The sequence below is a fragment of the Somniosus microcephalus genome, chromosome 16, assembly GCF_052327205.1.
Source record: "Somniosus microcephalus isolate GS21.2 chromosome 16, FLI_Smic_1.0, whole genome shotgun sequence".
Taxonomy (NCBI): domain Eukaryota; kingdom Metazoa; phylum Chordata; class Chondrichthyes; order Squaliformes; family Somniosidae; genus Somniosus; species Somniosus microcephalus.
Window position 1 is genome coordinate 73,779,988 of NC_141002.1, and position 71,884 is coordinate 73,851,871.

Below are 71,884 nucleotides of genomic sequence, written 5' to 3' on the forward strand. Positions count from 1 at the left end.
ACAGAATATGTCGTGAAGGAAGTCCCAATTCAACCACACACGATAGACAGGACAGGGTATCAGATGGAACCTCAATACTGTACCCCTGGATGGGTAGACTCTCAGAATTATGGATATTACACTCATCCAAACGGCCCCGATGCTACTGCATACGGCCAACCCTACACCCCTCCACAACAGAATTACGGAGGTAGAGGAAGGGGTAGAGGACAAGGATGGGGATACCAAGGTCCAAGACAAGGGCAGTGTTATAACTGTGGAGAGGATGGCCACTGGGTCAGAGACTGCCAATCCTTAGCCTCTGGAGACCCACCTAGGAGAGGCAGGGGAAGATGGAGAGGAAACAAAGGAGGACCTAGAGGAGGCAGGGGAGGATATACCAATTTCTCCCAGAACAATCCATTCCCACAGAATTGACTAGCTAATCTAGTGGTCAGCACTTTACATTCGGACCGAGAACCCTTATTAATGTTGCAAATCCAGGATCAATGGTATCCCTTTTTAGTAGACACTGGAACCGCCATGTCCTCTGTCCAATCGGACCTTAAACTTCCCCGATCCAACAAGACCCAGGAATTATCAGGCTTCCAAGGTCAAATGACCAAGTATGCTATGTCAGAACCAGTTCAGGTGACCTACAAAAATCAATCTGCAACCCACCAATTTGTAATAACTACCGGCTTGGACTGCAATTTAATGGCCAGAGACTTACTATGTGCATTCCAACTCAAACTTGATTGTGGTGATGAAGGAGTAGCAATAGGACATTGGGCAAATAAAAGGCAATGTTATGTTTCGACTACACCTCAATGGTGGTCGCTCGACCTCAATGCATCCTCCTATCATGTGACACTGGCATATGATCGAAGTGGAAAGGATAGGACCCTTGAGGAGTATTTTAAAGATCAGGAAGGTACCGAATGGACAATCTACCTCAAGGCTGTAGTAACTGGACCTGAGGGAAAAGCAGAGTTTGTGCAGGTTCCCTTACACTTGTGGAAGCAGCCTTCGACAGTGGCCCCTCATATCACGTGGGAAGTTAACCAGCCTTTCCATGCCAAAGATTTGGGGCCCATGGTAAAACGAGCGATAGATCAGGCAAACCCTGAATGCCACCAACCGCAACAGTTACCCGGAGGTCTGATGGTCCAATTTTACCAAAACCCTGAGCCTAGCCTGACAGTGGTGCACCGTCATGTAGGGAAAGACATACTGGAGTATGTGAATCCACAGGTATGGGCAGAAGACCCAACGCATGTAGGTCTAACCGGCATAAAACCCATTGAGATCCCAGTGAAGGAAAATGTGACCTTGCCGACGGTACGACAATACCCTTTGAAACACCAAGCTTTTCCGAGTATAGACAGACTCATTAAGGGATTGTTGGAGCAGGGGATTTTGGTAACTTGCCAATCCAGTTGTAATACACCCATCCTGGCTGTTCCGAAGCCTGGTAAGCCTGATCAGTTCCGCCTAGTGCAGGATTTACGAGCAATAAATGCGATTGTTCAGCCATTTCATGCGCTAGTCCCTAATCCAGCACACATCTTGGCCTCGATACCTGCTGATGCTACAGTTTTTGCGGTAGTCGATCTCCAGCACGCCTTTTTCTCCCTGCCATTGGCCACTACTAGCCAATACCTTTTTGCCTTCACTTACAACGGTCAGCAGTATACGTGGACTCGATTACCCCAGGGCTTTGTGAATTCACCTACCCTGTTTTCGCGGTGCCTTCAACAGCAATTACAGACACTGACATTAAATTGTGGCTCCAATCTGATCCAGTATGTGGATGACCTTCTCATTGCTAGCCCTGATGAGCTAAGTAACAGAGAGGACACTATTCAGTTGTTGAACTATCTCTCAGAATTAGGATATGTGGTATCTCCAGCGAAAGTATTGGTGGCTCAGAAGACAGTTAAATTTCTTGGAGTTATGTTATCAGCCGAAAACCGCAGTTTGGAAACTAGCAGAATACAGCCAATATGCGAGACGCCAACCCCTAAAACGGCCAAACAAGTCAGGCAGTGGCTGGGAATGGTTAATTATTGTCGACAGTGGATACCTAATATTGCAGTATTAACCAAACATCTGACTCCCTACACGGCTAAAGAGGGAGAGTTTGAGCTGGAACTAGAGGCACAGCAGGCATTTGAGGAATTAAAACAGGATCTGGTCCAAACACCAGCCTTGGGATGACCCCTGTATGATAGGCCATTCCAGTTATATTGCACAGTAATGAACGATTGCTCAACAGCAGTTCTGACTCAGAAGCATGGAGATAAGCATCGACTGGTAGCTTATTATTCATCAAAACTGGATCCGGTAGCCTTAGGACATCCCTATTGCACCCAGATCCTTACAGCCATCTACAACAGTCTACAGTCAGCTGCTAATATGACACTTCAGCAGGACATTACCATGTATAGCTCTCACTCAGTCACTGCGTTATTGGGGCAATTGCAGACCCAACACCTGACTACCGCCAGGCAAAATAAGTATGAAATATACTTACTGAACAATCCTCGGCTAGCATTTAAACACTGTAGCACTATCAACCCTGCCAGTTTCCTTGCATATCCGCCCTCCGAGAGTGATGAACCAAGCCATGATTGCTTAAACCTCATTAAGGATGATACCTCAGTCCGACCTGACCTGTCTGACACTCTTATTGCAGATCCCGATATTACCATGTATACGGACGGCAGTTCTTCAGGTGATGAGATGGGAAAACGAATTTCTGGTTATGCAATTGTAAATCAGGAAGGTGTCACCTTAGAATCAGCAGCCTTTGAATCCCCTTTTTCTGCCCAGCAAGCCGAACTGTTTGCACTCATACGAGCTTGTACTTTGGGAGAAGGATTAAAAATCAATGTACATACAGACTCTAGATATGCCTTTGGAGTAGTTCACGACTTTGGACAATTGTGGAAAAATAGAGGTTTTCTGACTTCTTCGGGCAGCCCGATCTCTCACCGTCAGTTAGTCTCAGATCTCTTGCAAGCCCTTTTACTCCCCAAACAGATAGCTGTGATTAAATGCTCTGCCCATACCACTGGCCAAAACCCGGTAGATATAGGAAACCGCCGCGCTGATGAGGCGGCCAAAAATGCTTCTAGGAGTCACCAAATGATTGTGCCCCGAATGATGAGGCAGACTAAAAATTCCAAAAAGAATCAGTCTACCTCGGAAAAACTAATGCCAACCATGCAAGAGGTGATTAAGTTGCAGGAGGACGCTCCTGATAGTGATAAGCATTTGTGGAGAGAATTGGGATGTGTATATAACCCTTTATCAAAACTCTGGACTACTCCCGCGGAACAGACTTGCATGTCTGATGAGCTAGCTTTATGGGTTATTGAATGTGTACACTTTGCAACTCATTGTGGTGCCAGGGCAGTGGGTGATTTGCTTCTAAGTACTTGGTGGCATCCAAGGCTTCAAGCAATAGCACAGAACATTAGCGATCGATGCCTGATTTGTCAACAACACAACCCTGGAAAGGGAGTGCCTTGCAAATGGGGAAAAACCCCTTTACCTGAGGGTCCCTTTGAGACCCTGCAAATGGACTACATTGAGTTGGAAAGATGTCAGTGTTACAAATACGTACTTGTCATTGTAGATGTATTTAGTAAATGGATCGAGGCATATCCAACCACAGACAATAAAGCCTCTACTGTTGTTAAGGTATTGCTGAGAGAGATCATACCTCGGTATGGTATTCCAACTCGGTTAAGTTCTGACAACGGTCCTCACTTCACTGCCGAAGTGAACAAGGAACTTTGTATCCAGTTGAACATTTATCAGCAATTGCATTGTGCTTATCGACCACAGGCTGCAGGACTTGTCGAAAGAACCAATCAGACTCTGAAGAACAAACTTGCTAAACTGGTAGCCGAAACCGGCTCCACTTGGTTGAAATTGCTTCCTGTGGCTCTCTTTCAGATCCGCACCACACCAGCGGGTAAAGCACGACTTACACCTGCTGAGATTATCTATGGTAGACCACTCAAGACTCCCTGGAACCAAAATGCTCCTACAACAGTGCATTTTCACCATATGACTGAAGAAATGACGACCTATGTCTTGGCTCTTACTAAGGTTTTGCGCGGGCTGCATTCACAGGTCCGTGCTGCATATGGTGAACTTCCTGACTTATCTGGTTCTCTAAAAATTGAACCAGGTTCGTATGTGATGGTTAAGAACTGGACTCATAAAAGTCTAGATCCAAGGTGGGAAGGTCCATATCAGGTCTTACTAACAACCCCGACTGCAGCTAAGGTCGAGGGAAGAAGCGCATGGGTGCATTTCCACCACTGTAAATTGATTGGAGAAACCAATCAAAAGGGGGGGAGATAATCAGTAGTAAATCAGTACAGTATATAGTAGATTTTACGAACAATCATTAATTTTATTTTGATTGATCAGCCATTGATAGGAGACTACAGAACTCGTGCTCGGCCTTGATAGAGGTGACTGCAGCTTTTACGAGGTCTGGTGTTGTGTTTGGATTGTTCTGGCCTGCTGAAATCCTACTCTTATTATACTTATTATACGATTTTAATTTTTAATTTTAAGTTTTAATATTTTAAGTTTTAATTTTGATTGTGTGTAAGCCTTTTATTTCACAGATTAACAACCGCTAGGGGACCATCTGCTTAGCATCAAGTTTCGGAGCCGGGAGAAAACAGCATCCCAGGTGGGTCGGAGCCGAGTGCTATAAAGAAGAAAACACCGCCACAGGCGGAGCGCCCACTGAAGACTGAAACCATGAAGTTGCTGCTCGTTGTTATTGGACTTTTTGGACTATTGTGCCTGACTCAAGGCGATACGGACAAATCACGGAAGAAACGTGAATTACTTACCAACACCTTTCTGCACATGTCATATGAATACGCCAAAAGCTATAACTTAACAAACTGTTGGGTTTGCAGTCACATTCCTATCCATAGTAAAAGAGGGATTCCCTTGAGACCCATCCCGTTCAATGCCACAGAGATGGCGGAGTGGGTCATGCGCCAGAACGCCAGCGGCGTTTATAAAGATTCATACAACCAGGAGGGCGACAGGGACAAATGGAAGTCGGCAGGTTACGACCTAACCACTTTCCAAGGGTGGTACCAGCCTAATTATAATCGGAACAGCCAGCCTCCAGCCTTAGTCCTTACTAATACTTCAGGAGTTGGTAGGCCGAAGGGGCCAATATGTTTAACGAAGAGTGTGCCCGGAGGTACAGAAGTAGGACGCAGTAAATGTTTCCAAAATGTTAATGTAACAAAATGTATTTGCACCAGAGGCTGTGGCCAAGGTTTCTTCCAATTAGATCATACCGGAACCCCCAATAGGACAAGTGGGGGACCATGGGAAGGAATGGAAATCAGATGGGGATGGAGGATTCGTGAGGCATTAGACGACAATTTAATCGCATATAATGGGACCTATTTTATATGTGGTCACCAAGCCTATCCATGGTTACCCCGGGATTGGATGGGTTCGTGTTACTTAGGTTATGCAGTACCTTTTATTCACCACTTGAATAAGATTGGGGAACACCACAAATTTAAGAAACACGTGACCAAAAGAGAGCTAGGAGCTTTTAATCGATTTTTCGGCGTAATAAACCCTCCCTATGGGTACCTTAGATGGTTATCATGGAATGATAAAAGGGGGGAATGAGGATATAGAATGCAAAATATGGTAACAACTCGCTTCGCATAGCCAAGGACCCTGTCAATCTAAAATGGAGGATCCTGTCAGCATAAAATGGTGGTGAAATGTCGACATCGCTGAGTCACTTGCATATTGTAAGAAATGATCATGTTAACTCAAGAAACTGTGAAGGCAGCAGGAAGTAAAATAAAAGAAGCTAAACTGATCTGTGGCTGCTAATATGGCTGGCACCCACGATGTCACACCTTGCTGGTGGAAACAGTGTAGGGCGGAGTGCAGAGGTTATACAGACAATAGGCGATCAGAAGACACATTACCATGATTGCAAACGCATTACCATAATGATTAGGTGATCATGAAACCATTACCAGGATATTTACTTAACTAGAAACCATTCAGTGAAATGTGACTTCTTTGTTTCATACTGCCAGGCCAGGAAATCAAATTAAATGTATACGTGTACAGCTCGGGATTGGTGCAGACTGTACGATGTGTTAATGCCTTCTCAAATGCAAGTATAATAATGTGGCACACTGTATGAAAGATTGCTTGCTCTGGTTTAACCTGTCGGACTCTTCTGGAGTCAGGACTGTGCTGTATCAGAGTAAGTCTCCCGGGATGACGGAATAAAAACTGTTGAACTCAACCAGTATTTGTGATAAAAATGCTAACTTCCGGGAAGTTATGTCATCACTTCCTATGAACTATGAACTGTGTACATACCTCACTTCCTGTAAATGTCACTTCCTGTTGGACTGGTATAAATACTGGTCTGTTCAGTATTGTAAGAGGCTTCTACCAGAGGCATGGTAAAGACCTCTCTTGTATATAGTGTGTTTATAAGTTACTTAAAGCTTACTTTAAAGTTACTTGATGGTCAGTCTCCTTTTCTTACATCAATTTAAGTAACTTAGTATTTACACTGACAAATACTAGACCTTCAGACAAACTCGGAAGTTAAGGATCCAGGGAACCACCCATCATGGATAAAATCCTTAGACCTATTCGTCTGGACTTGGACCCGAATACACCAGCAGCTGGCAGGGTATGGAAGCATTGGTATCGTACTTTTGAGAATTTTCTGGATGAATGTAAAGTGGATGCTCCTGCTAAATTGAAGATACTTGTCAATTATGTGACCCCAAAAGTGTTCGAATATGTTGATGAATGGGATAATTACGAAGAGGTGATTCGGGCACTTAAGAAACTGTATGCGAAGACCCCAAATGAGGTCTATGCTAGACATCTACTGGCCACAGCCCGACAAGGGCCAGGGGAATCAATTGACGAATTCCTGCAAGAACTTCGCAGGCTCAGCGTAGATTGTAACTTTCAGGCAGCCTCAGCTGAGCTGTACCGCCAAGAAATGATTCGTGATGCTTTCATCTGCGGGATTGCCTCTCCATTTATACGCCAGCGTCTACTAGAAAGTAAAACACTTGAGCTACAAAAAGCTTTTGACCTAGCTTGTTCACTGGATTTGGCAAAGAGAAATGCAGACCTCTATCAGCTGCCCAGATCTCGATCTGCTGCTGTAGCTGCAACCAGACAATTCAAGCGGTCTCAGGTGAACCCTATCATGGGGGAATCTAATTCTGATAATTCTGATGAAGAAGAGGAGGACGACCCCACTTTAGCAGCCTCTTGGCAATCTAGGAAGGAATGCTTCTTTTGTGGAGATGCTTTTCACCCTAGGAAAACCTGCCCTGCTCGCAATGCAATCTGCAGTTATTGCGGGAAAAAAGGACACTTTGCTAAAGTTTGCCTATCAAGGGCCTCTACGAGGGCCAATCCAGCTAAGGCCTACCGAGCTGCCCCAATTAGGGCCTATCAAGATGCTCCAGCTAGGACCTATCAAGCTTCCTCTCGAGCTCTCTCCCGAAGAAGCACACCGAGAGTTTTAGCCACTCTCTGTGCAACGACACCAATTACAGCTGCTTGCCCACAGAACCTGTCTCAGGCAGCCACAAAAATTTCAATTAAAGGGCATACCTTAGATGCCTTAATTGACTCAGGAAGTACTGATAGTTTCATTAAGGAACAGATTGTTGCGAAATTGAAACTACATGTCTTCCCATCGGACCAGGCAATTGCGATGGCCCAGTCATCACTTAATACCAGAATCTCCGGCTTTTGTGTTGTTGATATGACACTTCATGGTCGTATGTATCCCTCCACCCGACTTTCAGTGCTCAAAGACTTATGTAGTGATCTCCTCTTAGGGCTGGACTTCCAAAAACAGCATAAGAAACTCACCATTGAGTTTGGTGGATCCAAACCCGGACTTACTATTTCTAATATACCATCTAAATTACCATTTTGTGCATTATCAGCAGCTTCACTTGATGAACCCTCATTATTTGCCAGTATTCCGCCTCAATGCCAACCGATAATAACGAAATCGCGGCGCTTTAATCAGGGAGACCAATCTTTTATTGCGGCTGAAATCTCTCGACTTCTAGCAGAGGATATCATTGAACCATGTTCGTCGCCCTGGCGGGCTCAAGTCGTCATTGTCAAGAACCCTCTAAAACCTCACAAACAGCGACTATGCATCGATTATTCGCAAACCATCAATCAATATACCGACTTGGACGCCTACCCATTGCCACGCATTGATGATATGGTTAATAAACTGGCCGAATACAAAGTGTTCTCAACTTACGATTTAAAAAGTGCCTATCATCAGTTACCCTTGAAGGTCTCAGATAAGCAGTACACAGCCTTTGAGGCTAATGGACGGCTGTACCAATTTCGTCGCCTCCCATTCGGGGTTACTAATGGAGTGGCTGTCTTTCAACGGGCAATGGATGGCCTGGTTAAGCAGGAAAACCTAAGGGACACTTTTCCCTATCTTGATAACATTACCATTGCAGGTCACGATCAACAGGAACACGACTCCAACCTCCAAAAATTTCGGGATGCCCTCCATCGCCGTAATTTGACCCTGAATGAATCCAAATCTGTTGAGTCGCAACCGACCATCAACATCCTTGGCTACTGCGTAGGCAATAGTATCATTAAGCCAGACCCAGAAAGACTTCGCCCGCTCCAAGAGCTCCCGTCACCTAAGAATCCGGCTTCTTTACGTCGGGCTCTCGGTCTGTTTGCATACTACGCTAAATGGATTCCTCATTTTTCGGACAAAATCCAACCCTTGCTGCATGCTAGATCATTTCCACTGGGAACAGCGGCTGTTGCAGCCTTTAACCTTCTCAAAAAACAGTTGGAGAAAGCGGCTCTTCACTCCATCGATGAGAATCTCCCTTTCGTGGTTGAATGTGATGCCTCGGAGGTGGCGATCTCGGCTACTCTGAATCAGGAAGGTCGTCCTGTAGCATTTATGTCCAGGACCTTACAAGGTGCCGAGCTACATTATCCTTCGGTTGAGAAAGAAGCCACAGCCATCATAGAGGCAGTACGGAAGTGGAACCATTTTCTAGCTCGCCAGCACTTTACATTGATCACGGACCAACGATCAGTCGCCTTCATGCTCGATAATCGAAAACGAACCAAAATTAAGAATAATAAAATACAACTTTGGAGGATGGAACTGGCCTCTTTTGGTTATACCATTCTCTATCGGCCTGGCAAGGAGAATGTGGCCCCGGACACCCTCACACGGGCATTCTGCTCCACTATGTCATCCTCCACTCTCATGGATGTCCACAATGGTTTGTGTCATCCTGGCGTTACGCGCATGCTACATTTCGTACGATCACGGAATCTCCCTTTTTCCACTGGAGATGTAAAGAAAATATGCTCAGAATGCCGGCTTTGTGCGGAATTAAAACCTCAGTTCTTCCGCCCCTCAGATGGTATACTTATACATGCAACCCAACCGATGCAACGACTTAGCATCGATTTTAAGGGCCCAGTGCCCTCTTCAACTCGGAACACATATTTGCTCACCATGATCGACGAATATTCACGTTTTCCGTTTGCCTTCCCCTGCTCCAATATGCTGGCGTCCACAGTAATCTGCTGCCTTGAGCAGGTATTTTCTCTCTGTGGCATGCCGGCTTATATTCACTCAGACCGGGGTCCATCCTTTATGTCAAGGGAACTCAAGGACTACCTCTCAGAACGGGGAATTGCTGCAAGCAAAACAACACCATACCATCCCATCGGAAATGGGCAGGTAGAGAGGTATAACGGTATCATCTGGAATTCCGTACGTCTCGCTTTAAGATCTCGGGGCCTACCAGACCAGCAATGGGAAACAGTGCTTCCGGATGCATTGCACTCTATACGGTCCCTGCTTTCTACAGCCACAAATACTACACCTCATGAGCGGTTCTTTGGATTCCAGCGTCGCTCATCTCATGGAACATCACTCCCGTCATGGCTAACTACTCCTGGACCTGTATTACTCCGAAGATACGTTCGGACGTCTAAAAATGACCCTCTTGTAGACGAGGTCGAACTAACCGATGCCAACCCCACCTATGCAAACATACGATATTCCGACGGCCGAGAATCTACCGTATCATTACGGGATCTGGCTCCCTGCCCACCAGGACCTAGTGGGACATCGGGTGATGGCATTTCACCAGGAAACTCTTGGGACCTATCGGGTACCCCTCTCCAGGATCCTGATCGGACACCAACTAGCTTGGTGCCGGCAGAACCCCGTGCTCAAGGTTGCGACCCTCCCAGTACCGTGCATGAAAGTACTGATCCGCCACAGACCAGCTCTGCACCTCCCTCTGAACAGAGGCAGTCCGACTTTGAACCTATTGGGGCTCGCACTCGAAGCCATGATCTCCCCGACCCTTCACAGGGCAATCCAGGCCACACAGACTCTGACCAATGGCCAACCGCATGTAAGCGGACCAGCGACCCTCTACGACGGGAATCCAAACGGGTACGACTCTTCCTTGTTCGGCGGCTGCGGACCAAAAGGTAGACCACAGCCTCCTAATCCTGCAGGAGGGAAGAATGTGATAAAAATGCTAACTTCCGGGAAGTTATGTCATCACTTCCTATGAACTATGAACTGTGTACATACCTCACTTCCTGTAAATGTCACTTCCTGTTGGACTGGTATAAATACTGGTCTGTTCAGTATTGTAAGAGGCTTCTACCAGAGGCATGGTAAAGACCTCTCTTGTATATAGTGTGTTTATAAGTTACTTAAAGCTTACTTTAAAGTTACTTGATGGTCAGTCTCCTTTTCTTACATCAGTATTCGACTCAGTGTTTGTACTGAACCAGATTGAGGACCAAAAGAATCCATTTCAACAAAATCACAGATTGATATTTCATCTGTCAAGACCTTTTGACAGATGAAATATCAATGTTTCACAGCTGTTTGAAGCTGTCAAACACTGACAATCTGTACTCCAAGTTAATTCCTTCCTGTCAGGATGATTTAGAGATCTCCCCGGAACAGAAAGCTATATGCTGGAACTTTTGACAGATCGCGGCCATTCTGCTTTCTGTGCCAGTGAGATGAGGGACTCCTGAGACCTGAGGGAAAGAAGACTGTAAAGGCATGTAAATGTAAGTAAAACTTCTTTAAACACTTTAAGCACACCAAACACACTTACCTCTGCACTCATGCACCCATCACTCACCTGAACACCGGACATCTCGAACCCTCCAAGTCCTTCAGCCCGACGGTTCGCCTTGCTAACTTGGCATGGTTTGGAGCCGTCGGGAATCCCACATTTCAACAATGAAAATAGGGATTAGGCTAAAAACTGCCTGTTAACTACCTGTTAACAGGCAGTTAATTGACACTAAGCCCCTTCCCGCCTCGGGGAGGCGGGTTCCAGTGCGGGTCGGGTACCCGCCTCCTTGTAAACTGGCATGGTATCGGGTTCGGGGCGGGATGGGTTCGTGCCCCCCGATTTTGGGATTTTAACCCCCCACACGCCTCCAATCCCGCCTCCACGGCCCAATGAAAATCCTGCCCATAGAGTACAAAAGCAAGAAAGTTATGATGAACCTTTATAAAACACTGGTTCGACCACAACTGGAGTATTGTGTCCAATTCTGGGCACCGCACTTTAGGAAGGATGTGAAGGCCTTAGAGAAGGTACAGAAAAGATTCACAAAACTGGTTCCAGGGGTGAAGGACTTCAGTTACGTGGATAGACTGGAGAAGCCGGAGTTGTTCTCCTTAGAACAGAGAAGGTTGAGAGGAGATTTGATAGAGGTGTTCAAAATCATGAGGGGCAGCGTAGATAGAGAGAAGCTGTTCCCATTAGTGGAAGTGTCGAAAATCAGAGGACACAGATTTAAGGTGATTGGCGGAAGAACCAAAGGCGACATGTACTGTAACCATTCTATGATTCTATGATTTAGAGAGGTGGGTGAGGGAAATTGTGGATGGTAGAGCTGGGTGTCATCAGCACTCATTTAGAAGTTGACCCTTTTCATGTGGATGATGTCACTGAGAGGCAGCTTCTAGATGAGGAAGGGAAGGGGGCCAAGGATGGATCCTTGGGGCACTCCAGAGATGACCGTGCAGGGACGGGAGGAGACACCATCGCTGCTGATGTCTGGCTGGGATGGGACAGCTAGTTAGTGTAACCATGCAAGCTAGTCCCATGGTAAGGCGTAACAGGAGGATGTCATGGATGACCATGTTTAATGCAGTGGAAATGCCTAGGAGGACAAGAAGGGACAACACATCTTGGTTGTAGTCACAGATAACCACTGGTTATGGGGAAAAAAAGGCATTATCCTGTTTTTTGGTGAAGGAGAAGTTTCAGATGCATGCTCTTGTGATTTAATTAGCAAGGCATGAATTAAAGAGTAAACCATTCTGTTCTTTTACTAAAACAGAATTTTTGCCTAGTCTGGTCCTGAGATACATAAACTAGGAAGCACCCACATTCAATCCTGATCTATGCTTCGTTAGTCAATCTCAGCAGGGGTAATGGTAGGCGTGTTATAATTAGCCTTAATGTCCCTGAGCTAGGGAGGTGCAAATATTAGAGTTCCAGCTGCTAGTTGCTATCCAGTGACTCCTGCTGGAAATGATGCATGCCAAGTGAAGACAAGATTGTACTTGGCCGTGAAGCTTTCCTGCCTCCGCAACCCCCGCCCACCCCTGACAAGTTGAGTAGTCTGCTAACATTAATTTACAAGCTCATAATTCGTAAAAATTGGCCACGTGGGTGAAATATTGGCGAGCTGCTGTTATTCATAGAACTTCACACCAGCACCAGTCAGCACCTCCAGGACAGGTTAGGACAAAAAACTGGAACAACAAAGATATTTTAAACACCATCAATTACTCCTTAATTGAAAGGTAATTTAAAAAGGTATACAGCTAACATTGTGGAAGATTTTGCTACAGCCCAGCACCAACTATTTCCTATATTTGAATGATGCATTTTTATAAAAAGAGAATCTTCTTCTTCTCAGGTGACTGATGTGTCCAATGCGGGACCCACAGTTTCTGTCGCTGTTGGGGTTGTCCATGAGGGTCCTGACGTTCCAGGTCCCGAACTTCATTTTAAAGGGTGGAAGATGCCTGTGCCTGAATTCTTTTAACGTGGGGTGGCCGTTGCACACCAGCTACCACACGGGCTTGACAGAGCAAGGTCTTGGTCCAATGGCAAGGGGATCCAAGACGACTGGAGACCAGGCTCTGCTACATCGGCCTAGCACACACACACAAACAAACATACTCCTACTGTCCTCCTCCCTCCTTCCCGCAGGTCCTCTCTGACTGGGTAGGAGAGAGGGAAATGGGGAGGGAGAGGGAGACGGGGAGAGGAGGGAGGGAAAAGAGAATAAAAATACAGGTACCACTAAATATTAAACCATTGAAAGTGGAATTTATGTCACAAATCAATGGGACTGAAAATCTCACAAGGGCTGCTGGTGACAGTGAGCTGTGAAAGTCTCTCTATAAGTGCAATCAATTTGTATTTAATAGTGTAACATTGACAATTATGCTTATACCACAATTGTAATTTGATAAAAGAAAATTAGATTTCATATTATTTTATCAATAGTACTTAAGTCACAGAAATCACAGAAATCACAGAAACTCCACAGTGCAGATAGAGGCCATTTCGGCCCATCGAGCCTGCACCGACACATATCCCACCCGATTAGTCTGGACTAATTGCAAGTGTGAAGCTCACTTTAACTTTTTTTGTTCCCTGTGTGGGCAATGCTGGCCAGGCCACATTTAACGCTCATCTCTAACTGTCCTGAAAAGGTGGTGGTGGGCCCTCTTCTTGAACCACTACAGTTCTTGTGGTGATGGTGCTCCTATAATGGTGTTATGTAGGGAATCCCAGGATATTGACACAGCAATGATGAAAGAATAGCAATGTATGTCCAAATCAGAATGGTATGTGACTTAGAGGGGAATTTGGAGGTAATGGCATTCCCACGTCATTGCTGCTCTTGTCCTTCTTGGTGGTAGAGGTTACTAAGGAGGGAAATGCTATCGAAGTAACGTTGGTGAGTTGCTGCAGGGCATCCTGTAGATAGTATATAGTGCGAGTGTGGCTGTGATGAAGGAGATGGATGTCGGTGCTGATCAAGTGAACTACTCTGCCCTGGATGGAGTTGAGCTACTTGAGTGTTATTGCAGCTGTATCTATCCAGATGAGTGGTGGGTATTCCACCGCACATCTGACTTGACCCTTGTAGATGGTGAAAAGGTTTTGAATGGTCAGGCGGTCAGCTACTCATCAAGGATTACCCACCTTCTTCCCTCCTCTTGTATCCATAATGTGGATATGACTCGTCCAAATGAGGAGGAATTTCTTCACCCAGAGAGTGGTGAACCTGTGGAATTCTCTGCCACAGAGGGCAGTGGAGGCCAATTCATTAAATATATTCAAGAAAGAGTTGGATATATTTCTTAAGGCTAAAGGGATCAAGGGATATGGGGAGAAGGCAGGGACAGGGTACTGAATTTGGATGATCAGCCATGATCTCATTGAATGGCGGAGCAGGCTCAAAGGGCCGAATGGCCTACTCCTGCTCCTATCTTCTATGTTTCTATGTTTCTATGTTAAGCTTCTGGATAGGACTATAATGATGGTGATGCTGCTGAAAGTCAGGAGGTTGGTGGTTGGGCCTTGTTGGAGATGGTCATTGCGTGGCGCTTATATGGTGCAAATGTTACCTGCCATTTGTCCGCTTAAACATGGATCAGTACCCTCCAATGCCTTTATTTGAAGCAAATTTCCAGGATTTTGCCTACTATTTTGAAATCCTATTAGTAGGCATTAAAATTAGAAATTATGGGTAGATACCTCTAGATAGCCTCAAGAACTGTATGTTTTAATAATTTGTAATGGACCTATTTTAAATGTTGATGTCCCTAATTTTCACTACTCTAACTATACCAAAACTTTTTCCGTTATAAATTCTTATGTCCACATTTATAATGAAAGTTCCTATCTAAACTTGTTATATTGTAATTATACCCTCCCATCAGTGGTGGCATTGGAGTGCCTCAGTGTCGTGTTTCCCAGCTCCTCAACCTGTACTGTAGAGAAATTCCTGTGCTCCGGCCAATTTTGTTTATCTACTCCCCAAACTACTGTATGCTTTGCTATTTAATTATAAATAGTAATATAAAATCAAAGTATTATAGAAAAATAAAGACAGAATATATGACTTAAAAGTGGGACTGAATTATGTCTGTGTGGCTGGGTCCAATTATTCACTGCCTTCTAATCCCGCTGTACCTGAAGGATACATTTGGTCTTGTCTCCACATGTGAAATGCCACAGTAGATCAATTATACACATTAAATATGAAGATTAAAAATAAATATCAGTGCCAGCATATGATTTACTGTGAACTGCCATTAACAGGAGCATCCTCCCTTCAGTTTCTTCTATTTTAATTTTTAAAAAATATATTTACATTTACCATCTTTTAAAATATACCTATGTTTACCATCTGCTGATTTAAAAATTATAATTTTATAATTTAATTTTGTTTATCCTCTTTGGATGAGATATTAAACTGAGGTCCTGTCTGCTCTCTCAGGTGCATGTAAAAGATCCCATGGCATTATTCAAAGAAGAGCAGGGAAGCTCTCCTGTGTCCTGGCCAATAATTATCCCTTAACTAGCATCACTAATGAAAGATTAGCTGATGATTTATCTAATTTTTATTTGTGGGATCTTGCTGTGCGAAAATTAGCTGCCACATTTCCCTATATAATCACAGTGACTACACTTCAAAAGTACTTAATTGGCTGTGAAGCACTTGGGATATCCTGAGGTCACGAAAGGCACTATATAATGCAAGTTATAAAAGCAACTCGTCAAGGCTTCTTCAACAGCACCTCCCAAACCCGTGACCTCTACCACCTCGAAGGACAGGTGCATGGGAACACCTGCAAGTTCCCCTCCAAGTCATATACCATCCTGACTTGGGAATATATCACCGTTCCTTCATCGTCACTGGGTTAAAATACTGGTACTCCCTCCCTAACAGCACTGCAGGAGTACCTTCACCTCATGGACTGCAGCAGTTCAAGAAGACGGCTCACCACCACCTTCTCAAAGGCAATTAGGGATGGGCAATAAATGCTGGCCTTGCCAGTGATGCCTACAACCCATGAATGAATAAAAAGTTTATTTTTTCTTACAGTGTCACTGTGTCAAAGAAATTTCACTTCAGACAAGCTTTCAGACAAATTATTGAAATATCTTGTTTTCAGATTCAAGGCTGTTGAGAAAACTGAATGGAGCAGAAAGTTACTTGTAGCTAAAGAACCTGAATAAATCATATAATTCATAAACTATAAGATGTATTTGAACATCTGTATCTGCACAGGAGCGTATGTCATAGACAATGCTTGCTTATATCATCTGAAGATTCTGACTCTGAAAGCTATCTTACTTACCTTGTATTAGACCAACATTGTGCTTTGGGATCCTGGTGGATTAAACAGTTTGTGCCAAGTAATCCCGGTACATAGTATTTGACTTGGACATCTATAGCATCAAGGGTGGCTTGCACTTCACAAAAGTCCTTCTGTGTGTGTGTGTGTGTGTGTGTGTCTGTGTCTGTGTTGGGGGGGGCAGTGGGGGGAAGGGTAACATAACATAAACCAAAAATATTTGATGGGCAGTGATGCGCTATCAATTACTCATAAAAGACTGAGAGTTAAGAGAGTAACTAAAGGCTTTTATTAGCAAAGAACAGAGCATGCCTCTCGTGGTTGACTGGGTTCCAAGAAGGCAGGGGGCTGCAGGTCAATCACCTTTATACCTGGGCCTGTGTGGGTGGAGCCAGCCGAGACATGTTGAGGCATGCATAGGTACAACAGTGTGTAACAACAACAACAGTGGTTTACCACATTCACCCCTTGTTTAAAATTGAGTCCAGCGGGGTGAAGTGTACTAAAGGTTCGTGTAAGTAAGTCTATCAGGTGGCCTTGTATGCCGTCCTGATCGCCGTGGTGGCGGCGGTGATGGTGCAGCATCCAACGTTGAGTCTGGCATCTCATTGAGTGGTTGGGTGGTCAATGACGGGTCCTGGGGCTGCGGCATGCCGTCTAGCGGGGTTGGGTTGTGGGTAGTGGTGGATGGCAATGGTAGTGTTTCAGGGGCACCCAAAGGTGCGAGATCTCGTGTGGGGGCTGTGTCCTCCCGCCCGTCCGGGTACGCTACGTAAGCGTACTGGGGGTAGGCGTGGGTAGTGGTGGATGGCGAGGGGGGTGTTTCGGGAGCACCCGAAGGTGCGAGGTCTCGTATGGAGACTGTGTCCTCCCGCCCGTCCGGGTACACCACGTAAGCATACTGAGGGTTGGCATGGAGGAGGCTCACCCTCTCGACCAGGGGGTCCGTCTTATGGGACCTCACGTGCTTCCGCAGTAGGATGGGTCCTGGAGAAGTCAGCCATGTTGGTAACGAGATCCCCGATGTGGACTTCCTGGGGAAGGAGAACATTCTCTCGTGAGGGGTAGCATTGGTGGCTGTACAGAGCAGTGACCGAATGGAATGGAGCGCCGCAGGGAGGACTTCCTGCCAGCGAGAGGTCGGAAGGCCCTTAGATTTCAAGTTTAAAAGGACTGCCTTCCAGACCGTCGCATTCTCCCTTTCCACCTGGCCATTCCCCCGGGGGTTGTAGCTGGTGGTCCTGCTTGTAGCGATACCTCTCGAGAGCAGGTACTGCCGGAGTTCGGCGCTCATAAAGGATGAGCCCCTGTCGCTATGAATATAGCTAGGGAAACCGAACAAGGCGAAGAGGTCATTCAGACATTTAGTGACCGTGGTACTGGTCATGTCTGAGCAAGGGATGGCAAACGGGAAACGGGAGTACTCATCAATTATGTTGAGGAAGTACACATTGCGGTCGGAGGAGGGGAGGGGCCCTTTAAAATCGACGCTCAGCCGTTCAAAGGGGCGCGTGGCTTTGATCAGGCTTGCTCTGTCTGGCCTATAAAAATGCGGTTTGCACTCGGCACAGATTTGGCAGTTCCTGGTCATGGTCCTGACCTCCTCGATGGAGTAGGGCAGGTTACGGGATTTGATGAAGTGAAAAAACCTGGTGACCCCCAGGTGGCAGAGGTCATTGTGGAGGGTCTTCAGTCTATCGACCTGCGCGTTGGCGCATGTACCATGTGATAGGGCATCTGGGGGCTCATTGAGTTTCCCGGGCCGGTACAAGATATCGTAATTGTAGGTGGAGAGTTCGATTCTCCACCTCAAGATCTTGTCGTTCTTGATTTTGCCCCTCTGCTTATTATTAAACATAAAAGCTACTGAGCGCTGGTCAGTGAGCAGGGTAAATCGTTTTCCAGCCAGGTAATGCCTCCAATGTCGCACAGCTTCCACAATGGCCTGGGCCTCCTTTTCGACAGAGGAGTGTCGAATCTCGGGGCCCTGGAGGGTCCTTGAGAAAAAGGCCACGGGTCTCCCCGCCTGATTAAGGGTTGCAGCTAGGGCAAAGTCGGATGCGTCGCTCTCCACTTGGAAAGGGATGGACTCATCCACTGCGTGCATTGTGGCCTTCACAATATCTCCTTTTATGAGAGTGAAGGCTGCACAGGCCTCTGCTGTCAGGGGGAAGGAGGTGGACTTGATGAGGGGTCTGGCTTTGTCCGCATAGTTGGGCACCCACTGAGCATAGTACGAGAAAAACCCTAGGCATCTCTTCAGTGCTTTTTGGCAGTGGGGGCGGGGGAGCTCCATAAGGGGGCGCATCCTGTCGGGGTCGGGGCCGATGACTCCGTTCTCCATTACACAGCCAAGAATGGCAAGGCGCTTGGTACGAAACATACATTTGTCCTTGTTGCATGATAGGTTCAGCCGCTGGGCCGTACGGAGGAATTTCTCTAGATTAACATCATGGTCCTGCTGGTCGCAGCCGCAGATGGTGACGTTGTCTAGATAGGGGAAAGTGGCCTGGAGCGCGTTCTGGTCGACCATCCGGTCCATCTCCCGTTGGAAGACTGAAACCCCGTTGGTGACGCCGAAGGGAACTCTGAGGAAGTGGTAGAGACGACCGTCAGCTTCAAAAGCTGTGTACTGGCGGTCCTCAGCCCTGATGGGGAGCTGGTGGTATGCCGACTTCAGATCAATCGTCGAGAACACCCGGTATTGTGCTATCTGATTGACCATGTCAGATATGCGGGGGAGTGGGTATGCATCTAGCTGGGTGTAGCGATTGATCGTCTGGCTGTAGTCAATAACTAGGCGCTGTTTTTCGCCAGTCTTCACTACCACCACTTGTGCTCGCCATGGGCTGGTGCTACTTTCAATAATCCCTTCCTTCAGGAGTCTTGCTGCCTCGGATTTAATGAAGCTCCTATCCCCGGCACTGTAACGCCTGCTTTTGGTAGCGATGGGCTTACAGTCGCGGGTGAGGTTAGCGAACAAGGGGGTAAGGGTGGAGAGGCTGCAAATGGTGCGCGGCGGGCGATTTAAAAGCTGCTGGCTGCAGACTGTGAGTGGGGGGAGGGGTCCGTCGTACGCTAATGTGACACTCTTAAGGTTGCACTGAATATCCAACCCCAGTAGAACAGCAGCGCAAAGATGGGGCAGGACCAGGAGTTTAAAATTTTTGTATTCTGTGCCCCTTACTGAGAGGGTCACTACACAGTAGCCACCGACGTCCGCTGACTGGGCTTTGGAAGCCAAAGAGATCCGATGTCGCGTTGGCAGGACCGGGAGAGAGTAACTGCGCACCGTGTCGGGGTGGATAAAGCTTTCCGTGCTCCCGCTGTCAAAATGGCAGGTAGTGGCGCGGCCGTTTACCTTAATGTCCATCATGGACCTGGACAGTTGATGAGGGAGAGATTGGTCCAGCGTCACGGAGGCCAGCGTATGGTCGAGCGAGTCGATGTGGTCGTCAGATGAGGCGGTGGTTGAGTCAGGGTCCCCCGTGGTTGAAGTTGGAGACGTCCGAGATGGCGGACAAAATGGCGGCGCCCATGGTCCCGATCCCCACGCGGCTGGGGGAGCCCAAGATGGCGGACAAGATGGCTGCCCCCACGGTTCGCATGCGGCGCTGCTGGCGTTAGCGGTTTTACCTTTGCAGGCGCTGACATAGTGTCCTTTCTTCCCACAGCCGGAGCAGGTAGCGTTTCTCGCCGGGCAGCGTGCTCTGGGGTGTTTTGCCTGGCCACAAAAATAACATTTCTGTGCCTTGGACATCGCAGCAGCAGTTGAAGGTGGCGGTCCCATGACCCAAGGTTGTGGCGTCCACGTTGCGGAGCGGTTAGGGGAGAAGGCGTCCATATTCCTGTGGGCCGCGTCGAGCGAGAGCGCGAGGGACACTGCCTTTCTCAGGTCCATTTCTCCCTTTTCCAACAGTCTCTGCCGGGAGTAGTCGGACCTTAGACCCGCAACGAAAGCATCTCGGATCAGTCCCTCCGTGTGTGCTGCGGCTGATGCTTCTTTGCAATCGCAGTCTCGGCCGAGTATCCGTCGTGCCCGTATGAAGGCCTCCACCGATTCCCCGGGCTGCTGTCTGCGGGATCTTAAGAGGTGCCGGGCATAGACCGTATTTACCGGGCGTGCGTATTGCCTTTTTAGCAGACCGATAGCCGCCGCGTAGGTCGTCGCGTCCTGGATTATTGTATAAACTTGGTGGCTCACCTTTGAGGCCAGGATTTCCAACTTGTTTTCGTCCAGGGTCACAGTTGAGGCTTGCAGGTAGGCCTCGAAGCAACGCAGCCAATGCGTGAATTTGGTAGCCGAACCCGCTTCTTGGGGGTCTAGGTCCAGGCATGTTGGTCTGAGGGCTCGCAGCAGCTCCTGTTGCTCAGCGTTTGGTGCAGCAGCCTGCTGTTCAGCGTTTGGTGCAGCAGCCTGCTGTTCAGTGTTTGGTGCAGCAGCCTGCTGTTCAGCAAATGTCGACATTTTGTTTTTGCTAATAAAATTGATGCGCTATCAATTACTCATAAAAGACTGAGAGTTAAGAGAGTAACTAAAGGCTTTTATTAGCAAAGAACAGAGCATGCCTCTCGTGGTTGACTGGGTTCCAAGAAGGCAGGGGGCTGCAGGTCAATCACCTTTATACCTGGGCCTGTGTGGGTGGAGCCAGCCGAGACATGTTGAGGCATGCATAGGTACAACAGTGTGTAACAACAACAACAGTGGTTTACCACAGGCAGCATGTTCCCCTCATTCCTTTCAGTCATTATGCCAATACCTGAGTCAGACAGCACCTAATATTCCAGGGCGCTGTTGATGTTTGATTGGGCAGCCTGGATTATTGATGGGACCCTGGAGTAGTCGACCTGACACTGAGGGTTAGGATTATTGGTTTGGCAACACTACACAGTGATGGGTTTCAAGCATATGTCAGGATGAATTTACACAACAGTATTGTGGGTGCAAGGCTGGTATAGTATAAATCCAGAGTCAGTGCTGCCTTAGGACTGAAGCAGAGAAGTGAGAAGATGTCTCACTCTGCTTCACTACAGGGTCAGGTTTGGCCCTAATTGAGCATAAAATACAAACTGTAGCATTGGTGCAAGATGAAACCATCTCGTCTAGCTTCTAATACCTTTTATTGTCTCTTTTACTTCTTTTGTTTCTTTTATTCTTTTGTCAGATCGCAGCCCTGCCTCCGATCTATCTTCTTTTCTTTCCAGTTTTGAAGAAGGGTTCGACCCGAAACGTCAACTCAAATTTCTCTCCACGGATGTTGCCTGACCTGCTGAGTTTTTCCAGCATTTTCTGTTGTTATTTCGGATTTCCAACATCCGCAGTATTTTGCTATCGTACCAATGCTACTGTTGCAGTTATAACACAAGATTACACACATTTAAGCACAAAATACTCCATAATTAAGGCAAAAATGTGAGATTTATCAAGTTAAAGCTGTTACAAGATCTATTTTCTAATGTCCCAGATAAAGTAACTTATTTGATCACTATATGCATTTCTTAATGTACCAAATCACCTTTCCCATCTTGCATTCCAAACACTAAAGGGGAGGAATTATTGCTTATAGGTAAGTTTAGAAAGCTGTGAGGGAGAAGTCTGTTACAATGCTTTTCTTTGTTTTGCTGCACATTACATGCTCCTTAATAATTGTGTGAGATTGCACATGGGCATAGGTGGGAGGTGGGGGACGGAGAGAGTGCTTAGGGTCTTCATATAAATTTAAAACATTTTATTGGATCACACCTTCTTTCGAAGGGATGTGCCTTAACTCACTTGATAGAACACCGAGACAATGGATGTTCTTCCAGAACTGGTCAGTTCCGCAATTCAACCAGTGAAAATTGATTATTTGGGGCTTGCTCTTCTAAATGTTCATTGGAATATTGCAGCGAATTGCAGTGACATTATTGATAGAGTAGCGACAAATAACTGGCGCTTGGACTTTGTGCTTTCCAGTTTTTGTCCAAGACAATCTAATTTTTTTTTTCATTTGCTTTAGTTGAATTGTTTAGAATAATGGAAGTAATAATGTTTCTATGTGAACCTTATTGTGACATTCTATTTGGTAAAAAAGAAAGACACCTTTTTAAAGTACTTTTTGATCTGGCTAGCTTATACTGTCTTTCGGATGAGACATTAAACCTAGGCCCCGTCCCATGGCACTATTTCGAAGAGCTGGGGAGTTATCCCCGGTGTCCTGGCCAATATTTATCCCTCAACCAACATAACAAAAAACAAGATTATCTGGTCATCATCACATAGCTGTTTGTGGGACCTTGCTGTGCACAAATTGGCTGCCTTGTTTCCCACATTACAACAGTGACTACACTTCAAAAGTACTTCATTGACTGTAAAGCGGTTTGAGACGTCCGGTGGTCGTGAAAGGCGCTATATAAATGTAAGTCTTTCTTCATGTACAGCCCCCGAAAAAAAAATCTTGTCTATTGCCACTAACTGTTAGCTGAACGCAACAGCGGCGCTCGGGAGCTCGGCGGGAGCGCGCGTCGTCGTCGTCGGACTGGAACCCGGCGCGCGCGCGACGCTGTGCGTCTCTAACCCGGCAGGGGCGCGCGGCGCTCGTGCCCGGACACAGTCACGTTCGCTCGGACGCCGAGCAATACGCACCCGAGAGAGGAACGAAGCGCAGCGCATCATATCATTGAGAGCACCAAACGGCAAAGGGGGGGAATTAGAAGAAAAACACAAACACACATACAGGGTGAAAGGAAGCCTTGAGGATGGGCTGCTCCAGGACATTGGTGCGAACCGTCAACCTCTGCATTTCGGTGAAACTTCTCATTTTACTGACTGAAGCCACACAACCTGAAGGCAGCCTCAACATGTGGATAGATGCTCATCAAGCCAGAGTTTTGATAGGTGAGCACAATTCTTAAGCGGTCCCTACCATGTAATGCTCGCAAACCTTTCCTCCACTTGAAGTGGAAGCGTTTTAAAGAGTATTGGAGGGAGTTGGACGTCTGCCTTTCCCTTTTTAATTTAATTCCAAACCTCACTTGTGCTGTCTTTGGCAGTGCTTGGTGGTTATGTGCGGGCGGCCCCACCAAACAGGTTAGCCAGCGTCTGAAGAGGGGACCAGAGAATATGAAGTTAAGTTTACCAAAGTGTTGCGTGAACAGTTATGCTGAATGAATGGAAATTAAGTGGAAACTTTTTCTTTTGTACACCCAACGTTTCCGGTGCTTCCCCCGAAAGTTGCTTTAGCTGCTTATATATTTTTAATAATATTGCCCCACTCCCCTGGAGTTGCATCCCATGGCAAGCGTGCATCATGTTGTGAAGCACCCATTCCTGCTTCTTCGCAAAATCTAACAAATTCAGTTTGATATTATTTAAATATATAGGTATCGATCTTGAATGTTAAGAGTGCATGTGCTAGCCACAAATGTTTGTTGAACGAATGGGGCATCAAATGGGATGTGATTTATGTTCCTAATAGCTTTATGAAACTGAAGCGGTCTTTGTTACAGGCTGTGCTGCTTCATAATCTAATAACACATTTACTATTGGTCCTTAAGCATCTGGGAAATTGTGTTATTCCATTATTAAAATGATCCACAATATCGAAATTCGTGAAATATATCGAACTGAGAAATGATAAGTTTGACGATTTGGTATTCAGCTGATTTGTCGAAAAAACACACGTCAAACTGGTGCCACAATATTGAGCCTAAGTTCTTAATCATCCTGAAATTATTTCAGGTTTTGAAGAGGATATTCTTATCGTTTCCGACGGTAAAATGGCTCCGTTCACTCATGATTTCAGGAAAGCCCAACAGACAATGCCAGCGATTCCAGTCAACATCCAGGCCATCAATTTCACCTGGCAGGCGACGGGACAGGTAAGGATTGGAGCCAACACGATTTCACAACAAATATTCCAATGTAAAACTTAATTATGCCTGCAAGCTTCGCCTGCGAGCTTTGCATTTTCTTAGGGGCGGAAACTTTATAATTCTGTAATTTAAGCAGCCATATACTTAGAAAATTCGACTCTATTTAATAACACACGAAGGTGGCAAAACATTGATCTATTTGAGAAGATTGTATTTTATTTTTACATAACTTTGGGCGGATTTGGGGTGATTTTTTTTTAGTGCATCAGCAGTTGAAAACAAATCTGAAGCATCTTCAACTTCAGACTGTATTCTAGATGCTGACCCTGATTCTGCAAAATGAAAACTGTACCACACATTTATGGATATATACAGGCATTCACGTAGATTTTGTCATAGTATTGTTTTAGATAATTAGTATTGTTGAAAATAAAATTCCTAACTTGGTTAGTCATTGCAAGAAAAAAAATATTCAGAAGTTTGAAAACAATCTATGAAATTGTTAATAAATATTTGATATTATTGACAGTTGCTCAAATAATGAAAAGGTATGCAAAAATGGTTATACTTTAATATTGTCAATATATCTGTCAGGTATGAATAATCAGTATGAAAAATTATGAATTCCAGTATTATATAATATCTAATTTTGTTTTATTTCTATTCATATTACCCAGTGTTTTATTTTTGGATGCTATTTGCGCCAGTGCTGTCATGTACTTGTATCATTTCCCCCCTTCTCTGCCCCCCCCCCCCAGTACTTTGTCCTCTCAACTGTAATGTCATCAAACATAAGAAATACCTTGTTTGTGGCCTATATCCAGTGCAGCTTGAATGTGGATGTGAATTTTGCCTGTAGCTTGTAAGCTTTGTTTTACAGAAAAGTGGCTCTTGTTGAAAATGAACTCCTTTGAAGTCTTAATATTTTTATCATGTTCCACTGTGGTATTTTGCATCCTAGTGTTGTGCATGCTAACCAAGATTAAAGCAACGGGCCCAGGAGATACCACTTTATTCAGTACAATATGCATGTGGCAGCCATCTGTTCCATCTACTAACAGAAAATAACAGTGATAAACTTCTCAGACTTCTGCCAAACTTAGAGTTTATTGCCTACAGAAGAAGGTTTGATAGTTATCTTGTGATCTACATCTGGTTTCACTGGAACTGTACATCATACAGACACAAACTTGGTGTTTATATGGCAAACATTATAGCTGGGTTATAAGGTATCAAAAACAGAAAACATGCACTCTAAAGAAAAAGAAAAAGCAGTGAAGAATTAGAATTCTCTTTAATTTTTGTGGCAGTAGAATTTTTATGACACTGCCTCAGCTTAACAACGTTCAAAGGCTGGGGCTGATTTGATTTAGTATAGAAGTTAAGAAGTAATAATATACTAATTTTATTATTTCCAGGTAATTGCTTAATTATCACTTGACAAACTTTCAGTAATTCCAACACAATCATTATTTCTTCAGTCTAGACGCCATCATGCATGAATGACATGAAGCAAGGTGGTCATTGGCATTTACCATGATAGCCCTGCTGGAAGCAAGAGGTTTGAAGACAAAGTAAAATCACCACTATTACACATGCACATGCACTGCACACACACTAATATATATAAAAAACATGGTGGTGACTACTTTTTGTGTTATATATAAAATGATTTCAAGGGTATAATCGTCTTTCAGGAGAAAGTGTTTCATAACTTTACTAAATAGTAATACAGTAGCAAAATGACCCTAAAACTAAAATGTAAAATTATACACCAGGCAGCAATTAGTGAATTATTTTAAAGTTCTGTTTTGCTACAAATACTGACCATGAAATACGGCCAGTGTTTAACTGTTGGTCTTGAAATAAATACTGTATTCCATCTTATGTTTATTTTAGCAGAAGTTAGGCAAAGAACTGCTTTCACTTTCAAAAATAAAACTCCAAACAACCCACAAAGAGGAATGCTGTTTCTTTAACTTTCAACCCCATTTGAGGTGGTCCAATATTGTAACCTGATAGTAGTTAAATCCCATTGCTACTCTGCTGTTTTTGACTGGGTTTCGGGATTTCATGCCATGGCTCAAGGAATACCTAAAGAACCAGGTATCCAGGGTCATTAATCTCAACAAAAAAGGAAGTAACCCATGGCTTTACCTTTGATCAGATGTGTGCTTTAGTGTAGGAAGGGAGTACTCTGGGATTAGAGTGTAGGCTATTATCTTCTGGCAGCTTCACGGTCCAACTACAGCCTGGGAACAAACTGAAATTTGATGTCCATTTTCTGTTTTATTAAAATGCACTTTCTAAGCATTCAGTAATGTGTGTTAAATTCTATTGGATTAGTAGACTTTAAATGGCTGAAGATTTATTGAAAAAGTGTTTTTTCCTTCTTGGCCAAAAATTTACAAGTAACCGATTTATTGTTCCATATATGATCATAATCAGAAAGTTAAGCAGCTTGGGGGTAATGGCATATTAGAAGGATTTCATCCTGAACTTCAAAGCTATCTTTAGGGGCTTAAGAACAAAGACTTTGAGACATGAAGCATGGCCTACTTCAGCCATATGACTTATCCGTGATGATTACTATTCAACAGCTGGATTAACCTTTTCACATGATGTGAACTTTCTCTCATCACAGGTTCATGTGGCTCATTAGGACACGGGAATGAGTGATTTTTAAAAACTTTCTAAATCGTTAATTTCAGTCAAACTGGCAGAAATGCATTTATGGCATCATCACAGTAGAAAGATATAGATCAGGCTTCTAATCAGCACTCGTACCGACACACGGCAATAATTAAAATTTCCAAACTACTTCTTGGGACATATAAACAAAATCAGATAAACATGGCTTAAACTTAATGGTAAGTGAGTATTTCCATAACCAAATATAGAGACTTTGCAGCCATGTAGCATCACCTGATGAAATCAGATAGAGTAAGACTAATGATCTGGATCATGCTGTAACCATAGAGCAAGTTGTTTCTAATTCTAGGGATTAAACAGCAGTACATTCCTATCTTTACTTCGGATTTATACAAAACAGAAGAGAATCATAATTGTATCTCATCCATATTTCCATAAATAGAAATTAAGTCTAAGCACCAATTCTTTCTGAGTACGTGCCATTTTTTTTTTGCTCCTCTTAGCTATTTTAAATGCCATTGAATTCCTCCTCCACTTCCCACACTTGTTCCCAATAACCTTCTCACTCCATGCCACTGAGGTTCTTCTTGCCTTCACTCACACCTATTCAACTCCTGCTTACTCCTTGTATGTCTGAGCTACCTCACAACTCCCTCTGTGATTGTTGTATCTGTTGATTCTCTTCACCCACCCTGTTCTTCTCTCAATTTTTCCAACTTTAGTAAAATGCCCGTTGATCTTTCAGTCTTCAGTTCTAATAAAGGGTTACACACCTGTAATATCGTAACCTGCTTTCTCTTCAGTTACTGACTTACCTGCTGTGTATTTCCAATCTTTTCTTTTTCTATTAGGGAATGTTTTCAATATGCGAGAGATTTTGCCAAAATATAGTAACCAGAAGGGCAAAGTTCCATCTTATTGCGGGAAATGGAGTGGGTAGACAGATACAATGGCACATCTGTTGGAAAGGAAAAGGACTGGGAAACATGGAGCAAGTGGCATGTGTGTACCTATTAATGGCTGAAATTAGGAATTTAGTCACTGTATGGAATGAGCATTGATGCTCTGACATGCTGTGCCCACCCCCCCCCCCCCCCACCAAGTGCATATATTTAATGGACATATGAAACGACCTTCCAGGCAGTAATCTCATCAAGGGGTTCATAGCAAAGTTCAAATAGTTTACAACTGTTGTCTAAATGACTTGATCGATTAATGCTTGGTAATTGTGCCTCATTTTTTCTCTATATAGGGGTACATTTACAATTTATTGCTCCTGCTGTAGAGCTTCATGTGATGTAGCAGAAAGCAGGAATTTGGGTGCAGGCTTCAGCACACTCGGTTCACCGACCACACAGTTTCCCATCCATTAAAATTGATGCTGGGTGCACTAAATTTTCAAATTTACCTCCGAATGTAAAGTAGCTGCAAGACTTCCTGGCAATTAATCACTTATTGATAAACCTGAATCTGCAGTGACAATGTCACAATCATTAATCTTTCAGTATGGCTTCCTCATGTATCAGCTACATGGAGCATATCTGCCACAACTGTAAGGAAAGCAAAAATACAGACAGAGATCCCCCCCCGAAGTTTAAAAAAATATATAATTAGTAGATCTCCTGTGGTGTTCCTAATAGTGAGTCCCCTTGCTCACCTGATGTTTGTATCTTCTCAATTGGGTCGCTGTGAGCTCTCTGTGTCTATGCCCCTTTTGTTCTCGAAGATGTGCTTTCTCTTAATACAATTTTTTTTTTTTTTTTTGGTTCAGTGTGAATCTCCCTGATCTTTGTATTTTTCTCTTTGTCCCTATTGGGGTTTCCAACTCTAGTTGGATCTATTCTGGGAGGTTACATTACATGACCACCAACTCGCCCGCCCCCACATTCCCACCATTGCTCGCCCGACGCATCCATCCTGTGACACGCCGATGGCAAAAGCAAATAGACTCTTCGTTACCCGATTGGATGACGCTTGACAGTGTCCATCAAACGGGCTTTTTTCCCATCTGCAATATTTTTATAACTAATAAAGGAAAGTGTTCAAAAGAAAATGGAAAAAGAAATACACAATTTCTTTAATGCCCCTATGATTTTTCTCCCGGGTTGCTCGCAGCCATGTCTGGGACATTAATCTTCAATTCCTGGAGATTCCAGGACTATCCAGGAGGGTTGGCAACTGTAGTCCTTTCTGTGTCTCCTTATTTCAGTGTCTTGGATTATTTATCTGTATTTTTCCTCCATCCTTTCTGTCTCTGCCCTGATCTTATTTTCTGTCTGTTAACTTGCTTGCCTTTCACTGCAGTCTCTTTGTCCCTGAATGTTTCTTTTTCTCTGTGCCACATCTCTCTCTTTTCCTGTTTGGACTTCTGTCTCTATCTCTGCCGTACTAATTTCTCTCTGTCCTCAAATCTGTGTCTCAACCTCTTTTTTTTTGTCCCTGAAAATGTTGTCTTTGTTTCCCTAGCAACCCAGAAGTCCCGCGTTCAAATCCCACCATGGCAAATTGTAATAAATCTGGTCATTTGTAGGCTGACACCAGAGAAAATGACCATCAAAAGCTGATAGCTTGACATAAAAGCCCAACTGGTTCACTGTCATTCCTACCTGGTCTGGCCTACAGATGGCTCCAGTCCCACACTACGTGGGCAACTAGGGATGGGCAATACATGCTGACTGCCCAGTGTTGTCCACATCCCAAGAACAAATTAAAAAAAACTAACCTCTGCCACTGTGCAGACAATCTCACTTTTTCTATCCCATCAGTTTCTCTCTCTGTTCTTAATTTCTCTCTCTGGCTACCCCCCAATCTCTGGCTCTCCAATATCACTTTCTCTTTCTCTCTTCCCCCAAAACTGTCTTTTTCTGGCTCCCAATGTCTGTTTCATTGTTTCATGAATCTATCTTTGCACCCCTAATGTCTGTATCTGTCTCTGTCTCTGGCCCTTGAATCACCTCTCTGGTCCTAGAGCACTGGTGGAGCCAAAGACCAGCCCGAGTTCAGCCCATACATCAGCAGAGTGTCACTGACTTAAAACTTCCCTCGCTCAGAGCCCCCAAAATCTTCAGTAGAAGGGTTAGGGGTAAGGATGAGCTTCAGATTTTTTTTGTCAGTGGCGGTTGTGTGCAGAAGGAATGTGGAACCCTCCCTGCAGGCCCAAAATTCTTGTTAGTGGAAGCCTCATTGGTACACAAGTAGCGATTTGTTGCGGGGGTGATTGGAAGAGGCTCATCAGCCATCACAATTTTCTATTTTTTTTGGGGGGGGGGGGGTGGGGAGGGTAGGTAATAGGAGGTACCAAGCCCCCAGCTCATCTCAGTGAGGGGCGGTGGTGGGGAGGGGATAATTTTTCTGCCAAATGTATTCATGAGCGAGTGAGTCGAGGCGCAGTCTTCCAGGTGGCCAGTATGTGGCAGCACAGAATGATTCAGAGTACTGTAATAAGTTTCTCATATCAAGTACTGCCTTTGGCATCCTATCATTACCATTAACAGATTTAATATGAAAATCAGCCATTTTGCACGGCTACCTACTGGTACTGCAGGTACATGTTGACACTTACTTTTTTCAAAGGATGAAGCCTGGCTTTGGAGTTTTTCAATCCATTTTGAAATGGAATATTGCAACCCACTTGGCATTTGTATATATAATATACAAAATAGAGATACCCAGAATTGATTGAGCCAGAAATGATGTTGGGATGCAAATGGCATTGTAAAGCATCCAAGTTTTATTTACAGTTTAAGATTTCACCTGAACTCCAAAGGGAGTTTACTAAAACTGAAACAGATACCTCATACAACTGTTCTGGTATCAAAAGCAATGCCATTTATTGTTTCTTCCTTCAGACTTCGATTTAAAAAAAAAATGCACATCACATCCAAATATTTCTGATGGCATTTAAATGTGTGAATTATTGTTTTTCCTAAGACGGTTAAGCGTTTGAAATAGAAAGCCCATCTGCAACCATAATACAGAATTTCCGATAATGACCATATCTTTCCCCATCAAAATTTAGCAGAAGGATCAATCTCAACATGATCATAAATGCTCTGCTCCATTATATGATGAAAATTCAGTGACCTCACTACAAGCATTCATCTTCGGTTTAATAAAGATGTGCCCTATAATACGTAACTTGATTTTTAAGGCAGAATTCATTCATCCTCTCTTTCAGACTTCTTAATGAATGGTTTGGGTTCTTTTGTTGAGCCTCTCGACCTCTCTTTCCTCCTAATTAAGACACTCCTTAAAACCTACCTCTCTGACCAAGCTTTTGGTCACCTGCCCAAATTTCTCCTTATGTGGCTCGGTGTCAAACTTTTTGTTTTATAACACTCCTGTGAAGCCCCTTGGGATGTTTTACTATGTTAAAGGCGCTATATAAATACAAGTTGTTGTTGTTGAGCCATTCCAGTGAAAAAGTAGTAGATCCTGATCTATAACTAGTAAATTATTTTTAAAAAATCATTTTAACCTAACTTATTTTAATCTTTCCTGTTCTATTATCATAATATGGTTATGTTGATTAAAAGTTTTATAATCAATAACTGTGATCTTTGCGTTTTGGAATGTGTTATTTACAGAAAAGCATATAGTCGAAAGAGTCCTGTTCAAACCTGAATTGGATTTCAGGTGTTTGAATCCAAGCCTCAAATTTGGATCCCTGCACACATTTTTCACCAGTTTTTCCCTCTCTGCTGAAAGTGGTGGCTCTTGCTGGGGTACAGTACCATAGGCACAAGTGCCCTCTAGAACCTTACCCATATGCAACTCTAGACAGTGAACACTGGTAAGCTATTCAACTGTAAAAGGCATCAAGTTCCACCTAACACTGTCCTTAATATATACACGTATGCGAGTTCCAGCAGGAGTCACACAGTAGCAATTAGGAGGGAGACGCTGACTATTTTTTCCTCCCTCCCTAGTCCTAACTACTACCTAGGATAAGATCAACTAAATCAGCGCAGATTGGGGTTTCAACCTGGGACAGTACGACACCAGGCACTACAGTCTCTCACTGGGCCATCTGGAAGCTCAGCTTCATGTTTTTGTAAGGCCCATGCATATTCATAACCACAAAACTGCACTTACCTGAAAGAAACATAGGTAACCTTCATAATCTGAATTTACACAAACTGGACATGTTTTGAAATATTCTAAAATTCTCAGTTGTGATCCTTTTTTAGATTTGAAAATTACTGAAGAATTCATCTGTAAAGTCTTGAAAAAAGTTGTGTGGCAGTTCACGTGAGAAAAATGAACCATCGGAAAACAAATTAATTTTAGCTCTATAAACGATCATTACAGGCTCTGTATTTTTATGAATTCCAATCACTTCGGTCATTGGATAAAGATGTTATGGGAGATCCAACTGTGAACATTCCATTGCGAGCAACAATCTCACACAAGGCCACAGGTCAGTAAATCTTATGTGTTCCTCACTTCCTTTCAGTGTTAAGTACATTGTTTTCAAATGTCTGAACTTTTGAACTACCACCTGCCTGCTTTACTTGTACTAAAAAGAACCATTTTGGAAAGCAAAACCATAAAACAGCTTTCTCACGTTTAAGTTGTAAAAAGATGTTCACGTGAATATAATTAACAATGATTCAAAGTAAACTGAAAGAAAGAAAGAAAAGACTTGCATTTATATAGCACCTTTCACAACCACCGGATGTCTCAAAGCGCTTCACAGCCAATGAAATACTTTTGGAGTGTAGTCACTGTTGTAATGTGGGAAATATAGAAACTGAATATAGGTAGATTTAAAAAGGTCAAATTAAAAATGTGATTTTTGCTCTTCCAAAGGCTCGGGGTGGGTAAATGCATTGCTTGACGTGGCATTGAGCCACAAGATTGGAGGAAGTTAAGGTCTGATCCCCTGATCTGTGCTGAGAGAGATGATCTTAGTCTGGGCAGCAGTTGAACACTACAATTGGCCCCAGCATTGCTGGCAAGGGAGGGAGAATAAGTTTGGCACAGCGACCCCTGCTGGATTGTGCATGTGAAGGCAGGATAAGGCTTGACTATGATGCCCCCCATGCTTCAATTGCCTGACAACACTCACTGCTAGGCTCACACACAAAATGCAAGGCACCAGAGGGTTGTCTGCACTAATCAGCATCGTCAGAAGGGGAGAAGAAAATCTGTAATTTTTAAAAAAGTATTTCCCCTCCAGTTTTCTTCCTATTTCTCACGAAGCCGTTGGCTCTTACAGCACTTTCCTAATTTTTACTAGATTTATTTTCAGTTCACTGAGTTTAAAAAATACTTTGGGGGGGAAAAAAAAATCAATGAAATATAGCTTGCATGGATTAAGCAGTTCAGAATGAAGTTATTATGTTTATACATTTTCTGAACTTATTGATAACATTGATTAAATCCCAGGTAATTTAAATGATAAAGCTCTTCAAGATGATCTGTAATAAAATTACTTCGCTCATCACAGCAGTATACTTTACTGATCTATTGTGTTACTGGTAAAATTACTTTACTATAAAGATCACTTTACTGGGTGGTGGAAATTCACATGATCTTGTACAGTTGGGACTGAACAATAGTACTTGCTCAACAGTGCAGCTCTATTAAAGTTACTGAACCCCTGTGTTTCATCCTATGAGCTGGAAATGTGTCAAAAAAAAATCAAAAGCCATATTGTCTGGAAAAAAACACTGATGTCGAAATTTCAAGGAGGAGGTTAAAGTATATCCAGAGCTAAATACCAGTGAGTTCCTGTATAATACAATATAGAAATGTTTGTTAACTTTTGAGACTAGTTCGGTAATAGTCAGGCTTATTTCTCAATGTTTTCAGTGGAGAGGGCTGTTAAAGAGGAAGTAAAGTCTGGGAAGAGTATTTTGTGTTTAAAATGTCCCTTTTTATAGGAGAAAATGATGTATGTTACCTGAAATCACTTTGATGTTTTAGTAAAAAAAAATATTATTTTTTGCAATGGCATGGAACCTCTTCAGCTTGGCTGCTGCAGTGATGTTGCTGATGAAATCCATGCCCAGCAGCTGCTGCATAAGCAACACAGGGGGCCATGACTTTAGAACAGACTGAGTACCTCTCTGCAGTCAAGGGGGTAGAAATGAGCAAACCAGTTTAGCAGTGGGATAGACTGCGCCCATTCTGCGCAAGCGTTGGTTCCACTACTAAATTTGTGGGGACTTTTTTTAGGTGTGCCAGGTGGATGTCTGAAACAGGCGTTTGCCCCCTAAATATGTTAATAAGGGGCTAATGCCTGTTGAAAGACCCCTTTTGCAAAATTTGTTCCCAATGAGCAGCTCAGGATTCTTCAGCGGTCCCCATGGCTGCACACTAAAGGTAACTGCTTCAATAAAAAAAAGTTTCTGTAGAGCCTGGAGGAGAATGAGTGCTACCTCCCCTCCCCCCTCACCATCAACTCCACAATCCTGGCAATCAGCCTCTTCCCCATCCCCCACCCCCCATCCCCATTTCCCGCTCCAATCCCCTTCCCAAAACTTAACTGAATTCATTATTTATCACTGGGCGAGCTGCCTGTGGAGGCACGGAAGATGTAGACTGAACCCGAGGCCCAATTTCAAGGCAGCCTCAGGCCTCACTGATTGGGCATACACCGCTGGCGCAGCACCGGGTCTGAGCCTGTAAATGGGCCCAGACTATCAAAGGCTGCTCCCAAGCCAGTCTGAAGTTACAGTGCCCACTATTTCCTATGGAGTCAATTGGGGACACATCCTATCAGAGTCATCTGCAGAGTGGACTAAGATGGGGAAAGAGGAGATGCCCTATTTCAGGGGCTCCATCCATGCAACAAAATTACTTTTTCCAATTAAGCCATCAAAGTAATTTCTGGGTAGGTAGGATGTGTATATTACTAAAAAGGAAAGGATGTGCCTTGATCAGAGTACACCCCCTCAACATTCCTTCTCCTTAACATTTGGAAATTTTTCAGATATTAGTATATTAAATGTGCAAATGCAGATCATGAACAGGAACGGTTTTATAATTTTCAGTATTGATATAAGCTGTTGTGACATGTTAGTTGTACAGATTGGATTTCCTTGCCTTGGCAGCCAGGATGGGGTAGCAGCGTTTGAGGTCACTGTGGTCATTATGGATGTTGAAGGGAATGTTGTTCTTCGAACACCTCACAATGCAATTTTCTTCAAAACTTGTCAAAGAGGTAAACAAAGCTTTTCCTGATTATTATGCTGCTTTTGTCATTCAGATACATTGGCTATAAACAAGTTGAAACATGTAAGTTTATACAATTCATTCTTTTCTGATTCAGATTAGTGGTATATTAAATAATCTTGCTAGAAATTTGAATACAATAAAAAAAAAGTCATGAAACAAATGCTGCACCCGATAAATGTAAAAAAAATGTTCACTATAGAAACCTAATACCTCGGAGATGTGCCTTGACCATGGGTAAATTGCCTATTTTAACGATGTATAATCCATAATCTGATTTTGATTAAAATTATAGTCCAGAAGGAAGATTTTAATCTGTACTCAGTCATTTTAAATTGAGGTTTCTCACTGAAACGTCGGCCTGATTTTAACTCCCCTAGCCTGGCGGAAACTGGGCAGGGGGGCAGTAAAAATGAGGCCAGTCACTTACCCCCCTCCGATCCCATTGCCTTGCTGCCATGTCCCGATCATAACCTGCTCTTTTCACACAGAATCACACAGAAAGCCCACAGTGCAGATAGAGGCCATTTCGGCCCATCGAGCCTGCACCGACACATATCCCACCCTATCCCCGTAACCCCACATATTTTAATCCCCCTAACACTAAGGGTCAATTTATCATAGCCAATCATCCTAACCCGCACATCTTTGGACTGTGGGAGGAAACCGGAGCACCTGGAGGAAACCCACGCAAACACGGGGAGAATGTGCAAACTCCACACAGACAGTCACCCGAGGCCGGATTCGAACCCGGGTCCCTGGCGCTGTGAGGCAACAGTGCTAACCACTATGCCACCGTGCTGCTTTTGAACAGGACACTCACAGGAAGAAAGTGGGGTCCTTCTTTAAGTATGCAGATTGGGGCCCAATGATGTCATTATCCATATCAGAATGTCTATCTACTAGTACAATAATTATAGAGGGTAAGGTTCCATCCTGCTATCCTCCCCCTCCCCCCCGGGCCAGGAAATGTATAGGCTTTCCTGTTGTGGGAATGCTTGTTTGTTTTTCTGAATTTTAATTTGTGTTTTATACTTGGAATTTAAAAAAACTGACCAGAAAGGTTAACAATTATAAAAGGCTATAAATACAAATTTAAAATTAAACCTTGAATATTTCAGCCTAAATAGACATTCAATTGAAAAAAAAACCCAATAATTATGGAACCATTTATTAAGTACAGGAAAGTACCCTGGCTAGCTGCAATTTTGGAAAAAATGCCACTAAACCAAATCTGTGCTTACATTAATTGGCGTAGAGCAAATTGCTTACTCTTATTGCTAAATATTTGTCATTCTTCAGAAATTATGTATTTATGAATTATGCAAAGGCAGCAAAAATTATATGTGCATTAGTTATTGAATATTTACAGGCATTTCTTTTCTTGTGTGCAAAGCCAAATGCCCAGGGGGATGTCGCAACGGAGGTTACTGTACAGAGAGACAGGTCTGTGAGTGCCCCGATGGATTCTATGGACCTCATTGTGAGAAAGGTAACATTTAAAACAGAAGCCCACAGACTATCATTTACACTGGGTTAAAAATTTCACACAGTTAATCAGATGAACAAAGTTTTATGCATGTATCATAGATTGATCTGTTCTGTAACTGATGCACTGCTTTCTGTTCAATGAGACAGTGTGCCTTTTTTCTTATGTTGTTGCTTCAAGCTACCCAGGGGAAGGGAAGGAAAGTTGGCAGGCAAATCACCTGGCGGCTCTCTCACACCTTCCAGCAGCCAGTCACAGAGCTGTATTGTCTGGCCTCTTGGCAGGGATGTGATGCAGAAAACCTACAGAAGGGAGAAGATTGAAGGCGCACGAGAATAAATTTAGGAATGAATAAATTAAACCAAAACTAGTTGAGTTATTTTGTAAGCTAAAATAGCGGATTAAATAAAGTATTATGGCCCCGATTTTCTGGCCGCCGTTGGGTGGCTTTTCATGCGGCCGGGGGCCGAAAATTGGCGAAAAAGCGGGTCGGGACCCCCCCGCCTGATTCCCCGCCCCGTCCGACTTTCGGACCGCCGTTTCCCCGCAACCCGCTTCAGTCCCGGCCGCCGCTGGCGGGACTGCTCGTCGGAGCACTAATCACCAATGATCTCCTTGTTAAGGAAGATTTTCCGGGGCCGTTGTGACTTTGGGGCTTTCCCCACATGAAACCCGCCTGCGGGGAACCCCGCCGATGAGAGCTGGCGTGAAAACAGCTGGCTTGCTTGCTTGCAGCAGCAGGTCGCTGAGGGCTGAAGAGATTTAAAGAGGCAGCATTTGCAGGCTGCAGGACCTTGTTGATCAAGGCTTGGGGGAACTTTTTGAAGCCTTAGGAGCAGCTGTAGAAAGTTGGAGCCTCACACACTTCTCCAGTGTGAGCTCCTGGGAAGCCCCTCTCACCACCCTAACTCAGCACCTCCTCAACGGAGGCATCTGCCAGAAGCATGGGAGGCCTTTGGTACCTTCCCTTCCTGGCATTAGAGGATCTCCAACAGCAGAGGCGGCAGCAGCAGAACCAGGAACAGCAGGATGAGCACCAGGAGCACCAGGCTGTTGCTCACTCACCTGAAGCTGCACAGGCCAGAAGGGGCCAGCGCTTGGAAGTGGCTTGAGAGCACCTTGCTGCGCTTTAGGGGGCCAGTGGGACCCGTTTCTGCACTGGGAGTCCTGCTCAGAAGGACTTCCATGAAGATCTGGTTTCTCTGTTCAACAGATGGCCAACGCTCCTCAAGAGATGTCATTCTCTTATGAGCAATCACCATGTTTTCCATACCCTGGCGAGTTATCTCCTGCATGGAGGTTGCCAACCTTTCCATGGTGATGCGTTCATGCGCCAATGACTCCACAAAGGCTCTGCTCATGGTCGCTATGGACTCCTCCATTCGCTCCACACTTGCAGCGACCCTGAAGACAAAACCTGCCAGAGACTCCTGCATCTGTGCATGGAGATCCATCACCTCTTCTCTTGTGGATGGACCCAGAGTCAGAGGGTCGACATGCAGCGCAGCAGAGCTGAGCTGGCAGAGTCCTGCGCCCTCCGACGAGGACTCTCCACTGCTGTCCCTGTCTCCAGAATCTGCTGAGGCTCACTTGTGAGCTGTGAAACACCAGGTGACAACACTACTCTATGTTCCGAAGGTCCCCCCGAGGTGTGAGTGTCTGTGCTGGTGCTGGGTGCGCTTACTTCTGCTGATGCTGTGCCCTCAGAGGTTGGAGCTTGCTCTGAGGAGTCTGGCTGCACAGCCTCTTCCTCCTCCACAGTGAGGATGAGGGCTCTGGATGGTACTGTGGGGGAGTAAAGGAAGGAGATAGAGATGTAATGCCAAGGCTCTTCTGGTGACTCCTAGCGAGTTGGCATCTGCTGACACCTGCATCCATGCAGCATTGGTCTCAGTGGGAGGCCTCTTCCTCCCTGAGCTAGGGAAGAGGACCTCCCTGTGGGCCTTAACCCCATCCAATAATGCCTGCAGTGAAGCCTTGTCGAATTTGGAGGCAGCTCGGGGTCTGGCACTGGCCACAGCTGGTGCAGGCTCCTCTGCCATTGTGCAAGAGTGGCTGAGAAGCCTGCAGAGGTGGAGAAGCTTGCTGGACACTATGAAAGCACCACGAATGATGACATCATACTGTGGGGATTTCTAACTCGAATTGGACAATTAGCAAGGCTTCCCACATGCTGGGAATTAATTGGCCAATTGAGTGAAAATTGCGTGGAGCTGGCTGACACTTTTTTATGTGTGTCAGAAACCCCACATTCGGGGAAACCCGACCATTTCCCACACAAGCCAAAAATCGGGGCCATAAATATGAAAATATTTCAAGTTCACCTGTGTCCTATAACAAAAAACCCCAGCTCTGAATGAACAGTGGGTGTCTCGAGATTATTCCTGTTCTGTTCACAGAATAACCAAATCACAGATTTCTACAGTTTTTTTTACAGCAAGAAAAGAAAGACTTGCATTTATATAGAGCCTTTCACGACCACCAGATGTCTCAAAGTGCTTTACAGCCAAAGTACTTTTGAAGTGGATTCACTGTTGTAATGTGGGAAACGCGGCAGCCAATTTGCACACAGCAAGGTCCCACAAACAGCTATGTGATAATGACCAGTTTTTGTTATGTTGGTTGAGGGATAAATATTGGCCAGGACACCGGGGATAACTCCCCTGCTCCTCTTCGAAATAGTGCCATGGGATCTTTTATATCCACCTGAGAGAGCAGACGGGGCCTCGGTTTAACATCTCATCCAAAAGACGGAACCTCCGACAGTGTAGCACTCCCTCAGCACTACACTGGAGGGTCAGCCTAACTTTGTGCTCAAGTCCTGACTCAGAGGTGCGTGTGCTACCAACTGAGCCACCGCTGACACTGATACATACCAATGATTACTTTGGCATATTGTGGCTTTCTTTGTCCACATTTACTAAAAATACATTCACTGAGGAAAAATTCTAGGGGCATGTAAAAGTTAAATGTTGTGTAAGTTTAATTTTTGATAGTGCAGAGTAAATTTGAATTAAAATGTGAAATGTTTTTGTCAATATTTTGCACTTAATTATCATAATCTTGTAAAAATTGCCCTGTTGTTCTATTTATCTTGACCTGGTTTGTGGCGTTTTTAACTTCACCCTACTTAGGCCAACAAAAGGAAAAATATATATTCTTTTACTCATCTGAAGTAATCTAGACATTATAGATTGAATTTTCCTTCCCCGTCAGCCCCCAACCCCAGCACTAGACAGCGGCAGTGCTCCTGAAGTGTGCTGCTGTTGTCTAGCCCCAAGATCATTGAAATTTCCTGCCCTTTCCACAGGCCTGTCCCCTGGCAGGACCTAGTTGCTGGTAGAAGGGGTGTCCCAGCCAGCGAACACATCGGGGAATAAGATGGGAGGCTGGGAGCACCACCTCATTTACATTGGACATGTGCCTTCTGCATCTGTAGACCAAGCTTCACCCCTGCAGGAAAAGTCCCAGAAATCCTGGAGTAATGTTAAAGGGGCCAGGGACCTGACGTTCCGAGCCTTTGCCTCTCTTCCCTGACTTTGACACCCGGGGAAATTGTACAAGTGTCCGAAATATCAGTCCTTTCAATTTTTACTTTAAGATGTGCAACATAAAATAAGATGTACAAAGTGGGCCTGAAAATGCAGAAGCCAGCGAGCCCAGCAATTATATCGGGACTGAGCCCGTCACTCACCCCGCCAGAGTATGTGGGGTCAGGCAAGTTAGCGCTGTTTGCAATTTTTTTTATTGGAGAGGCATCACACGGAGAGTAAATTTACCCCTATATTTTAAGGCGCTTTAGGCTACTCCAGCCCACCTCCTAGCCTCATTGCAGAGTCCTGGGAGCAGGTTGCCTGCTGCCTCAGTTAGGTTGGCAAAGCAAACGGAGGTGGAACAAGCAGCGGGAGAAAAGTATCTTTAAAAAAAAAAACAGATTCTTTAAGATGAACAACTAATTAATTAGTAAAACATTTCTAAGTCATGCTAATCTGAGAATCAGTGCATTTCCACAAGTTCATTAAAACGTCCTTTTTGTTTCATTTTGTTAGCTCTGTGTGCTCCCAGATGTCTGAACGGAGGACTCTGTGTCAGCCCAGGGTTGTGTATCTGTCCCCCTGGATACTTTGGTATTAACTGCGATAAAGGTAAAAGAACATGGCTGAGAAACTCTACTTCCTTTATTTCATTCAGATATATTTTGGTGTGTTTTTGTGCTGGGGAGTAGCACACTTATCGCAGTGTGGTCACCGAACACCACCTGGTCAGCTATAATAACACCAAGCTGTACTTAGAATTATAGAAATATCCCCTACCCGCCCCACACACACAGATCTGGTCAACAGTTACAGGAAAAAAAGTGATATTTGTTCATTCTGGGATATGCATATCTTCCAAAATGCATTGTTATCAACCGATTACTGTCAGCTATTACTCAGCTCTTCCAGCACTGATATATTTAAATAACAACTTTCCTTCCCACTCCTAATTTCAGCCCAGACTCCTGTTACTGATTTAAAGTTGGCAACAGCCCCAGCAGAATAGATACAGGGAGAGGTGATTTAAAGTCAGTAGCAGGAACCTGGACTGGAGTCAGGAGGCAGAGTTGGCATTATCCAAGTACTGAAGAAGCCAAGCACGTTCCAATCAGCTGTTGCTCCACTCCCTTTGGAACTTGTTAAAAGGAAAATGTAACGTTTATCATGTTTCATGATTGTATAATTCAGATTGTAGCTTTATCCCATACATCTGGCGCAGTGTGGGGTGCGCTCTGTATGCCACAGATGCAGGCAGAAACTCCCTCTACTCAATAATGTGCCATAACCCCAATGTCAGCAAAGCAGCCTTGCAGTATCAATGTGAATTTGTCATTTCTCACAACCTGGCAACTGATTGGCAGCTATTATGGGCAATTTCGTGAGACTACCAGACGCATGATACATATTTCACCAAGGACATAGCCAGCAGAGAGAGAGAGAGAGAGAGAGAGAGAGAGAGAAGACTTTCGACCTATCTGTCTGAGCAAATTTAAACCCATGTCCCAGAGGTGAAGGAGCAGTGTGCTGAATCGCTGAGCTATCCAGGCCCCAGGAAACCACAGTTAATACACATGCTGGGAATTTCCTCGGAGCTGCTCCCATTCCGCTACAGTAATTTTACTGGAAGTGCAGGTTTCCACTGCATTTCCATCGAAGTTATGGCAGGGGTGTGGGGTCAGCGCCAAGGAAATGCACGGTCAGTCATTTGTCCCTTCCTATTTGTTCACATATATTGGAAGTATACTCATTGCAGCCCTACATTCAGCTACCAGGGGCTACTTTATTATTAAATATTAAATGCAACAATGTCAGTGCTATTATTTGTACCTAATAATAATGATTTACATTACAAAATCAACTGGGCAAAATCCAACAGCAGTTTTAAAGTACACACAAAATAACGTTAGCTACGCTCCTCCGTGCACATTGTTTGCTGCAAAAGAATCACATTATGTATGATAGATGCACACAAGCTTGGAAATTACTGTAGCTGATGTACTTGTATGAATCCTAAACATACAATAAGTGCCTTGCAGAAAATAAACAGGTTAACGCTTTTAAGGTTAAGCATCCATATAGCAACATTGCCGACAATAACTTCAGCCTATAGCTATTCAGCATAAATTGTAAGGGTGCGAGCTCTTGTTTTGAGGAATCACTTCTTTTCTCCCGACAGTAAAATAGAATTAGTTATAATATATTGTCTACATCAAATTGACATTTAGTGATGTTGATTAGAATCTTTGACCTAGAAATCCGATCGCAAGGCACCCATTTTCCAGGAATAAAGTTGGCGTCTAATGGACGAATATGTGTGCACGTGCTCATTCCACACCGGAAACGCGCCGCCCGCCATATTAGATCGGGTTCCTCTGTAGGCATCCAGGGCTGCACCGGAAGTATTAAAACCTCATTATAATATTTAAATAATGATCCTATGCTAGTTTCGGGACTTTTTTGAGAGATTTGTCTGCCCCAGCGTCTGACTTGCTGAGATAAACTCGCCCAGCAAATTGTGGTACCAACAGGCAGCAAGAACCCTGCAGCAGTGCTATTTAGTTGCTGGTTAGGCTGCTGGTTAACTTTTTTTTGCCTATTTTCTGCCCCATCAAGAATTTCCTGCTGTTGGACTGCTTTTGTCTGCCTTCAAAACAGTTTTATTGCAGTCAATGATGGTCTGGTAGGTCTGTCTTTGGAGCTGGAGGGTGAGGGGGAGCAGTGAAGAAGACAGGAGAGAGCAGGAGTAGCTGGGAGAAGAGGGGGAGGAGACCATTGCCAGTGCAGTTGTTCAGGGAGCAGTTCTCATACCTCAACTTCACTGAGGGAGCAGTGTGTCAGGTGCCTGCACTTCACCAAGGGGGTTATCACCGAGTTATGTCACCTGCTGCAGCCACAACTGGAGCCTCAAACTAGGCATGGACAGCATTGCCTGTGTCTGTTAAGGTCATCGCGGCCCTTAACTTTTATGCAACAGGCTCCTTCTAAGCTGCAGCAGGTGACATCAGTGACATCTCCCAGTTTTCTGTGCAATGCTGTATCTGGGAGGTCACAAATGTTCTCTATGCCAGGAGGAATGTCTACATCACTTTCCCAATGGACACTAGGCTTCACCTGCATTATTGTTCTAGCCCTTACTTCGCTACAATTACTAACACCAACACCCAATCCAGAAAAAATATTAATCCAACAACTCAAATCCATCTGTGTATAATATTTAACAGGAATAATTAAGAATCTCATGCACCCCTTTAGTGCCTGCCTTCTATGCTTGTTTACCTATCCTAGTGCTCCTACCAAATGTATCCCCAGTGGCTACAGTTTGGGAGGTGGCATTCTGCTGAGCTTCCATTGAGAACACTTCAGATGGCTGTGGTGGGCAACCTTGAGCAGCTTGTGGGCTTTGAGGGTGATTGCAGTATCTCGGAGTGGGTCAGCCCAGCTGGCGGAGTGGGTGATGGGGGAGCAGGCATGCTGTCATCCATGGAGTCAAAGCCATTCTCCTGGGACTCTGCCTCAGCACTCTTTCAGCTCTGCATGAGTACAGAGTGCAGGACTGATGTGACGCTCTGAAACCCCCTTAACACTGGCCCCAGAGCAAAGATGGCAGCAGTGTGAGCTGCCAAGGAAGCTGTCAGCAGAGGCTCCATAATGGTGGGCACCACTGTCGTGTTCATGGACTTGACCGCTTGCTTAATGTTGGACAGAATGGTCTCCATGACGCCCTAACACAAGTTGGAGCAGGACCCCTCCATGCTCTGAGCCACTGTGCAATAGATCCACATTATGTCGGACACACTTATGTATAACTCTCCAAGTAAAATGGTTGACATTAAATTATTTATTCTTGTGAATGTGTTCTCCTAACTGAGAAGCGGGAACGCAGTAGTCGGTTGGTTGAACTTGCATTTCATTACTCACTATGTTAATCCTCCATTATGTTATACATCTGTATCACAGAAAATGATAATCATGCAGCCATGGATTGAACTTTAAAGAAGGACATTAATTCAAGTTATTTTATGGGTCGTCTTTTGAGATGTACATTTCTTGTGTTCTAATATTTGTTGTTGAGAATTATAATGCAATTTTATTTTATTTCAGCAAACTGCACCACGACCTGTTACAATGGTGGAACCTGCTTCCACCCTGCCAAATGCATTTGCCCACCAGGATATGAAGGGGATCAGTGTGAAATCAGTTAGTATCACCCATGTACAATTTACCTTGGCTAGTTTCTATTTAGTTGTTTTTTATTTGCCAGAAGTAATGCATTTGACAAAAATGGTTTCTTTGTGATACTGACCAAATTATTTACAACTTTTACTCTTTAGCTTGATGCTGTTGTTTGCAGTTGTGGTTGCCTGGTGAACTCAACTGTCAACTGACAGATGATTAAAAAGATCACATGGTGGTGAAAGACATAAATTTGATCTGACTAACCAAATAAAAACAATTAACCATTGCATCTTTAAAGAAAGTGTCAAATATGTATATGTAAACACTAAAGTGTTTAAATGACTTTAGCTGTAGCTGTAATATAATTAACAAACCAATGGGCCAAAATCATATTATGCAAAGTTAGTAATTAATGCGTTAACATATTTGTATTCTGACATTACTCCATTTACTACTTTAACCACTTATATTAAAATAGAAAATTATTAAAAAGGAATTATTTATGAATATGGTAACCTATTTCTTACTGATGTCACAGTCTGGGTTCAACTTCCAGCTGTCAATGTAATCTTTTGATTGAAATGCTAGATTTTAAATGATCTAATGGGGGAGAAATTGGGTGAGTAGCGCCACCTGTTAGCTCCTAAAGAGGCAGTCAGTGGCTGTAGCGCCACTGGCTGCGTCTCCCGCGATATTCAGTAGGGGCGCTAATGGTGGCGTTGGGCTTTTGCGCTGCGCCGCCACCGATGACGTCATCGGTGTGCGCAGCGCCCCATTCGTGCCCCGTTCGCGATATTTGGTAGCGAACGCCGCAGTTGCGCCGCTCGCTACCCGCGCCCAGTTCACGGGGCCTTACTGTGCCGGCAGCGGCGCAAGTTAAGGTGGAGGTGCGGGGCGGCCACTTTTTCGGCAGCCGCCTGCCAGCACCTCCATCCCCGGTCTCCTAACCCCCCCCCCCCCCACCCCCCCCGCGGCATTGCCGGCTGTTTCCCGAGAGCCCGGCACTTCTCCTTGGTGCCGGGCTCATTTACCGGCACTCGCGATCGGGGATCGCGCTGTTGCAGGCACCTCCCCCTTAACAGTGGGAGGAAGGCCTGCAGTACTACAACGTGCCGTGCCGCAGCGTGTGGCGCTGCGGCACGTTGCGCTGCGATAATCAGCTTCAGCGCCCTAAGAGGGACGTGGAGCGCCTCGAGCCTCGCCCCGTGTCCCTCGAGCGGCACTGAAACTGAATTTCTGGCGATCGGAATTACTCCGATCGCTGCGCTAAATCCTGCGCTCAGGCGACTTTGGCACCACTTTGGCGCCCCAACCCAATTTCTAGGCCAATATCTTTAAGTTCATTTGAAAAAAAAATCATATCCGCGATTATTATGTGGAATTTATCAAGAAATCTTAAATGAAAAGTATTTTTTTAATCACCCCATGCCAAATATTGCACTTTGCATCTACTTGCATGTGTACTTTCAGCTTCCACTCTGGACCCAAGCTCCTCTCCCCCTCTGTATAACCATCTCTCAGTCCTGTTCTGCCTATCTGTTTTCCTCAACCCTACCTCCTTTCCTTTCCCGATTTCTTCCTAATATTCCCCACTCACCCCCAAATTCCCTGCACGCTCATTTCAGCCTTTCTCCACAGTTGTTGCTATTCCCCCACTGACCTGTCCTGCCACCACCCTAGGCTTGAGTCTCTGCTGGGAGCTCACCACTTCCTCTGCTCCATACCTAGACATCCACCGACTGTCTCTCTCACAGCAGCAACACAAACTACCTTATTCTTCTCTCCCTGATACATAGCCTATCCACCTCATTCTTTGAGGGTTAAAACCTCCACAACCCTCACTCCACTCTCGCTGCCTCTCCCTCTCTGGATTTCTTATTGACTGTCCATTGCCTTGCAAAATGTCCATTTCCCATCCATAACTTTATTTCGGATGAACCTATCAACATCCTAGGCTTAACTGAAACCTTGCTCACTGCAATTGCACCACCTGCTGCAAATTCACTGTTTCCTGCCCAAATTAGCATGGCTCATGGCTCCAAATCCCATCTTAACCTGATCCCTTAATCCTCCAGCAACTTTTTTCCTTTCAGCACCACCTCCTCTACCACTCCTTCAAAATTCTCATTGCCTTCCAGCCTCCCGAGCTTGCCAGCAATTTCTTGCTTACTTTTCTCACTTAGCCTCTGCACTAAGCAAGTCCTTGGTTTTTGATCATTTTTTAACATGCACCTAAATTTCCCTACCAGCTGTCCAGGCTTTCTATCCTCTGGCCCTCAAATTAAACTCATTCTGCATGTTAACTCGCCCCTCAAAACATCCTTCAACCTCACCATCACCTGAATATCTCCAAGGTCGCGGCCAAATCCAATCACTCGTACAATTTCTTCTCCTCCACCTGTGTGGTCACTTCTGGCATGCCCCAATGTACCATCCAGTGATCTCATTCCTCATACATGCTGCCTCTTTGTAACATTATCCATAAGCGCTGAGTCAACTTTAATGTATGCCAGTGACATGTAGCTTTATGTTGTCTGTACCAGCCTTGAGTCCAACTGTTTTGGATGAGTTAGAGCTGCTTCTAGCTAAACACTAGCAAGATCACACAAAAGGTAGTGGAAATCAGGAACCCTCTCCCCCAAAAGGCTGTGGACATTGATTCAGTTGAAATTTTCAAGGCTGAATTCGATAGATTTTAGTCAGGTAAGGGTATCAAGAACCAGGCCATAACTCACTCATGGCTGTCAGCTGCTTAGTCCTGGATCACTTGGGTAAAATAAATTTGAGCCTAGCGCTTGCTATATTGCATCCTGTATTCTAAATATTTTTCATAAACTGAGCCTAGTTCAACCTTGTTGTAAAACTTATTCTTCGTGACTGATGTATGTTAGGTAGTTAGAAATATGAAGCTCTCAATGCAGAACTCTACTCTTCCTTTTGTACAGGTAAATGTCGGCAGCCATGCAGAAATGGAGGGAAATGCACTGGGAGAAACAAATGCAAATGCATTAAAGGTTACCAGGGTGACCTGTGCTCCAAGCGTAAGTATCTTGCTATTTAAAAAAAAAAAAGCCTTTCTCGTTTCAAACCCCTTAGCACACCTTAGCTTGTGGTTTTTATTTTCTTTATCTTTAAAATAATTCTGTCAGGAAGACTAACAAAATAGTTGTGATCCTTCTCCTGGTATCTAGCAGTTTTTAAAGTCAAAACCAAATTGAAATTACTCTGGGTGATCATTTTATCTTTTAATTCTCCAATAGTTGTGCTGCATATCAGTAATCTTGTTGTACGGGGACCCTTGGGTCAGAGCGATCATAACATGATCGATTTCTCACTCGAAATGGAGAGCGAAGAAATTGACTCAGAGACTAAGGTCCTGAATTTAAACAAGGGGAATTATGATGCCATGAGACGGGAACTGAGTAGGTCTGATTGGACAACGTTCCTGGGAGGACTGGAGGTAGATAAACAATGGCAAACATTTAAAGATAGAATGACAAAATTGCAAAAATTGTTTATACCAATCTGGCATAAAAGGAAATCTAAAAAGGTGACTCAACCGTGGATAACAGGGGAAATTAGAGACAGCATAAAATCCAAAGATAGGGCGTATAAAATAGCCAAAAAAAGCGCCAGAGCGGAAGATTGGGAACAGTTTAAGATAGAGCAAAGGAGGGCAAAGGGCATGATCAAGAGGGGCAAAATAGCTTACGAAAACAAGCTGGCGGAAAATATAAAAACTAACTCCAAAAGCTTTTATAAATATATCAAAAGGAAAAGACTGGTGAAAACCAAAGTTGGTCCATTGCAGTCAGATACGGGGGAATATATAATGGGAAATAAGGAAATGGCAGATCAACTAAATGCATACTTTGGGTCAGTCTTTACGAAGGAAGACACAAAAAACCTCCCTGGGATATCGGGAAAAATAGGGACATTGGCAAAGGAGGAACTGACGCAAATCAATATCTCTAAGGATATGGTGTTAAGGAAGCTAAAGGGATTGAAGGTGGACAAATCCCCAGGGCCTGATAACATGCATCCTAGGGTACTGAAGGAGGTGGCCCTAGAGATAGCGGATGCACTAAGGATGATTTTTCAGAATTCATTAGACTCGGGAACAGTGCCGATGGATTGGAGGGTAGCTAACGTTACCCCACTATTCAAAAAGGGGGGTAGGGAAAAAGCAGGTAATTACAGACCTGTAAGCCTTACATCAGTTGTGGGCAAAATGCTGGAGTCCATCATTAAGGATGAAATAGCGGAGCACTTAGCAAATGGGGACAGGATAGGACAGAGTCAACATGGATTTACAAAGGGTAAATCGTGCTTGACTAATCTATTGGAATTTTTTGAGGGAGTAACTGGTAGAATAGATGGGGGAGAGCCAGTAGATGTGGTGTACCTGGACTTCCAAAAGGCCTTCGATAAGGTCCCACATAAAAGATTAGCATGGAAAATTGAGGCTCATGGGATAAAGGGGAAAGTTTTGGCGTGGATAGGGAACTGGCTGTCAGATAGAAAACAGAGAGTTGGAATAAACGGCTCATTTTCTGAATGGCAGGCAGTAACAAGTGGGGTACCACAGGGATCTGTCCTGGGCCCCCAGCTGTTCACAATTTACATTAATGACCTGGATCAGGGAGTCGGATGCAGCATTTCCAAATTTGCAGACGACACTAAACTAGGAGGGGGGGTGGGCTCAGAGGAAGAGACCAGGAAGCTCCAGAGCGATTTGGACAGACTGGGCGATTGGGCGGATAAATGGCAGATGCACTATAATGTGGACAAGTGCGAAGTTATCCACCTTGGGTGCAGGAACGGGAGGGCAAATTATTATTTAAATGGCAATAGATTGGGAGAGGGGGAAGTACAGAGAGACCTGGGTGTTCTTGTACACCAGTCACTGAAGGCGAGCATGCAGGTGCAACAGGCGGTCAAGAAGGCAAACGGTATGCTGGCCTTCATAGCAAAAGGGTTAGAATACAGGAACAGGGATACCTTGCTGCAGCTGTACAGGGCACTGGTGAGACCACACCTCGAGTACTGTGTACAGTTTTGGTCGCCTCATCTGAGGAAGGATGTTCTTGCCATGGAGGGGGTGCAGCGGCGATTCACCAGGCTGATACCAGGAATGGCGGGAATGACCTATGAGGAGAGACTATGTAGTTTAGGGATGTACACACTGGAGTTTAGAAGATTGAGAGGGGACCTCATAGAAGTGTATAAAATTCTGACAGGTCTAGACAGACTGGATGCAGAAGGAATGTTTCCCTTGGCGGGTGAGAACAGAACTAGAGGACATAATTTAAGGATAAGGGCTAAACCATTTAGGACAGAGATGAGGGGGAATTTCTTCACTCAGAGAGTGGTGAACCTGTGGAACTCATTGCCACAGAGGGCAGTGTACGCCAGCTCATTAAATATATTTAAGAGGGAATTAGATATATTTCTACGGGCAAAAGGGGTTAAGGGTTACGGAGAGAAGGCGGGGACGGGATACTGAATTAAAGGATCAGCCATGATCTCATCGAATGGCGGAGCAGGCACGAAGGGCCGAATGGCCTACTCCTGCTCCTATCTTCTATGTATCTATGTATCTATGTATATTGGGATGATTGAACACGTTGGTGTTTATTTCTGGAGTGCTTTGGTGTCTGAAAATTACAGGGTGGTGTTTGAGATTGAGTTCAGTGCTCCTTTGACTTCAGAGGTGAACTGAACACTGATTTCAAATGGAATTTAATTCTAAAGTGTATTGTGCTTCCAAGACACTCTGGGGGTGACATTGGTCTTCATCGAAAACATGAAATGGGTGATAGCGAATCAGCAGAATTGAAGTAAATGGAAAAGAAAATTGGGCGCTGTGTGACATGGGCTGCTGATTCACTATTGCCCATTTAGTATTTTCGCCAAAGACCAATTTCATCCCCTTTGGCTCCTTTGACACTTCAGTGAATAAATGTGCGGTGCTGAGCTATACAGAATGACGAGGCCTCGGGTTTTAGATTTTCATCTTCACCGCTTGGGATGTAATCAGGTGGAGCAGATCGCCCATTTGTTATGAAACCTGCCTGATTTCCATTCCATTGAAATTCCCCTGGTCTGTGCTGTGTCAGCTACCCCTGGCTAGGGAGGAGGTGAAGAAAATCATGCTAACTCCTGATATCCAGTGACTCCATTGATCCAGTGCATGTGTACAGACTTTGGATTGTGCTTGACAGTGATCCTTCCAATGATAACCTGCAGATAGCTGCTGTCTGGATGCACACATGAAGAATGAACTTGGGAAGGGTAATAAGCAATGTTCCCTCTAAGCTGTCTGCTGGTCCAGTGCAGCCCGGGACCGGCTTTTTCAAAATTTTGAATGGGCCACGCAGCCAAAAAAAAAAATTAGGGGGTTTGTTGTAACCATGAAACAATATCCCATGATGAGTCAGTGCGTCAGGAAAGGAGGGGAGAAAACCTGGAGGGGGAGGTGAGAAAGATATGAAACAGTTTACTTGTTGCAATTGTGATAAACTATATTGGTACAAATAATGTCTTGTGCTTGAAATGTTCTTTATATGCATGGGCACTGGAAACTTAAATTCAGCATGTTTAGCATAAGAAGAATGAACTAAATAGGAAAAATAGCCTGTCTCGCTGTCAAGGCTCACACATGCATTATGACCACTTGAGTGAGGTACTGGAGGGCACTTGTAGAAATGTACTATAGCAAGGAGTCAACCCCTTCAAGGCGGGAGGTGGAAAGGAGAGAAAATTGACGGAAAAGAATAATAAACTGATTAAATAAGAATTAATGACTCTATGCACAGAAAGCACTCAGCCCAAATGGTCATTCATGACAACTACCACTGATTTCTTCAAAAAATTTAAGTACGCTAGTTGTAAGTGATGTAACAATACAGGAAACTTTGTTATATCCGGCACCGATGGGACCGAGCTGTTGCCAATCTATCAAAACTGCCAGACATACCAGTGTTAATGTTGAAGCATACAGAGGTTTTCATCTCCGTATCTGACAACAAACACTGTTGCTTAGCAACAGCTTCTAAACAGTCAGCCCATACCTTGGAAGCATCTCTGTAGCTTAGCAACAGCTTCAGAGAGACTTTCCAGAGCCTGACTGTTGGGAAAAAAAAAAGCCACGAGAAGAAAAAAACCTAACAAAACGGCTCCTGATTTCTGCCGGTAGATCGAGGTTTCTGGACATACAACCTCCGGATAAACCAAAGTCTCCTGCATTGTCATTTTAGCATCAGCCTAAAAAGTAATGGGTGAAGATGAATGGATATTTTTTTATTAAGAAATTGCCATACCAATTTGGCAAACCAAAAGTTTACATCCATATTGACTGCAATTTTAACAGTCCCAATGTACTCGCAGTGACGAGAAGGCCTGAAACCCTGAAAAAAAATTAAAACTTTCATACTTTGCTCTTTTGCAGCTGTTTGTGAACCTGACTGTGGACCACATGGATCCTGCATTGAGCCCAACAAATGTGAATGCAGGGAAGGCTGGCATGGAAGACACTGTAACAAGAGTAAGTGGGAACAGAAGGGTATGCAGCAACCCTGACCTATTTCACAGCCCTTTTAGCCAAATAATCTTGACAATGTATTTGATCTTAAGAATGTATTAAATCCCAGGTAATTGGATACCTTTCAACTAATTACTGTGGTTCTTTGTCTGCATTTAGTAGAGACGTATCAAACCAATAAATCACCTCCAGAATAAATTTAATGCTTTAATGCTGGATTTGGTTTCCCTTGCAAACCAAACTTCAGTAGAACATCAAGTAATCATTATATGGAAAGCGTAGCTAGTTGCTGTAGCTAATTGAGACTGTAAATTGAATGCAGAACATATCTTTGAAATCCTATCGGTTCAACATAGCTTTGTTGACATATTCCTGCTGTTTACTGTAAGAGTATTCTTTCACCAGGTCTGCATTGCAATTATTCCAAAATCACATGAATTGCACAGATGCTGGAGATGTATCAATCGGTTGTTTTTAGCTCTCTTTCTGTTGATTTTTTTTAAGGATATGGAGCCAGCCTAATGAACACCCTGAGGTCAGCAGGCTTCAAGCACAGACAGCATACGCCTTTACCTAAGGAGAATGTTGAGAGTCACATACCACCCGAATCTAATTACATTTGGTAAAGGAAAACATCTGCAACCTTTTACTGTATGTACAGTTTATGACTCCACTAACCCCACTGAGTACTAAGTTTTAAAAAAAAGTCTGTAATGGAAAAACCACTCCTCTGTTTTGCCATGTTATCTTCAAAACTACACACATGTTAGAGCAAGAACCTCTCTAACTACATGAGAATAGACTTTCCATCTTTTGCAATTTAACAGAATCATTGTACATTTTTAGCCCAATTATTTTAATAATTACACTTATGAATTTAAATGAATAAACTTAGACAATAGTTACATTTCATGCAACAATAAACATCAAAGAATAATTATTTATACACAGCATCTACTACTTGTTGAAGCCAAGGTAGTTGGCACACCAGACAACAAGCGATGCCAGTTTATATATTTTAAATATGTATATATACACACGTGTACACAAAAATACATATTGAACAAATTAAATATTCAGAATATCTTTGATTTACGTCAGCGTTGATATTGCCTAGAGATCAAGTAAAAAGGCCACTTAAAGCCAATTGTAGAGTAATATTAGCCAGTTCTTCGCTACAAGCCTTCCAATAGAAAGCAGACCTGTTTTTGTACTTTATTCTGCAGTCTAATAGGCTTCAATGCAAACAACGTAATCTGTAATCTAGGCTTTTTGCTTTCTGACATGAATTCATGCAAACACATTTCTGTGGAATTCTTTGTAAGTGAAGGTAGACTGTAATATATCACTGAAACCTCTCAAATAAAGCTGTTACATGACAACAAAGTAGACATTTTGGTCTGAATAGCTACGAAACACTGCCGCAAAATGGCTTTTTAGATGATTTGGAAACTTATATTGATATAAGTGTAATATTTTCTTATTTTCAGAGTAACAATATTAGCAATCTATATTAATCTAAATGTTTTCTTCACATTTCATTTTATGTATAATTTTTTTCTTTTAAAAAATGCTGTAAGACATATAACATTTTAATGTTTAATTTACAAGGCAAATTAAGAATCTGCTGTATGCATCTGTATAAATATGAACAAAATAAAGGCTTCATAACTCAAAGAATTGTGTTTTAAAATATGGGCGCAGCATAAATATTAAGTGACATGATGCAGATTATATGAATGTTTTATGTGGCTATATATCTTAATTTGCTCTAAGTCTGTTTTCAACAAGCAGGAACATTCAGCTACATTGACAGAGAACTGCACCCAAGTGAAAGTATTCTGGCTGTAAATATGCAACCTTTTTACCTTGCAATCACAGAGGTTCTTCCAATATTCCCACATAGCACTGAAATTGATGATTGTAAGCAGATAGTATATACTATACAGTGGCTAGTTTAAAAATATACTATATACTTCATTGCAAAAGGATTTGAGGAGCAAGGATGTCTTACTACAGTTGTATAGGGCCTTGGTGAGACCACACCTGGAGTAGTGTGTGCAGTTTTGGTTTCCTTACCTAAGAAAGGATATACTTGCCATAGAGGGAGTGCAGCGAAGGTTCGCCAGACTGATTCCTGGGATGGCAGGACTGTCTTATGAGGAGAGATTGGGTCGACTAGGCCTGTATTCACTAGAGTTTAGAAGAATGAGAGGGGATCTCATTGAAATGTATAAAATTCTGACAGGGCTGGACAGACTGGATGCAGGGAGGATGTTTCCCCTGGCTGGGGGGTCTCAAACGAGGGGTCACAGTCTCAGGATACGGGGTAGGACATTTAGGACTGAGATGAGGAGACATTTCTTTACTCAGAGGGTGGTGAACCTGTGGAATTCTCTACCACAGAAGGTTGTGGAGGCCAAGTCATTGAATATATTTAAGAAGGAGAAAGATAGATAGACACAAAAGGCATCAAGGGGTATGGGGAGAGAGCGGGAATATGGTACTGAGATAGAGGATCAGCCATGATCATATTGAATGGCGGAGCAGGCTCGAAGGGCCGAATGGCCTACTCCTGCTCCTATTTTTCTATGTTGGCAACTATTTGTAAACCACTTTCAATTCATAGTCATTTGTCCTGAGTGCCTAGCCACCCTTGAAAGTTGAAGTATGCATGTTGCAATACCCTTCACATTGCAATAATGCTTAATGAGCAAAATAAACCCTACAACAAAGCATTGCCAGATTTCAATGTTTGAACATTGCTGACCCTGTTTTGCAAACTACTCAAAAATGGTGTAAATCCAGATTTGGCTGTTACTGAAAATGAATGACTGTAACAATACAAGAGGTTGTTTTATATGTTGGTGTATGAAGAAAAACTGAACAAAAGAAAGTGCAAATCTGTGTTGTAGAATTTTTCCCCTTTAACTGCATAGATCATTTTAACACTGCTGATAAGTGATCTTGTTTTGATGCCAGATTTTTGGAGTACCTGTCTGGGAACCCCACAGATGCACATTGAAAGTAAGGTAGGAGGCTGGGAATATCGCCTCCCACCTCATTCGAATCCTAACACTGGGCCTACTGCAAGCACAGGCACAATTACGGCACTTTGGGGAAACTGGGAGTTGTGGGAGTGGAGACCTATGCAATGGTTATTTTGCCACCACTTTCTCTTCACTGTGCCAAAAAACTTTAGTGAAGGCTTTCAAATGCAAAACTCAATAAATTATGAAATATATCATTATTTAATATTTTAAATTTTCTTCAAAACCATCGTTGGACATTATGAATGGCAATTACTGAGGGTAAAATGGATTAATTTTCAATGCATTTTGAGTGATTTGTGGGGAAAGGACAATTCAGCACAACTAGTAATGTTGACAAATGATTACCATTGGTCAGTGTTATAATTTAACATTGGAATGTTCATTGGAGTGCCATCTAGTGGTATTACTTCCCCTACAATGCAGGCCTCCCAACAGTAGGTGCCATTGTAACATTGCTTCTCTGTTTCCCAGCTGACTTGGCCCTGATGTTGGCTTAAGCCAACCGCACCTTTCTTTGCAGGCTTACCACTCAGACCTCACCTGACTCTGCTCCTCTTCCTGGCTCTGCCATTTAAAGTTTATACTGTCGAGGTCCCTAAGCTGGGACCTGGCAATTTATTTTTTGTGCTCACTGGGCACAGATGATAATGTCAGGGAAGTGGGAGAGAGGGCGGCTTGGGGAGATGAGCTCTGGAGAAAGAGATACAGAGGGGCACAGATTAGGCAATGATGGTAACAGGACATTGGGGTATATCTGGAAGAGATAGAGGTGGTGCAAATAGGGAGCGAGTGATCTCAGGGCAGGTCTAGAATCGAGAAATAAATAGGAAGCAATCAGTAGGACAGAAATCAGTTTACAGACAGAATACTAACGGAAGAAAAAGATAAGAGATCAGAACCATGGATGTAGATCCAGCAGGAGAAAAATCAGTGAATGGGGAGATATTATAATCAGAGACACACACTCAAAGATCAGGAATGGGAAGAGATCAGGAGGGGGAGTGAGCAAGATCATTTTGAGATACATGTGTCTTCGAAGAGACACACATGGAATAAGAGAAAAAGAGAAATTGGGTAGTGTAGAGAGAGAACAAGACAATGAATGCGAGTGGGACAAGATCAGGGGATGAGCAATGCTATTGAAGATCTTCTATAATATCTTAAAAATCTTGCATCTGTATGCACTTGCCATTGTCATGATTTTGTCATGCAAGGGAAATGCTGATTTATCTATGTATTAAAATCAGTATGTTCTGTCATCTCAACACTTCCTGCGGACTTTCTAATGTTAATTGTATTCACACCCCGTTACATTTTTTAATTGTCTGTGTCACCTCTAGGTGGTGTGGTAATTGGGTTTCCCATTTATAACACTTAGCCCTTCAATGTGTTTTTCTTGTAACACAGTCCCTGTGATTTGTGTAATTGCCCTGTTTAAAAACCCTAAGTTTCAGAATTTGCTCAGAGCTGCTCCTGCTCCGTTGCCATAACTCCGCTGGAAGTGCGATTTCTGCTGTACTTGTGGCAAAGTTATGGCAGCGGAGTGGAAGCAACTGCAAGGAAATTCCCGGCCTTGTTTTGAGCCTGCATTTGGTGGAAGACTCTGACGACCAGAGTGAATTTATTAACCTTCATCTGAACATTCTTGATGCACTATTTTTCTCTCAATAACTAAAATATCTAAAGAAGAAAACCTTTCAGCTTATTTGATCTCTATATAAATGCAGTTCTTTATTTCTGCTACCTTGGTGTATCTGAAACCTTTGTTCTAGGCTCACTTTATCCCTTTATGTCTGTTCTATTCCTCGATGCAATGTTGAAAAGCCTTGGATTATCTTCGTCCACTACTAGAGCAGGTCAAAGGGTAGATATTCTGCAGTTGTCTGGCTCAGCTCCCCAAAGCCACTCCATCAGCTACAAGGCAAAAGATACATTGGCCTTGGAGGGGGTACAGTGCAGATTCACCAGAATTATATTGGGGTTTCAAGGGTTAAATTATGAGGACAGGTTGCATAAATTTGGTTTGTATTTCCTTGAGTTTAGAAGGTTGAGAGGTAATTTAATTGAGGTCTTGAAAACGATGAAGGGATTCAGTAAGGTAAACACAGAGAAACTATTTCCTCTGGTGTGAGAATCCAGAAAAAGGAGGCATAATCTTACAATTAGAGCTAGGTCATTTAGGACTGAAATCAGGAAACAGGTTTTCACAAAAGCTATGGATGCTGAGTTAATTTAAAATTTCAAGGTTAAGATTGATAGATTTGTGTTCGTTAAGGTTATCAAAGGATATGGAGCAAAGGTGGGTGAATGGAGTTGAGATACTGATCAGCCATGATCTAATTGAATGGCAGAACAGGCTCAAAGGGCCTACTCCTGTACTTGTATGTATGATCCTAAGTCAAGAGTGTGATGAAATATTCTCCACTTTGAAGCAGCTGCAACAACACTCAAAGCTCGACCCAGCCAGGTCAAAGCAGTTCATTTGATCAACACTTCATCCACTAGCCTAAACATCCATCCCCTCCAACACAAGTGTACAGTAGCTGCAGTGTGTACCATCTACAGGTTGCATGCAGCAACTTGCCAATATAGCTACCACACCAATCAGCAGGTTGCAAACAAGAATAAAAAAACCTCAGTCATCAAATTTAATAATAATCAAAAATGGACAGTTGGCAACAGCTACCAATAAGAAGCTGAATGAATCATAACATGTCAAAAATGTTATGAAGTTGGCATGTGCTGTCATCTTACATTTTCTACTACTGAAAATTGACAAGTAAAAATATAAGAAACTTGTTAAAACAAAAGTTTGACGAGGCAGCATAAAATGCTTGTTCTTACTCAAATTTGTTGTGCAGTGCTATAAATCCCAAGTGAAAGATTTGAGGCTCAATTTAAAGTACTTTGGTGGAGCTTGAGTTCTAGGATTGGTCTATGCTGGCCATTTGCTCTGTGAATGGCTGCTGTTCTTGTCAAGTCATGGTGATCCCTTCCCTTCATTTTGTTTCTAGAAAATAGTGAAAGAATCTTCTCTCCTGAGTCTAATAAACGTTCACGGGGTTAGATTTTGACCTTGTGCGATAGTGTAAAATGAGTAATCGCGAATTGGCAGCCCATTTTACACCTTTCCCGATTTTTATTTGGCATCTTTATATTTTGTAATGTAGTCTATGAATACTGAGAACTTCAAAACAGCAATTGTTCCTATGAAGAGATTTATTTATGTACTGCCGCACTTAATTATTTTCCAGTAACTAATCGAACCACTTGTATCACTGGGGGTAAAATTCAACTTTAGTGGCGGTGCAGAATGCAACGGGAAGGTAAGTCAAGCGGGATGGAGAACGGGTGGCCGGTCCGCTACTGCCCATTTTGCGACCCCACCATAGTTGTATTACATCCTAATTGTCTCTGAGCAGATTTTACAAATGTATTTCACGGAAGATGTGCAGCCCTCTCCCACTATCACACCCCAGCGTCCCTGCCCTTGACTCGCCATGAGCAAAACTATGGGAGTTCTGCTAGTATAATTGAAAGTTTTGCATACAGGACACCACATATTAAATATGCAGGGTAGCATCAAATGTGCAAGGTGGCACATTCAATTTGTTCATAGCAGGAACAAAAAATCAAGTCTCAGACTTTTCTGATTGGCTCAAATAAGCTCTTTAACTACACTAACACCAGCAACTTGCATTTATATAGCTCCTTTAACATAGCAAAACGTTCCAAGGTGCTTCACAGGGCTGTTATCAAACAAAATTTGACACCAAGTCACATGAGATAGTGGGGCAGATGACCAAAAACTTGGTCAAAGAGGTAGGTTTGAAGGAGCATCTTAAAAGAGTTGAGAGTGGTACAGCGGCAGATAGGTTTAGGGAGGGAATTCCAGGGCTTAGGCAGCTGAAAAGAATGGTGCAGTGATTAAAATGGGATGGGCAAGAGGCCAGAATTGGAGGAGCGTGGAGGGTTGTGGGGCTGGAAGAGGTTACAGAGAGAAGGAGGGGCGAGGCCATGGAGTCATTTGAAAACAAGGATGAGAATTTTAAAGTTGAGGCGTTGCCGGACTGGGAGCCAATCTAGGTCAGCGGGCACAGGGGTGATGGTTGAACGGGGCTTCGGATACGGGCAGCAGAGTTTCGGATGAGCTCATGTTTATGGAGGGTGGAAGATGGGAGGCCGGCCAGGAGAGTGTTGGAATAGTCAAGTCTAGAGGTAACAAAGGCATAGATGAGTGTTTCAGCAGTGGATGAGCTGTGACGGGGGTGGAGTCAGACGATGTTAGAGGTGAAAGTAGGCGGTCTTGGTGATTGTGCGGATATGTGGTCGGAAGCTCATCACGGTGTCGAATACGACACCAAGATTGTGAACGGTCTGCTTCAGCCTCAGACAGTTGCCAAGGAGAGGGATGGAGTTGATGGTTAGGGAATGGAGTTTGTGGTAGGGACTGAAGACAATGTCTTTGGTATTCCCAGTATTTAGTTGAAGGAAATTTTTGCTCATCCAGTACTGGATGTTGGACAAGCAGTCTGACAAATTAGACACCGTGAAGGGGTCAAGAGAGGTGGTGGTTGTAATGATCAATAACGTCATTCTATAGTGGACACTAGGTGGAGCCGTAGAGCTGTGTAGAGCTGTATATAGCTGTATGTATATAAGACTACACTACCCAGCTGTATGTATATTAAGACTACATTACCCATGAGGCACTAGGCTACCCACAAGGCAGCAGTCAAGATGGATGCCTCTACAGATACTGTACCGAGTCCACATGTGCTCAATAAAAGTGTCTAGCAAAAGCTAGCTGTGTTCATAATAAGAATGTCTATTTATTAATGAACATAAGATGGTACCAGGATGGTGAAGATCTGCTGAAAATTGTGAAAAGCGACATGGAGAATTTGAAGCCACCAGAGCGTTTGAAACTCACAGGAAATATCGACTACAATTGGCAGACTTTTAAACAACAATTCGAACTCTACATTGCAGCCATTGGATTCGGTACGAAGCCAGGCGCAAGGAAGATAGCGTTGCTGCTTACGGTTGCAGGCCCACAGGCGATAGAGGTATTTAATACATTTGTATTTAATCCAGAGGAGAACAGAGAAAAATTAGAAGATGTGCTAAAAAAATTTGATGCACATTGCTCTCCCAAAAAGAATGAGACCTATGAAAGAAGCATCTTCCGTTCTCGGACACAGCAGCAAAATGAGACTTTTGATAGCTTTATAACTGATCTGAAACTGAAAGCACAGACATGTAATTTCTCTGAGCTCAAAGCATCCATGATTCGTGACCAGATTGTGTTTGGTATTCATGATAAAAAAGTCAGGGAACGTCTGTTGAGAGAAACCGACTCTAAATTTGGAAAAAGCTGTGAAAATATGCCAAGCCAGCGAGCTAGCTCGAAAGCACGCGAAGACTTTCAGTGAAATCAATAATGATGCGATTGTAATGAGTGATAATGCTGCTGTCGGTGCTGTGTCCTACAAGGGGAAGAAATGTGGGCAGAACAGAAATGAAAAGCAATTGGAGGATGAAATTTTTAATTGTAAACGCTGTGGTTAAAAACACCAGTTAAGACAATGCCCAGCGTTTGGAAAAAATGTGCACAAAAGTGTAATGGAAAGAATCACTTTGCCAAACAATGCTTTTCAAAAGTAAAAACTAAGAAAGGGCAACGAGTTAATGTAATTGAGGACACTGATTTAAGTGAGACATTTTTTGTAGGAATGGTGTCATGTGACAATATCAAAAAGGATACAGAAAATGTGCAGCCCTCAGAAATGGACAATGCTGAACATAAAGTTAATGCAGTAAAAGAGGACAAATGGATGATCCCACTGCAGGTAAATGGAGCATTAGTTACCTTGAAACTAGACACTGGGGCAAAAGCAAACTTAATCAGTATGAGTGACATTAACAATATGAAAGAAAAGCCCAAAATACAGAAAAAGTCAGTACTACTGAAGGACTATAATGGACAGAAAATAGATAGCTTAGGTGTATGCAGACTTAAAGTGACAGTCAAAGACAAAGTGCATCATCTCATGTTTTCTGTTGTGGCTGAAAGACTTGATTCACTACTGGGTGACAAAGCTTGTGAGGACTTAGAACTGGTCAAGAGAGTCTACCGTATAAACTGTGCCATAAGCAGACCAGATGACTCGGTGGATTCTGTAGTGAATAATTTCCAGGATGTGTTCAAAGGATTTGGAGTTCTACCATTCACATACAAGATCCAGCTAAAGGAGGATGCTCAGCCAGTGGTACATGCTCCATGAAGATTTCCAGCACCCCTGCGTGACTGGCTCAAGAATCAACTGGACAGAATGACCACACTAGGAATCATCAGGAAAGTCGAAGAGCCAACAGACTGGGTTAACTCCATGGTATGTGTAAAGAAAAAGAACAATGATCTAAGAATATGCATGGATCCAAAGGACTTAAATGCAAACATAAAACGTGAACACTACCAGATTCCCAAGTGAGAAGAAATCACCAGTGAAATGTCAGGTGCCAGATACTTTACAAAGCTCGATGCCTCACAAGGATTTTGGCAACTAAAACTGGATGAAGAGAGCACCAAATACTGTACCTTCAACACACCATTTGGCAGATATTGTTTCCTCAGAATGCCTTTCGGGATAATATCTGCATCTGAAATCTTTCATAGAGCGATGGAACACATAATTGAAGGTCTGGAAGGAGTTCGGGTCTATGTTGATGACATCATCATCTGGGGCTCCACACTGAAAGAACACAATGAGAGACTGACTAAAGTGCTACAGAGCATACGCTGGAATGGACTGAAGCTCAACAAAGTCAAGTGTCAGTTTGGCGTCCAGGAAGTCACTTTCCTAGGAGATAATCTATCTGGTAAAGGAATAGAGCCAGATATGGAAAAAGTAAACGCCATACTCAAAATGCCCCGACCCACTGACAAAAAAGGAGTGCTACGCATCATGGGGATGATAAACTTCATTGGAAAGTTCATTCCTAACTTGTCAGCCAAGACAGCCTGTCTGCGAGACCTGCTACATAAAACAAATGAGTTCGCATGGACAGAAAGACATGAACAAGAGTGGATAAACCTCAAAACAGTGCTGACAACCATACCTGTACTCACCTTCTTTGACCCAACAAAAAGAATCAAAGTGTCAACGGATGCATCAAAAGATGGCCTAGGTGCGGTCTTGCTACAAGCAGAGGGTGAAGATTGGAAGCCTGTTGCCTATGCCTCCAGGTCTATGACTGATACTGAGTGTCGATACGCCCAGATTGAAAAGGAATGTCTAGGCTTGGTAGTTGGACTAGAAAAGTTTCATGGCTACATATATGGACTTCCCACCTTCACAGTTGAGACAGACCACAGCCCTCTGGTTGCCATCATTAAAAAAAACCTGAATGAGATGTCTCCAAGGATTCAACGACTCATGATGAAGCTGCAAAGATATGACTTTGAACTGATCTACACACCAGGCAAATACATAGTGTTAGCAGATGCACTATCCCAAGCACCCACAATGAGTCATGTGAGCTCTACTGAAGAAGACGTGGATGTTCATGTGAGTATGGTCACTGCTGCGCTGCCCGTGTCAGACACAAAATCAAAGCAAATAGCAGAAGAAACAGTAAAAGATACAGTATTACAAACAATAATAGAGAACATTCATCATGGTTGGCCAAAAGGTTCCTGTCCAAAATATTTTCACATAAGGTCAGAATTGAGTGTCGCAAGTGGACTATTACTAGAACAGAATAGCCATTCCACAGGCTCTATGTCAAGACATGCTCAAAAGGATTCATGAGGGACACCTCGGAATTGAAAAATGCAAAAGGAGAGCAAGAGACACTGTTTATTGGCCTGGCATAAATAAGGACATTGAGAACATGATAGGCAAATGTGAGACATGTCAGAAACACCAAAACAAACAAGCAAAGGAACCAATGATAGTAGCTGACATACCAACAGCACCATGGCAAAAGGTTGGTATGGACCTTTTTCATTTAAATGGTAAAGACTATCTAATAGTGATTGACTACTATTCTAACTATCCTGAGATGGCGCTGCTCTCAAGCACCACAGCAAGCAGTGTCATAATGCATGTGAAATCCATCTTCACCAGACATGGAATTCCCAGGATTGCCGTTAGCGACAATGGTCCGTGCTTCAACTGTAAGGAGTGGCAACAGTTTGCAACACATTATGACTTTCAGCACATCACATCCAGTCCTTTGTATGCTCAGTCAAATGGTAAGGCAGAGAAAGGTGTTCAAGTTCTCAAGAATCCATTGAAGAAAGCGACAGAAAGCAAATCTGATCCTTATCTCGCCCTGCTGAGCTACCGAGCCTCACCTTTAGACTGTGGTTCTTCACCTGCTGAACTACTAATGGGTCGCAAGTTGCGCACCACGCTACCCTGCTGTGCAAAAGAACAGCAAAGTGAGGAACTGAGACAGAGACTTCAACTGTTAAAGCTGAACCAGAAATCATACTATGACAAGTCATCCAAAACTCTAAAACCATTGACAAGGGATGATGTTGTCAGGATTGAGGATCCAGATGCATGGAACAGGAAAGCTACAGTTCTTGAGGAAGTAGGACCAAGGTCATACACTGTTAGAACTGAGGAAGGACAGATTCTCAGGAGGAACCGCCGTTCCCTCCTAAAAACACAACAGACTATTCAAGACCAGATTGAAGACAATGCCGCAACTGCATCTTGTCATTCACCGCCAGAACAATCTCATGAAGACACATCAGACTTACCCGTGTTGAGAAGATCCACACGTGAAGTAAAAAAGCCTGATAGACTTAATCTTTGAGTACAATGTAAAGCTTTGAAAATGTGTTGACTGTTTTGAAAGTGTTTATGTTTATAGAGCACTAACAAAAGTGTTACTGATATTATCTTTATTGTTTTCTTGAAAGTTGATTGATATTGATTTTGTTAAACCTCAAAGAAAGGGGGATGTAATGATCAATAACATGTCATTCTATAGTGGACACTAGGTGGAGCCGTAGAGCTGTGTAGAGCTGTATATAGCTGTATGTATATAAGACTACACTGCCCAGCTGTATGTATATTAAGACTACATTACCCATGAGGCACTAGGCTACCCACAAGGCAGCAGTCAAGATGGATGCCTCTACAGATACGGTACCTAGTCCACGTGCTCAATAAAAGTGACTAGCTGTGTTCATAATAAGAATGTCTATTTATTAATGAACATAAGAGTGGTGAGGTAGGGCTGGGTATTGTCAGCGTACATGTGAAACCTGACATTATGTTTTTGAATGATGTCACCAAGGGGCAGCATGTAGATGAGAAATAGGAGGCCCAAGGATAGATCCTTAGGGGACACCAGAGGTAACAGTGCGGGAAGAGAAGTCATTGTAAGTGATTCTCTAGTTATGACTGGATAGATAAGAATGGAACCAGGCTAGTGCAGTCCCAACCAGCTGGACAATGGAGGAGAGTGGAGAATGGTGTGGTCAACCATGTCAAATGCTGCAAAAAGGTCGAGAAGGACAAGGAGGGATAGTTTACCATGGTCATAGTCACATAGGATGTCATTTGTGACTTTGATGAGGGCTGTTTTAGTACTGTGGCAGGGGTGGAAACCTGATTGGAGGGATTGAAACATGGAATTCCATGAAAGATGGGCATGGATTTGGGAGGTGACAGCATGTTCAAGGACTTAGGAAAGGGAGGTGGGAGATGGAGCAGTAGTTTGCAAGGACAGAGGGGGCCAATGGTGTTTTTTTTGAGAGGGGAAGGGGAAGGGGAGCGGGACAGTACCTGAGGATAGAGATCTTAACAATATCAGCTAACATGGGGGCCAGGAAGAGAAGTTGGGTGGACAGCAATTTGGTAGGAATAGGGTCAAGGGAGCAGGAGGTGGGTCTCATGGACAAGATGGGCTCGTAGAGGGCATGAGGGCAGATAAGAGAGAAACTAGAGAACGATGCTGTTACGTCCATGTATAATAAGACACAGACTGCGGAGAACGGTACAACAGGTGTTTACTCAACGTGGCTCAAACTGCAACTGAACTGTATAGATTACTACTCAGTGTTATATACAGGTGTGGTCACTGCCGGTACTGCAGTATACATGAGCTGTAAAAAATAGTTCCCTCCTTAAAGGTATATACATTACAATTCCTCCCCTTTTAGATTAACAGTACCATAACACTCATTTAACAATTAAATATCAAACTAATTACAATTAACACTTTTAACATGCAACATTAGCTGAAAATAGTCTATTTATATATTCAGGCCTAGAAATTCAGTTGGGCGCGCCAGCCGTTAGCACCTTAGGAGGAGTAGATCTCGAGCGCTAGGCGCTTAGCGCCCGGGCGCAGCGCGATCTGTGCCTCGCCCCAACTTCAGTACACATTTAGCGCCGGCGCAAAGTCTTAGCGCACGCCCTGCTGCGTGCGCAGATCATGACGTCATTTACTAGTGCAACGCCCTTTGTGCGCCCCGAACCGGAACTTCACTCGCGCCGGCCCATTGTGCGCCGGGCGGCCCTAACGACTGTGAAGTGGAATGGTACACAGCTGAGGCGGGCCGCAGGGAGCGCTAATTAAAGGGCACTTACCCTGCACTATAAAGGCCAGCCATTTTGCAGCATTCACTCTTGTGCAACGGTTTTTTGGAGAGAGACCAAGGAGGAGAGCTTACTGGTTTGGACCAACACTAGGACAGGTATTTTTGGCTCAGGCCAGAGCTTAGCAATTATCTTTGCCTTCATTGAGAGCTCATTGTTTGCCAGCATATAATGGGGGCTGCATTGGGTGCCAACGCTGACTTTCAGCCTTATGCCAGAAGGGCTTACAGACGCCGTGAGAGAGTGGCAGCCCTGGCTAGACGCAGAGGGGGCAACAGGCGTCGCCAACTGAGGCCTTACCCACCCAGGCTATACCGCCAGCAGTCCTCCTATCTGACCATGTCTGCCGCGATGTGTGTAAGGAGGCTGCGATTCAGAAGGGAGGTGGTTGCAGACATCTGCCAGCTGCTTCAGAGAGATCTGCAGCCACAGCTGATGCGCAGGACGTCTCTGTCGGTGGCAGTGAAGGTGACGGTGGCTCTCAACTTCTATGCCACCGGCTCCTTCCAATCCGCTGCTGGGGACATAGCTAACATCTCCCAGTTCGCCGTGCATTGCTGCATCCGCCAGGTGACCGAAGCCCTTTTCAGAAGGAGACATCAATTCATCTCCTTCCCCATGACCCTGGACAAGCAGCAGCAGCGTGCAGTGGGATTTGCAAGAATAGCGGGCTTCCCCATGGTGCTGGGTGCCATTGACTGCGCGCATGTGGCTTTGCGGGCACCTCTGGAGCATGCCGAGGATTACCGCAACCGGAAGGGCTACCATTCCCTCAACGTACAGCTGGTGTGTGACCACAGGCAGCGCATCCTAGCTGTCAATGCCCGCTTTCCAGGCAGCAGCCACGATGCCTTTATCTTGTGACAGACAACTGTGGCTGACATGTTCCAGGCACAGCCTCCCCCAAGAGGATGGCTTATCGGGGACAAAGGCTATCCTTTGTGTACCTGGCTCATGACCCCGCTCCGCGCGCCCACGACCCCTGCTGAAGAGGCATACAACGAGAGCCATCAAGCGACTAGGAACATCATAGAACAAACAATCGGCGTTCTCAAGCAATGGTTCCGCTGTCTCGATCGCTCCGGGGGAGCCCTCCAGTATTCGCAGGACCGAGTCTCCCAATTCGTCGTCGTTTGCTGCATGCTGCACAACCTGGCTATCCGCAGGACTCAGGCACTGCCACCTCACGTTGGACCACCACCTCAGGAGGAGGAGCAGGAGGAGCATGAGGAGGAGGAGGACGAGGAGTACCAGCCCAGGAGGGAGGCACAAGGTCCAAGGGCTGCCCGTCGGCGGCTTATTGAACGTCACTTCTAGGCCCCCTGTCAGGGAATGGCTTGTGCCAATGAAAGAACATGATTGCAGCCGCTCCGCAAGCCCTCAGCCAGTTAAGGCAACAAACACTTCAAAGATCAAACATGGACAATGTTAATAAATAAAATGCTTTATTGTACAAACTCAGGGCCCTTCCCACATGAAAACCAAAAACAGACGGAACCCCCAAAAAACACTCAAACACATTACTCGCTCCCACAACCTGGAGAGGATTAACAAAACAGTGCAACTAAAATGGCCGTCATCCTCGGCCTTCGTAAAAAACAAACATCACATCCTCGGCCTTCAAAAAACAAACATCCAATTCTCGGCCTCAAAAAACAAACACAACTGGCCACACATTCGACTTTTTGGCCCGCTAGGGCGATGCCTTGGCCATCTTTGTGTGGCCCCTGCCCGCCCTGCTGCTCCTCAAAGTAAGGCCATTGACTGCTGCAAGGCTGGGGGCAGGCTCCAGAGGGGCACATGTCGTGACGGCAGATGCCCTTGGGGGTCGGCCTAGTCGAGGTCTGGCCGTCGAGCGGGCGGCTGTTGAATGCTGCAGCTGTGGCTGGCCAGCATCAGTCGCTGCAGCAGCTCCTGGCAGCTCCACTGGGGGAGTGGCAGTGGCGGCTGGAGGAATGGGGGCAAGCTGGCGGATGGCAGGCGCTCGCTGGTCGCCTGAGACACTGGCACTCGCCCGGGCCAGCACTGCAGCATGCGCACCAATCTGCCGAGGGACAGACCGCTGTGCTGCTGCAGCGCGCCGGGTGTCCTGGCGATGCCTGGCTGACACAGCGAGTGTGGCAGCAGTGAGTGCCCGTGTTGACCTGTTCAGTGACCTCATCAGAGCACCCAGTGACTGCACGGCACCACTGATCAGCTGCCCACTCACTGCCTGAGCTGCCCCGAATGCCGCCCGACTCGCTGCCTGATCTGCCCCGAATGCCGCCCGACTTGCTGCCTGCTCTGCCCCGAATTCTGCCAAACTGATGGCCTGTGAGGCCCCGACGTCGGTCACACTCCGAGAGAGGGACTCGATGGCCTCAGGCAACCGTGCCACTACCCCCATGAGCTCCGTGTGCCGGCGCTCCGAGTCCGCGGACAAGTCCTCGAGACGTTCCATCTCCTCGGCGAAGACCATCTCCGGACTGGAGGCCGGACTCTCCCTCTGGGGAGAAGGCCGCCGAGCTGGCCGACCCTTCCTGCGTTGCTGGACGCCGCTGGGCCCAGCAATTGGACTCCCCTCCGACCCTTCCCCCCTCTGGGGAGAGGGCCGCTGAGCTTCCACCCCCCTCCCGCGTTTCTGCAGACCGCAGGTCTGATGAGCTCCCCTCCCCTCCGACACTTCCGCCACGCTCCCCTCCAGGGAAGACGTGTCCCCTACATTCGCATGGGTTGCCGCGGATGAGGGTTCCCCTGATGGGCCGCCTTCCTCTTGCTCCTCCTCCTCCTCCTCTTCTGAGGGGCTGTCACTGGCAAGTTCAGGGACCTCCTCCTCACCATCTGAAAGCAGGAAGGCACAAGAGTAGCTTTAGAGTGAGGAGAGGGCGTCAGCGAGGGATGCATGAGTGGTGGCATTCAGCGCATTGGTCGGACAGTGGCAAAGGATGTAGATCTGATGCGCAAGTGGGACGAGAGAGGTCCAAACGTTGATGTCCTTACCATTGGTGCCCAGAACAGGGTCGGCATCTCCACATGCAACGGGGCCAATCACCCGGACACCCATGATGCGCTCCACGCGATGTTGAAGCTCGGTGAGCGGCTGGATCTGGGGTTGGCGTCCCCCGGTCGCAGTCCGGCTCTTCCTATTATTAGCCAGCTTGGCCTGCAAGAGAAAGGACGGCCTCTAAGTACAGTGTGTCACCCTGATCTTGTGTGCACTGCCTCCCATGGTGGAATAGCCTGGCCAGTGTGTCGCCCTGATCTTGTGTGCACTGCCTCCCATGGTGGAATAGCCTGGCCAGTGTGTCACCCTGATCTTGTGTGCACTGCCTCCCATGGTGGAATAGCCTGGCCAGTGTGTCGCCCTGATCTTGTGTGCACTGCCTCCCATGGTGGAATAGCCTGGCCAGTGTGTCGCCCTGATCTTGTGTGCACTGCCTCCCATGGTGGAATAGCCTGGCCAGTGTGTCGCCCTGATCTTGTGTGCACTGCCTCCCATGGTGGAATAGCTTGGCCAGTGTGTTAAGTGCAGAATGTGCAATTGATGTTCATGCCTGTCCCATAGCTGCTGGATGAGGGCTGGCCATTAGGGCTTTCAGGTCCCTTTGCCCATAATGTGAGGTGCACATGCAAGGATGAGGAGGTCACTGGAAAGGGTACTCACCCTGACAATCCGCGTGAGGTCATTAAACTTTTTGCGGCATTGGACACCGGTCCTGGGGACCTCGCTGTTGGCTGACACCTTGCTGGCGACATGCCTCCAGGCTCTCCGGTAGGCGCGGACCGGCGCCTTCCTGCCATTGTCCGGGTACAAAATATGGCGCCTCTTCTCCACACCACCAACCAGCACACTCAGATCACGCTCTGAGAAGCGCTGCGCTCGTTCACGGGCCCTCTGCATGGCTTCAGGCGCTATTTGGGTCCAGCAGCAGTGTTCAGGCCTAGCTGGAGGGCTCCACTATCCAGGGCGTGGCAGCAGACAAAGTCGACCCTTCCCCCTTAAGAGCTGGCCGGCGCCAGGGTGTCTGCTGTCAATCACGAGATGGCCGCACCTGCGCTGCGCCCGGCCTGGGCGCTCTCGCTCAGCACCTCCGGCTTAGCGCCTAAAGAGAGGCGTCCAGCACCTGTTTTAGCGCTCGAGCAAACTCTTAGGGCGAAGCTAATGAATATCGCAGAAGTGGCCTCGATTTGGCGGCGGGCGCAAACTTTAGCGGCCGCCCGACTTTAACGCCCCAAAAGTGGCTACAATGAATTTCTAGGCCTCAGTCTTTGGGGAGGCTTCCTGATCCTTTCTGGATAGCGCCTTTCTCGAGTGTCTTGCTCTTGGTGCGGAGGCAATTCTGGCCCCCTGTCGTCGGTTGGTTCATCAGCTTCCGATGCTACTGTTTCTGGGGTAGATGCGACCTGTACGTCGGGTTCATCACCAGGTACGTATGGGCGAGGCATGGGGTTGACTTGTTCCTGTGACTCTAGGATCTGGTCAGCATGGCGTCTCACGATGCTCTCCCCAATGTCCACTGTGTACATTAGTGGGCCCTGCCGTGTGCATATCGTTCCTGGCTGCCATTTTTCTGTTCGGTAGTCGCGGGCCAAGACTGGTTGCCCTACATTGAAGCTCCTTGTTGGTTTCTCATGGATGTGCTGGAATTGCTTACTCTCAACATCTCTTCGTACGTTTGGTCTGAGCAAATCCAGGCGAGATCTTAACCTTCGGTTAAAGAACATCATAGCTGGGGCCTGGTTGGTGACTGCATGTGTCACATTCTGGTAGGTGAACAGGAAATTGTCCACCTTGTGCTGCAGCGGAATGTTGTCATTGTACATAGCATTTATTGCCTTCTTAAAGGTTTGTACGAACCTCTCAGCCAATCCATTTGTGGCTGGATGATACGGGGCGGATGTGTAATGCCGTACCCCATTCTTTTTCAAGAACCTCCAGAACTCTTCGGACACAAACTGTGGTCCGTTGTTGGAGCAAATCTGTTCTGGCAAGCCATTCCTGGCAAAAATGGTCCGTAGGACTGCAATAGTTTTCTCCGTGGTGGTGGAGGACATTTTGATGACCTCAGGCCATTTCGAGTGCGCATCCACGGCTATTAAAAACATTAAGTCCATGAATGGACCAGCAAAATCAATATGCACCCATTGCCATGGAGATGAGGGCCACTCCCATGGGTGTAGAGGGGCCTGTGGTGGTGCATTTTGGACTTTCTGGCATCCTGAGCAGCTCTTGGTCAGGTCCTCGATTTGTTTATCGATTCCCGGCCACCACACATAAGCCCTAAAAATGGAGACAAGAGGCTGGTGATCAGTCAGCAAGGTGAATTTCTGCCCGTGCAGATAGTGATTGAACTTTTTCACTCCCCACACTAGGCTGAGGGCCTCCCTGTCAATCTGGGCGTAGTTACGCTCGGCTGAGGTTAGTGATCGTGACGCAAAGGCTATTGGCCTCTCTGAGCCGTCCGAGAATTTGTGCGACAGCACCACTCCAATGCCGTAGGGTGACGCATCACATGCCAACCGAATTGGTAATGCCGGGTTGTAATGGGCCAATACCTCTTTTGAAGTGATTAGTGTTTTGCTCTTCTGGAAAGCTCGTCTACATTCATCACTCCACTTCCATGGCACCCCAGTTTGCAGTAGAGTGTTCAGTGGGTGTAGTATTGTAGACAAATTTGGCAAGAACTTATGGTAGTAGTTTACCAGCCCGAGGAACGACCTCAGTTGTGACACATTTTCCGGTGCTGGAGCCTTGACTACTGCCTCAATCTTCTCTGGGGACTTATGTAACCCCTCTTTATCGATAACGTGGCCACAATACGAGATCTGTTTTCTAAAAAACTCGCATTTGGGGCGGTTAGCTCGGAGCCCATATTCCTGCAATCTTGTGAGCACCTGCTCCAGGTTGGCAAGGTGATCACTGTCATTTTCGCCCGTGACCAGGATGTCGTCCAAATAACACTGGGTCCCTGGGATACCTTGCAGGACTTGTTCCACTGCCCTCTGCCAAATAGCCAGAGCTGATGCTACCCCGAATACCAGCCGGTTGTATTGGTAGAGACCTTTATGGGTGTTGATTGTGAGGTATTTTTTTGATGCTTCTTCTACCTCCATTTGCAGATACGCCTGGGCCAGATCAATCTTAGTGAAGCGTTTCCCTCCAGATAGTGAGGCGAAAATATCTTCAATCCGCAGAAGTGGATATTGTATGGTGTGAAGGACCGGGTTCACTGTTACCTTAAAGTCCCCACAGATGCGAACCTTCCTTGGTTCCCCAGGCGTG

The 71,884-nt window shown here is 44.8% G+C and overlaps 2 protein-coding genes across 3 annotated transcripts in view; both read left to right on the forward strand.

The window, feature by feature from the left end:
• Window positions 1-515, forward strand: part of LOC147106282 (uncharacterized) — a 1,691-nt gene extending 1,176 nt beyond the window's left edge. Inside the window, exon 1 of the mRNA XM_086009797.1 lies at window positions 1-515. This exon is cut by the window's left edge and continues 1,176 nt beyond it. Coding sequence (XP_085865923.1) covers window positions 1-417 — 417 coding nt within the window. The 3' untranslated portion in view covers window positions 418-515.
• A 22,528-nt stretch (window positions 516-23,043) lies between these two features.
• On the forward strand, window positions 23,044-53,613 carry wif1 (wnt inhibitory factor 1). 2 transcript variants are annotated; one of them, XM_086009267.1, is made up of 10 exons: window positions 23,048-23,390; window positions 24,234-24,373; window positions 32,330-32,438; window positions 35,049-35,189; window positions 36,597-36,692; window positions 40,739-40,834; window positions 44,327-44,422; window positions 47,347-47,442; window positions 51,852-51,947; window positions 52,449-53,613. In XM_086009267.1, the coding sequence occupies exons 1-10, from the start codon at window positions 23,252-23,254 to the stop codon at window positions 52,568-52,570; spliced, it is 1,131 nt and encodes a 376-aa protein (XP_085865393.1). In that variant the 5' UTR covers window positions 23,048-23,251; the 3' UTR covers window positions 52,571-53,613. The 2 variants fall into 2 exon arrangements, with proteins under 2 accessions (XP_085865394.1, XP_085865393.1); XM_086009268.1 differs by lacking the exon at window positions 40,739-40,834 and having other exon boundaries at window positions 23,044-23,390.
• The last annotated feature ends 18,271 nt before the right edge of the window (window positions 53,614-71,884 follow it).

What these genes read in the sequence shown, in the direction of transcription:
- wif1 (XM_086009267.1), top strand. Translation starts at nt 23,252, where the DNA reads ATGGGCTGCTCCAGGACATTGGTGCGAACCGTCAACCTCTGCATTTCG. An exon ending in TGGTATTAACTGCGATAAAG is followed by an intron (nt 40,835 to 44,326) that starts GTAAAAGAACAT and finishes ATTTTATTTCAG; the next exon opens with CAAACTGCACCACGACCTGT. An exon ending in AGGGGATCAGTGTGAAATCA is followed by an intron (nt 44,423 to 47,346) that starts GTTAGTATCACC and finishes CCTTTTGTACAG; the next exon opens with GTAAATGTCGGCAGCCATGC.